General features: G+C 44.7%; 1 protein-coding gene and 1 long non-coding RNA gene across 2 annotated transcripts; one reads left to right on the plus strand and one right to left on the minus strand.

Annotated features, from left to right (window-relative positions):
* Window positions 1-6018: 6018 nt before the first annotated feature.
* On the minus strand, window positions 6019-44801 carry LOC147027294 (leucine-rich repeat flightless-interacting protein 2-like). Its single transcript, XM_085876600.1, has 11 exons — window positions 44546-44801; window positions 28239-28361; window positions 25158-25328; window positions 24377-24469; window positions 20478-20633; window positions 18510-18624; window positions 18289-18338; window positions 15413-15476; window positions 15117-15196; window positions 13388-13492; window positions 6019-8492 (listed from the first exon to the last, which is right to left on the minus strand). Exons 1-11 carry the CDS (start codon window positions 44597-44599, stop codon window positions 8388-8390), a joined length of 1116 nt encoding a protein of 371 aa, XP_085732726.1. The 5' UTR covers window positions 44600-44801; the 3' UTR covers window positions 6019-8387.
* On the plus strand, window positions 36233-39224 carry LOC147027295 (uncharacterized). Its single transcript, XR_015056868.1, has 3 exons — window positions 36233-36278; window positions 37781-37889; window positions 38854-39224. It is a non-coding gene; the product is annotated as an uncharacterized LOC147027295 (long non-coding RNA).
* Window positions 44802-72089: the final 27288 nt, after the last annotated feature.

Consider the following 72089-nt stretch of genomic DNA (forward strand, 5'->3'; position numbering starts at 1 on the left):
AATGGCAACGAAAGTGGATAGGCTGAGGGAGCAAGGTAGGCCGCGGCCGAGATGGGAAGATTGTGTGAAGAGGGATGGTGTTATATGCTGTCTCTGTGAACCAGAGCTAGTGCCCCAATTACCTGAATTGGAACGTGACAGAAAGCTGTCAACGGACCACAATGATGTATCCCGTCTATTGTTTACCAGATGAAATAACATGTTAGGTTGTTAGGCTAATTCCACAGACTAATATCTTTCACTAAGATTCCATCACAATGATTGAAAAGAAACACTCAATGATATTAAAACTCCCCACAGTTACGCACACGTTTCAATGTGGTTTTGAATTTGAGCACAACTCTTCGATGTCAGCTCTGTGACACCGACAGCATTGCGTGTTGGTTGCTCGTGAACTCAACCGGTCAGGCGGCTGGATTAACCAGCATCTGCAAAGATGCAATGGGTTTGACTCGGGGCTGTGACCAACATGCACACTCTGTCGTAGTGCTCCCGCAGCTGTCGCAGCCCGATCCTTGCCGTTCATAGCCCAACTTCACAAAACAAACTTGGCCGCTTACCACCGCTCAAAGTGCCAAGCACTCCGCCGGAGCTCGCCTCTGGTTCACATCGCAGTCCAACCTTTTTTCGAATTTCTCACTGCTCGCCTTATATTGTATTGAACGCAAGGTCAAGCCGAAGCCACGCGACAAAAAGTCTGCATTCCTAGTTTGCCCAAAGGCTTGACCATTGGTCCGGATCAGCATGTCCCATCATAATTCCTTCTCCCAGTTCGTTTCTCTTTCATATAGAAATATAGTCGTCAGGTTATTGAGACATTTTAGCCTCAACAAAGCCGTCCTCAAAGTAATGCTGACATTCCAGCCCTCTATTGAGCTCCACATATGCAGGCAAGCTGTCTGCATTGGTACACTTTCACGCACTGATACAATACTTATTTATTTTAAGTTGCCTTTTCCACAGAACACCTTAACATTTCCAATCATGTTTATATTTCTGATCCATAACAACAACAATAAAGTGGGCATGGTTGGAGAGTGCAGAGAGTTCGCAGAGGACAGGGGGAAGTGCAGGAGTATCGTGGTCAAGGCAGGGCAGAAGCTCGTCAGTACCATTCGGCCTCACCTCTTAGGAAGAGGAAGAAGAACATACATATATATATATATATATATATATATATATATATATATATATATATATATTTGCAATCCATACGTTTGTGACGTCTTTTGTTGCGTTAGAAGAGCTTGGACATTCATGACATGCAAGACAGACATTAATAGACATCAATTACAACGACAGTCGTGGACGATGCAATGGACAAACAGATGTATGGTACCATATATCAATATGGACGTTGAGCCTGTGATCCCTATATCATGAGCCAATGTGTTCGGATTATTACACTATACAGACCAACCCAATGACTTAGGAAACTGTTGAAGTTTAATATACATTGACAACTTTAATTCCCTTGTTTTGTTAAAAAGGGTCTGCATCAATTACTTTTTCAGTGTGATTGTGCATCAATTTATTGCTATATCTTCTTCTTCTTTCGGCTGCTCCCATTCGGGGTCGCCACAGCGGATCATCCGTATGATCCGCATAGTGATTTGGCACATGTTTTACGCCGGATGCCCTTCCTGACGCAACCCTGGTCGTCTCTTACGACACAGGGATATGGTACACCTATTTTAACCGAGGTATACACCGGCCCAGTACACTGGTACTCATTTCGCCGACCTCGGAAGGATGACAGGCTGAGTCAACCCCTTGGTGTATTAATTCAGTGGCCCAACGGAGCTTGAACTCAGGACCTTTTGGATCCCAAGCCACTGCCCTAACCACTGCACCAACACCAGGATTATTTTTGCCAAATAAAAAAGATAGTGCCAAATTTATTGCTATATCTCCACATAAAAAGAAACTTCTAGAATATTTTCCAAGTTATTCAAGTTCAAGCTTGTTGTGCAATCAAGCCATGAAGGTTTTAGAGGCATCCTGTAACATTATGGACTAAGCTTACCCAGGAAGCCAGCAGAGTATAATTATGATGTCACGCACAGTTTGCCAAGGTCGTTTACAATGCCAAGTCAGAGAGACTTCCTGGGAAGAATTTTCCATTTAAGCTTCTCAACAGGATTGAATCGACAAATCATGTCTAACAGTCTGCTGGTTGCATCATTCCTCGGGCATGTAATTGCAATGCTCTTCCAGACAAGACGAGACCAGACTAGACTAGACTCGACTCGACATTGCAGTGCTCCTATATTGTAGGAGGGGAATTTCGAGTTTTGCCAGGTAACCAGCACACAAAGCCCTACTTTATTCAAAAGGCACCGTGTGATTCTTGCCGTCCATAAATGAGTGCTCGCGGATGGCACAGTCGATTTAATACCCCTTTTCCTACAGGGTTGCAGAATTATTTTTTTTTACAAAGACAAATGACAGGCAAACTTTGAGGAAACATGTGGGTCTCTGATTAATGGAACACATCATTCTTCTTCTTCTTTCCTATGGCAGCTTGGCTGCTGGGTAGCTATCGCTTCTTGGAAGCACGGCTGTGCCACTGATGCTGTGCCCCTATGTTGGTACACTGGTACTCATTTTGTCAACCTTGGAAGGACGACAGGCTGAGTCAACCCCACCTGGTGTTAATTCAGTGGACAACGGGGCTCAAACTCAGGACGCTATGACCCCAAACCAGCCATGCAAACCGCGAAGCCAACACCAGACTTACACATGTCAGTATTAATACAGGAAGGGGGGAAAAACTGAATTGTGCATTCTAACAGTAGATCATGTGGCGGCTTGGAACCTTTTTCACTCTAAAGAGATGAACAAATAAGAACTATCAAGAGCAATCGGAGATTGCAGACCCTTGCCAGAACTTGCTCTGTGTGATATATTTTTTGTGGCGTTTGTGTACTGGTATGTCACATCATTAATAAGAGACATAATTAGAACTGCCACTTTATAACTGCTGGCAGTGATGACCGGGTAAAAAGACGTCCAGCTTCGACGCAACCCCGCTTTGATCAGACACCTGACACTGACCCATGACGTTTTTCATTATTATTCAATTTAATTTAGAATTGGATAAAAATGAATCAATTCAAATCAAATGGAAGAACAAATAGGTATGAGTCTGGCATTGGAGTCATCAGAAGGAACCCAAACAAGCAAAGAGCAAAGATGATGTCATCAGGAGGAACCTGGATAGGACTCGCCTTTCAGCTGCGACTCCTCTACCCTCAAACCCATCCAGGCAGAGCCAAGTGAGCCTCAATTAAATTAAAAAAACAAAATTGAAAAAAAATCAAAAAGAACCCAGATCCAAAAATCAGATACTTATGGCTGCCAGATCATGTATCCGATAAAGTTGAAATTTAAAACTTGTATTCGCGATCACTACAAGATTATAATTGTGAAGTTTCATGTCGATTGATTAAGCGGTTCCAGAGAAAACATTATTTAATATTTTTCTTAAATCCAATATGGCTGACAAACCATGTCACCTGTCAATTATTCCTTAAAAAACTTGTACGCCCATGGCTTGGGAAACATTTGTGTGCAGTTTCCAGCCATTCTGGAGAAGATTTTCATTGGTTTTAGGGTAAATCCAATATGGCTGCCAAACCATGTGACCGAGGACGTCATGTGTGTGAACCTCTTTGTTCCTCATGGATAGGTGGTCATATGTGTAAAGTTTCGCCTCTGTCTATACAGCCACTTCAGAAAAGCAGGTTTTTGAAGGTTTTAAAAAAACAACAATATGGCTGCCAAATCATGTGACCGATGACGTCATCAACTTTTTCTGTGGACCATTATATCCCTTGATGATTTAAAATTTTTCATATTGACCAGATGTAGTGTTCTACATCTGTAATTATGACGTCATTAAAAAACACTTCCCCATGAGGAGTACTTGCTGTGTGCCAAGTTTCAATTTTTTCTATGATGCAGCTTCATATGCAGAGGTCCAAAGTTTTTCCGTTTTCCAATTTTTCCAACATGGCTGCCACACCACGTGACCTAGGACGTCATCATTATGATTAAAACAGTCTACATGAGTCGTCGCATCTATAAGGAAAATTTCATCTCAATTTGACAAGCGGTTGCAGAGAAAAACACGAAAGTTCTGTGCAGACAAATAAACAAAGAAGAAGAAGACTTCGTGCAGAGCACGATACTTGCAAAATCCATAAAACTAATTTGACCAAAAAAAATAATTGGTGGTTGCATTCAGTGACCAAACATGCAACTCCTCTTCAAATTTCAAGTGAATCGGAAGAAAATTGACAATTTTTGAAATTTGGCCTCTGTTGATCTTTTGGCCAATGTGGACCTCCAAAATAATTAGTGGTTGAATTCAGTGACCTGATATGCAAATCCTCTTCAACTTTCAAGTCAATGGGATGAAAATTGATGATTTTAGAGATACCACCTTAGTTGTTGACCTGTTGGTCCATGTTGATCTCGAAAATACTTGGTTGGTTGAATTCAGTGACCTGAAATATAAATCCTCTTCAAATTTCAAGTCAATCGGATGAAAATTGAGGATTTTAGAAATACGTCCTTAGTTGTTGACCTTTTGACCATTTGACCTCAAAAACAATAAGTTTCTTCCTTATAACAAACTCTACTATGTGGTGAAGTTTCATGAAGATCAGTTTAAAATTGTGACCTGTAGGTGACAGACAAACAGACAGACAGACAGACAGACAGACAGACAGAATAACAAAATCGACGAACCAATATACTTTTAAAATCTTCAATTTTGCAAGTAACAAATGAAAAATCAATCATGGAGTTACACTTGGCTAAACGGAATGGCACTCGGTAGAGCACATACCTCCTCCAGACTGAACAGTTTACATTTTGTATGCCACTGATAGGTTGGATCTGAATCCGGACCTGAATCAAAATCGAATCCGCTCGTTGTTGTCATTGAACCAACTCATCTCCCTGGTGTTGTCATCACTCGTCCACAACTTTTTGAGATCTCAAACTGCACATAGTTTTTGGCCCCATCTCTCAGTGGTGAAGAATCACTTGAAAAATTCTCGTTTCCGGATCCGGATTCGAATTTTCACTGAAATTGAATCAATCCGTCCTTGTCACACTCCCAACCTGCCCACAAACTTTCTGTGACTCCATTCATAACTTTTTGAGATATTGTGATATATATCATTTTTGGCCTTCTCTCTCAATGGTGAAGAATCACTTGAAAAATTCTCGGATCCGGATCTTCACAAAAATCGAATCAATTCGTCATTACACACCCAACATGCCCATCGAGTCTAATCCGAATCCATCCATAACTTTTTGAGATATCACACAATATCGTTTTTAGCCCCATCTCTCAATGGTAAAGAATCACTTTAAAAAATAAATAATTCTCGTGTCTGGATCCGGATGCGATTCGGATCTTCGCCAAAATTGAATGGATTCTTTGTGAAGAAACAACACAATGAATCCATTATGTTCATGCAGCTAAATTTATCGATGCCTTTTGTCTGTCTCTCCACTGTCTGAGGCATCTGTTTAGAGAGTAACGCAGCTGAGATCAACACGGTAAAGGACAAGTGGGCTTCTCTGCAACGATGCTATCGCTGCCTGTTGGTTCACTTTGCCCCTCACTCCATGCAGTAACCAAGGGTGACGGTGGTGAAGAGTGCCGTTCATGGAAGGTGCTGCCTCCGATTGTGACGTCAACATTTGTCTGATTTTCCAACCTTGTCTGGTTCTGGCAAGGGCTCTCATGTAAATCAATACACAAGTAAAACTACAGTTAAGAGCTTCCTTGGACCTCTTGCTTTACCAGTTATTCTATCCAAAAGGAACGTAAATTGTTATTCATTAAACCATTCATTCCAGCAGCAACCCCTTCTGACCTTAGTGTTTGGGTCTTATGATGGTGTTTGACGAAGGCGGTGGCTTCGGGTGCCACAGTGCCAAAGAAAAACAAATAAATTCTGAAATGTGAAAACAAGAAGAAGCAGGTCATTTACTGGAAAGCGAATGTGAAAAGAAAACAAATATTCAGTAAATGCAGAGACTGCAAATTTATCCTGAAAAAGGAATGGGCAACTCAAAATGAAGACTCAATGTGACATGAAGAGAAGAGAAACGTCAAATGGCAACCGAAGGCTCGGTATGCAATCCTCTCTCTATTTGTGGGTACAAAGATAGCGCCTGGGCACGGGTTGAGGGTGCTCACCAAAATAGGCATAAATGCCCTGCAAGGTCACACCGTCTTATCAAATTGGCTGTTGTTACATCGCGTCGCCTTGAGCTTGGGTGCAAGGGTACCGCAGACGTGGCCCAGTGGGGATACTTGCTGCGTAATGCCATAAATCATGGATATTTCCATCCATACTCAGAATTTAACTGACAATATCTTTGCAGAGTTAACACCAGGTGGGTTTTGTCAGCCTGTCATCCTTCTGAGGTTGGCAAAATGAGATTCAGCTTACTGGTAACAGGGGCACTGCATCAGCGGCACAGCTGCGCCCCCAGAAAATGATGCAGCCAGGCAGCCACCGGCTGCATACGAATAATTTTTTTTTTAATCTGCAACTGCTGGTATTCCCGATTGGGGAGATCATTACCTGCTTCTGCATTCATGAATGAGATTCCACAATCACTCTGAAAATGATGAGTCGAATCTTGATGGCAAATCCAATGATTCTGTTGAGTCTCAGCATGATTGAAACACCACTAATCGCAACACCTTGTCTCACTGTTCTCCCCACAACCAACTGAACGAAGACGCACAATGGGGTCATATCTTTGGACAAATACAGAACACTAAAGTGCTGTCTAAGTCCAGCCCCAATGATATTTCATGAAGCAATATGGGACTTTCAAAATGACGGATGAATGCTAATGAGGCTTTTCGTGCATACGCTGTGCGTGCGTTTTCAGGGATACTTCCGCTCGCCGGCGCACTTTTAACCTGCCGCTGCTGGCACGAAATTTGGAATTCAAAGAGTCTTTTAACATGATTTTCTGCATTTGGATGATAGAGCGGCAATTTCAAGATGGCTAACCATAATTGTGGTGTTCCTGTGTGCAAATCGGAATCATCAAAATAGAGAAACACGAGAAATATATTTGGATGTTGAGTTCCTTCAATTTCCTGTTAAAACAAGTATGCACACACACGCATGCACGCACACATGCACGCACGTCTCCATTTAACAACAGAAGCAAAAATCGAATGTAATTTCTCTTGTTGCCCGGAACCAAACAAACAATATACAGGATATAAAATAGCCCTCACAGCTCCCCGCCCTCCCCCTCCACTCTCCACCATGATGAGTAGTAAATACATGTATTATCATTTTAAACTTACACTGCACATTCATAAGCCTCAGGTATGACATACCCATTGGTTTACAGAAGCACATAAACCAGATACGGTGTCTCCCCCTAACTCTTTCCTTGTGCAGAGGCACACCTGACTTTCTCTCAGGTACTTTTCCCAAGTATTTTCGGCTTCTTTTCGAAGCTTTCTGTGCCATTTTAGGTCACAAACCATGTCATGCACATACGATAGATGTTCACATGCTCCGAAGATCGCTATTTGTCGGGGTTTCTGTGTCCATGCACCAAGCATTCTGGGGGTGGATTACATCATTTTGAAAGTGCCGTAATTCCAAAATACCAATATACAGATCACAAGCGGCTCTTGTAGAACACAGACACATGTTTGTAAGTCCTTCATCACCACATCTGAGGAAGTACATAGCCACAATAGAGAGGGTAAAGCATCGGGTGATGAGATTGATTCCAGGCCTGCCGAGGCTCAGCTATGAGGAGCGGCTAAAGTGGACAGGACATTATACATTGAAAAGGAGACGATTACATGGGGACCTTATTGAGATATTTAAGCGAACAAAGGGTGTGGACAAGATTGGTGCAGTGGAGTTTTTCACCAAAAAAAGACAGTGTTAGGAACCAGGGCCAGAGCTTGAGGGTAAAGAAGATGAGAGATAGGACTGTATTAAGGCAGGGGTCTTTCAGCCTGAGAGTAGCTAATGCATGGAATGCTATCCTTGGAAAGGTATAGCAGTGGAGGGGGTGGAGAGATTTAAATTTGAATTAAATAGGTACCTAGATACATTAGAGATGGAGGAGTATGGGAATATCATCAGGACTTGAAGGTAGAATGTGTGTGGATGGGTGATGGTTTCTGGGGTTGGTGCAGTGCAGGCATGATGGAATGAATGTCCTCTTCCTGCACCATAGTTCTTTTTGTGTTTCCTTGTGTCTAGAGCAATATGAACGATACGGAACCTCAGAAACGTTGTGTGCAACCGCGGAAGGAGGATAAGCCCCTGGTAATAGGTGTGCCGCTTTCTGGGACAGTATCTCAGCGTTCAAGACAGCAATGCTCGCTCACGTGCTTTGAGTTTCTCCAGGCGGTTCAGCAGATGGTCATTGGCAATGTCCATGTGCTGGAGCTGGTTCAAGGCAATGCGCAACTGCAGGAAAATAAGCGAATAAAATCAGGTGTGAGTCGTGAGGGACATTTTGCGAGAACAATAAATTTCACGTGTCCGGCTCAAAAAGAAGAGAAAATTCCAACGTTCCCATGGAAACTTTACAAAAAGTGGATACTTCATAAGTAATGTAATGGGAGGCAATCAAAAGCAAATGGACAGGAGCAAGTAAAACTGTATATTCCTACACAAAATCAGCAGACCAGGCTTGCAACCCAAAATTCTGAGACTTTATGGATGAAAACAGCATAATATGGTCAAAGTTGGAGGAAAACTCGACACTTAAATCAGGATAAAACGGTTTAACTCAAGATTAAGGAAGTGACACAGCTAATGCAGTTTACATGTTATTGGGAGTTATGAAGCCGTTTGATGCCGAGGTTTTGTAATAAAAATTTGTGTTGGTATCATAAGCCAGTGACCAATTGCAAATTAATAGTAGGATTTACGAGAGACTGTTAGGCAGTATATCGGTTCAGCGGTCTATGTTAACACTTGCATGCGTACGTATCTCTATGAAACACATCGTTTGTTATGTCTCACTGTGAAATGGTTGTGAAGGCGAGATGTTTATTCTAAAAGTTGAGTCGAGTTAAAAGGTGACAAGTCATGTTGTTGGAGTTGGACGAAGACCATGTGGAAAGATTTTCAGAGTTTGGGAAAATTCTGGTCAATTCCAGATGTAGAATCATCCAGTGGGATTACGAGCAGTTTGTAGGGGGACGGGTTTTCACAGGTGTTCTCTTTCCAAGTGTATAATCGATGAAAAAGCAGCGCAAAAAGGGGACAATGGGTCGAAGAAAAGGCAGTCATCAGAGGTCTGGTTGTGCCCAACTCCATGCCGGAGTGTTGTGTGTATCGCGTGCGCATTAATTTTTTTTAAATAAACTCAAGTTTGGACTTCACCAGCCTGCTCGATGGACCTTGATCGGTTGAAGAACCTTTGGATTTTGTGACGAAGAGTGTGTATTTTTGTTGGAAACCAGTCTGCACTTGGTTTTACAACTTAGCAGAGATGCATAGTTTGCCTCAGGTAGACCATACAGCCTGTTGGTGAGACCAAAAAGGTAAAGTGGCTTCATCTCTTTCAAAGATTGGTCATAGAAGATCAGATGATTATCAATTATTTCTCGAATGATAAAGAAGGAATCCCCAGTACTTGTGTTAAGAGAATTTTCCAAGCTGCTGATCTCATTTGGCTGAAAGGAATGCAGCTTGTGCCTGATTGTCCCTGAAATGAACAACTGTTTGGTGTAAAGGAAAATCATCAGTATGATGAACACAATTTTCCACAAATGTGAAGAATATATATATATATATATATATATATATATATATATATATATATATATATATATATATATATATATATATATATATGTATTGTTGCGAATTCGCGCCCGCTGGCGTGCGAGCGGCCACGTAACTCGAATCGCGGCACGTCGCCCACCGGACGAACAATTCCGTCGTGACCCTCTCGGACTAACGCCGGGAACTAGTCACGGGTGGGCCTTTCGGCCTCACCACGATCGTGCCAATCGGCCCCCCCGCGTGGGATAGGGTTGTTCGCCAAGTTCGACCTACCTAAGTACCCACACGGAGGGTAGACCGGGCGATCGCACCTCGCCGCAGGTCGACTTCGGACACGGGCCACTTTAAGCGACCCGTTCCGTACTATCAGGATAACCGAGCAGTGTTATCGTCAACCTCGACGGTTCCGATTAATTATCGGGCGTATTTAGCCCACTACCAACCCTTTACGCGAAGTAAGATGGAGATTCAATTAAAGAAAAGACGAAGCGAAACGGGAAAAACAGTTCAACATAATTCACATTTATTCCGCGGCACACGGAAAGCACACATATACAATTACAACAATTATGCACCAAAAGCAATTGCAAAAGAAACACAACAATGCAGATCTGCTACCGACTACGCGAGCACACGGCAACACTTACACATTTTTACTTTACAGACGGCGCCGACAACACATATACTCAAAAGCAAAAGAAAGGGGCCACACTCAAATACAAGGGGACAGACGGGGCTGTGGGCCGAGACCCTGTGGAGCCTACCGTCTTGTGATGAGCCGCAAATATGGCGGCGGTGCCCCAACTCCACGCTCCTCCGCGGGTTTCGTTGGCACTGCTTGGAATGGGGTGGGAACGGGGCCCCCCTTTCCGCACTATCTCAGCGCGGGAGGGGGGGGGGAAGGGGGGAATTGTTGATGCTCTGGGGAAAGAGGATAGCTGGCTTGCTTGGGTCCCGCGACGAGCGACTCCACTGCGACCTCGACCGCGTTCCCGGCTTCCCCTCTCTGCAGCTCCCCGACAGACTCCGACTCTCCTCCAGACCCGTCTTGACTGCTGCTGCCACACTCCGCCGCCGCCACACCTCTCCAACTCGCCCGAGCCCAAAACTGCGACTGCCTCCAACTGCTTCCGACCCAAAACTGCCGCTGCCACACTTCTCCGCCACCACACCTCTCCAACTCGCCCGAGCCCAAAACTGCGACCGCCTCCAACTGCTTCCGTCCCAAAACAAAACTGACTGAATTCGCCCCGCGCTCAGCGCTTTATAGTGCGACAGGAGAACCCATATGCAAATTTCCGGATCAGGATGAGCTCGGGGGCGGAGCCACGCTCGCCCATTGGACGGAGGAAAAGTGGGCGTGAACCTCCCCTGATCCTCGAATTTGCATATATCGATTCTACTCTGATGCGCCTGGAGGCGGGGCCAAATCGCCCCGCGCTCGCTGATAGGACGGAACAGAAGTGGGCGTGTATCATTCCTGATCCGACTTTTCCTCGGAAAGGCCGCTTTTTGCACCCGCGGCTCAGCGCGCGTCCCGCACGAGGCCAGGACAGCCTGAAGCTCGGCGTTCACAAGTGGTGCGGGAATGGCCGTGGAAGGAGAAGAGGTGAGGGTGGTGGAGGGTTTATTGTGGTGGTTTATGGCCATGGCGACGCTTGGAATGGTGGTGATGCGATGTTTGCGAGAGCGAGTTGTGAAGGTAAAGGTCGTGGCTGTTGGCGTTGTTGTGAAGCGGCGTTGCGGTTGGTGGTTGTTGTGTGATGGAGGTTGAGACGTGGTTGGTTCAAAATAAAGATAGAACAGAAAAATGGCTATCTTAAAGGGTCGCAGCCCAAATGAATCACATTTATTCCCTCTAAACAACGGGTTTGGGGCTAACTACACATGTACTTACAGAGATATCTCACCTACGGGACCTGAATGGTGGTTTGCGAATTTCCTCAACCACAACAATATATATATATATATATATTTTTTTTATTAATAGGGTAGGTGGGTGATGGAGATAGTGAAATGAAAGAGTATGAGATGAGAATATCAGGAGAGAGAAAGAGAGAAAGAGAGAAAGAGAGAAAGAGAGAAAGAGAGAAAGAGAGAAAGAGAGAAAGAGAGAAAGAGAGAAAGAGAGAAAGAGAGAAAGAGAGAAAGAGAGAAAGAGAGAAAGAGAGAAAGAGAGAAAGAGAGAAAGAGAGAAAGAGAGAAAGAGAGAAAGAGAGAAAGAGAGAAAGAGAGAAAGAGAGAAAGAGAGAAAGAGAGAAAGAGAGAAAGAGAGAAAGAGAGAAAGAGAGAAAGAGAGAAAGAGAGAAAGAGAGAAAGAGAGAAAGAGAGAAAGAGAGAAAGAGAGAAAGAGAGAAAGAGAGAAAGAGAAAGAGAGAAAGAGAGAAAGAGAGAAAGAGAGAAAGAGAGAAAGAGAGAAAGAGAGAAAGAGAGAAAGAGAGAAAGAGAGAAAGAGAGAAAGAGAGAAAGAGAGAAAGAGAGAAAGAGAGAAAGAGAGAAAGAGAGAAAGAGAGAAAGAGAGAAAGAGAGAAAGAGAGAAAGAGAGAAAGAGAGAAAGAGAGAAAGAGAGAAAGAGAGAAAGAGAGAAAGAGAGAAAGAGAGAAAGAGAGAAAGAGAAGAGAGAAAGAGAGAAAGAGAGAAAGAGAGAAAGAGAGAAAGAGAGAAAGAGAGAAAGAGAGAAAGAGAGAAAGAGAGAAAGAGAGAAAGAGAGAAAGAGAGAAAGAGAGAAAGAGAGAAAGAGAGAAAGAGAGAAAGAGAGAAAGAGAGAAAGAGAGAAAGAGAGAAAGAGAGAAAGAGAGAAAGAGAGAGAGAAAGAGAGAAAGAGAGAAAGAGAGAAAGAGAGAAAGAGAGAAAGAGAGAAAGAGAGAAAGAGAGAAAGAGAGAAAGAGAGAAAGAGAGAAAGAGAGAAAGAGAGAAAGAGAGAAAGAGAGAAAGAGAGAAAGAGAGAAAGAGAGAAAGAGAGAAAGAGAGAAAGAGAGAAAGAGAGAAAGAGAGAAAGAGAGAAAGAGAGAAAGAGAGAAAGAGAGAAAGAGAGAAAGAGAGAAAGAGAGAAAGAGAGAAAGAGAGAAAGAGAGAAAGAGAGAAAGAGAGAAAGAGAGAAAGAGAGAAAGAGAGAAAGAGAGAAAGAGAGAAAGAGAGAAAGAGAGAAAGAGAGAAAGAGAGAAACAGAGAAAGAGAGAAAGAGAAAAAGAGAGAAAGAGAGAAAGAGAGAAAGAGAAAGAGAAAGAGAAAGAGAGAGAGAGAGAGAGAGAGAGAGAGAGAGAGAGAGAGAGAGAGAGAGAGAGAGAGAGAGAGAGAGAGAGAGAGAGAGAGAGAGAGAGAATGGTTGAGGCCTATGGTCACATGAATACACATGTAAGATCGATATAAAAAAAAATTGACAAAAGCCTGATGGGTCAAATTACGTTAAAAAAAAAACAAAAACAAAGAGCAAACGAAGGAAGCCTTGTTGAGGTGAAGGAAAATTAGATGAGTGCATACATTTCCCCTACTCTCTTCACCAGGTATAACTGCAGTAGTAAATATAAGACCTCTACTTATATACCTACAATATATTGGCGAAATACCTGTCGTTGAAGTTTCTGGTTTTCCAGCTTGAGGTCCTGCTCGCAAGCTCCAGCCTGCTCAGCCACTGCTCGGTATCGAACTACCTGTCCCTGAATCCGAAACACCTGCAAAGCCACAAAAACCCAAAGCACATACAATATGCCTATTTCAGTCTCTCTTCAATGAAGACTTATTCTGGGATCAGTGTCATCGGAAAATTGAAGCTTGTTTTAACCTCTTGTTTTAACCTCTTATATTTGGTCTTCAAATGAGGACACGATCCGATGATCGATTAATTGAAAGTGATATTATTAATCTTTCTTTAGATATATTTTCAGAAGCAGAATTAATCAATTTACACAAAAACAGACTACATTTTGGAACATAACTGGAGAATTCATGCAACACGATACCCTGCACACTATTGTTATTATTATTATTTCACATGCAGCCTATGGCTGTGGGATTCATCATTGCCGGGAGCGTGGCTGTGCCGCTGATGCAGTGCCCCCCGTTTCCAGTAAGCTGGTACTCATTTTACTGACTTCGGAAGGATGACAGGCCGAGTCAACCCACCTGGTGTTATTTTGCCGAATGACACAGGTTCAAACTCAAGACCCGAAAATATTAAGTCAACAACCTTAACCGTTAAGCCAACACCAAGGGTATGTTCAGTTACCAAGTTTCTTGTAGAGCACTTGCCAAGTGACTTAAGCACTCAAGCAAGCACTCCAATTAAACAAGCACACTCAAGCAAGCACTCCAATTTATTGATAAAGAATGGCCAGCTTGGCAAGCGCTAGCTAGCTGCTTGGTAACTGAACACACCCCCAGGCCTATCCCACGCGGTGTTCAAGTGTATATTTCAATTTTAATAAAGTAATGATTTTAAAGATCGTTAAAAAAAACTTAATCTGGAAGTTTAGTGCTACTGAAGCAGTCTTATATACCTCATGCTTAAAATATACCTCTTATATACCATACACAGTAATGAGACGATGTTGAGTCGTAGTTTAGGAGATGGGAGCTTGAATGATCACCATCAAACGCAGTGTCAACCATCATCATCTTCTTCACCCCGACCCTCTCACATGCCACACCCTCTCATGCTATATATCGATATATAACATGGTTCTTGGGAGCATTATGATGGCGACTTGGGTTCTCCGGTGTTCAAGTATATAATTTAATTTAAATAAAGGTTTAAAGGTGTATAAATATATTAATATCAGGTTTTACCACCGTCTTTCCCCAGTATCTAGTACATCACCTGATCCAACACGTTACATTAGTTATACGTGCCTGTTGTTTGTGTCCTTTATAACATCATTAAAAACAGTAAGTTTCCTGTTTGGAATGATTAACAATTTTGTTTGACTGCTAGGCAGGCATATAGAGTAAAAAATCGAACCCGTATCCGAAGGAAGCGCCGCAGTTTGGCATTTCCTTCTGGTGATGCTGGATAGCTAGAGCTCCCCCTTGAGTCAATTCAGCATCGACACTGCTTAAAAAAATTTTCACGGATGGACAGATGGACAAGCCAAACATCGAAGCAGGTACACCGCTTAAATATTATCACATTCCTCTCTGCCCATGTGCGATCAGGATGGATTCAGAGCAAAAGTACGGTAAAATGAAAGACTTGTCTTCCTATTCATGTTCCGATTCGTGTTCAAAATACAACATTCAATTCAAATAAGAGAACTTACAGCTTGTTCAAAATACAACATTCAAATCAAGAGAACTTACAGCTTGTTCAAGAGATGTCTTCTCCTCCTCCAAATTGCGTATCTGAGACTTGTAATCGCTCAGTCTCATACTCAACATTCCTGTCACCGATTAGAAATGTATACATCAAATTGGGTTCTTGTTATACTCATGGCAATGCCGAACAAAGCAAAAAATGCTGGGACAATGGGTTCTATGCTGGCATGATGAAAAGTCAGTTATTTCCTGCATGAAGACAATGGCCTCGACCAGGGCAATTGGCATCTTAGTTTATGCCAACATAACTTCAGGTTCACCACTCTCCAAACAAAAACAACCTTTAGAAGATTTTCTTCCTGATTTCTTCATTATTTCTTCCAACTCCTTTTTTCCTTGATGTGACTGCAAGAACAGAGGTACAAAAAAGTGGTAATATACTGTACTCTGTCGTAATCAGTCATAGTAACTACAGTTGCAATGGTGAACTAGCTTACCATACCACATGGAGGGAAGCCAAGACACAATGTAAAGTGCGCTACAATGTGAGAACATGTACACCATGTGCACCCGTGGAATTTTTGATGAAGTTTTAAACTTCATCAGCACATGTTTCAGTTCATTTCATTCTTTCGTTGTGTGAATTTGCTGCACATTTGCATATAGCTGGAGTAATGATTCACCGCTTTGTTTAGCACCATTATGTAAGGCTCTTTCTTTACCGAATGATTGTCATCGCTTTAGGACAGTCATACTCCGATTTGTCTTTGTTTTTCTACTTCCTCACTCTGGTAGGTTTTATCTCAATATTTATAACAATGAGAGAAGTTCTCAACTGTCACTCTCAGCCTGTAAAACATGGAGCAGAGGCAGATAACGAGAGAAAATAGTTCACAGTGAACCCTTTGAATGCTGTAAGATTAATGTTGGTTCAACAGGTCATCAAATGGTGGCCAAATATTGCGTTGCAGTCATCAGAAGGAACCTGAAGAAGCAAAGAGCAAAGGTAGAATCAACAGGAGGAACCTGGATAGGATTCGGGTTCCAGCCACTACTCCTTTACCTTCAAACCCATCCAGGTGCAGCCAAGTGAGGTTCATTCAAAAAATATTTTTGTAAGAATTCACTTCTCGAGACAGATGGGTCAAATTCCACCCACAAAGAAAATAAAGCAATCAAGAGAAAACGAGAGATAAAAGAGAGGAAAATGAACAAAAAGAAAAGAAAAGGAAAAGCAAGAATTAGGACTAAATATCTGCGATCGCCTGCGACTTACCCTCGGCCTGTGAACCAATGATGGACATGTTTTTTTTTTTTCGGACGGCCATATGACCTTAACCTCAACATACAGGGATAGAGTGTAAATTGAGAAAATGTGTCCCCATCTACAATCTATCCAGAAAACTCAACATCATGCAAATCGGCAGAAAATTATTGAAGTTATGATCAAAAAGGTGTTTTTTGGTAGTTAGGTCACAATCCACAAAAGGTCAACGATACGAATCAAATATCAGGGGCACAACTTCAGTGCAGGTCCACTATTATGATGCAAGAATATCTTGAAAGACCAAGCAGTCTTTAAGATTTAGCATTAGCCAAAATGAGCGATGACAAACAACACTTTTTTTCTTCTCCGGACTGCCATTTGACCTTAACCTTTTACCCGGAACGGTATGGTGTGAATTGAGCGTAAATGCGCTTTGCTCTTGGCTATCTGCGAAGGGCAATTTCGTTCTCATCGGACAGAGTTTAGTGGAGTTTTGGTGACAAATGTTAAAGTATCTAAAATTGTCATGACTTTAAATTCGGTCAATGTCAAAAAAGTCAACTGCGCATACTTTCTATTGACATTATTGATGCAAAATTTCATTCCAAAAGTCCCAGCCATCCGTCTGAGAAACAGCTCAGAAATTGGGTGTGGTGAGAGTGCCAGGATATTTATTTTATTTTTAAATGGTGGTTTCGTACTCCTTGGGGTCTTTGGAAGTCTGTGGTACCCTTAAAAATTGGGGCATTAATTAAAAAACAAACCCTACAACAGGTATAAGCCTATCTCACCCTCCAGAGGTACAAACTAAGTTATAAATAATTTATTTATACAATTTATTGTACAATAATTTGATAACACTTATGAAGTAGTTGAACTATGGAGTTGACAAATATTCACATGATATTACGTAAATGATTATAGGACATGAGATCAAAACAAACAAGAACAAGTAAGCAACAATGATTGCAAGGAAATTGTTAAGGTCCTTCAACCATGCATTAGTGAACTAGAACGGCACTCTCCGACATCGCGACATTAACCGATATGCCTCAACCTACATCATTACATCATTATACATGCTTGTACCAAGATAGATTTAAATTCCTTCAGCTGTTCTCAAGTATCACATTTTTAGCTGATATGACCCTTCACCTTTGACCTCTTGATGCCGAAATCTAATCAGTTTATCTTCGCATCATGACATATACTTCTACCAAGTTTGGTCACAATCCCATTACTAGTTAACAAGTTAGTACGATACAGAATTTTTTTTACTGAAAGGGACTTCTGACCTTTGACATTTCACTTTTTGTCCCCATAATCTAATCAGTATATTTTTACATCATTATACATACTTGTACCAAGTTTGACTTAGATCCCTTCAACCATTCTTAAATTATCGCGATAATAAAAACCTATCATGGACAGACGCATGCACAGCCGGATGGACAATCCTAAGTTTCTAGGATTAATCCTAAGTGGGAGATCATGAAATGATTATCTCTCTGCGTTTATGGGGTCATCTATTAATAAGGTTACAGAGGTCTGGAATATGGTTAAAATCGAGAAACATAAAATTAAGAAAACAAGAATGGGTGATGATCATGGAGGGAAAATAAGGTCGGGGAGCATGGAGGTGGAGGAGATAGGAAAGAAAGTTTTAATCAGATAGGAGTACAGGCCGTAGTAGGGAGGTGTATGTCGCATACCAGGGGTAGGAGGAGGGATGAGGTGGAAATTCCAGCACCTGCATATACTGTACATATTAAATAGATTGATCCTACTGTGATATACGTGTAACTGTTTCGGGCCTCATCATCTCATGCAACTCTCTATAGATGCCTCCACAACAGATAAGGTATCAATCAATTTTGCCTGGTGAGCTGATATCAATAAAAGAGATCTAAGTACTAAATGTGCGTTGTTGAGAAAATAAATATTTTGCACCTGGCAACCAAGAGTTTTCTTATCTTCACAAAGTGTTTTCACGTTCAGATCTGAAAAATAGATTCAAAAAGCTTTATTTTCTGTTTCTAAACAAGAGAGATCGAAAAAGAAAAACACTTCGACTCAGCACATCCAAGATGAATAACATGCAAGCTTATCGGGCATTGTGGTGGTAATTTCAGTGTTGATGACGATAACCCTGAGAATTTCAAAAGCCTAACCCAGAGTGCTGTTTGGTTGTTGCTGTGAGTCTTCATCTGGGCTGCACTTTGCCAGTGGCTTCAACCCACAGATTTTTTGCTCTCTGATCGTACCTGCAGTTATTCTTGGCATGGCCTGTACACAGGCAGAACAGTTAATAACATTACATGTCAATCTGTCAGTTTCAATGGTGACCATGCCAAAACGTCTTTGGACGAAATACATTTACAATTTGAATAAAGGAAAAAGGGACAGGTGGTGAAAATCAAAAAGAAGCAGCACAGGATAAGAGAAAAACACTGAGAGGGAGAGAGAGCTGCTGCATAGAGTAACCAACAAGGTAAGCGCTATCCTGTATATTGGTTGCTTTAAGGCCCCGTCACACCTTGACGTTTTAGCCAGAGAATGGCAAGGTATCAAAATGTATGTAAAACGTTGGCGTACGCTGAACTATTGATGTTTATTTCCAGTTTTGAACGTATTCATAATGGGTTGGACGTATGCATAACGTATTAGTAACGTACACAGAACGTTTCGATAACATATAGATAACTTATACCAACGAATGCTGAGCGTGTTGTCGTATGTATGTAAAAATGTATGTAAAACGCTGGCATTCACAACCTATTCCCAACGATAGTCTAACTTTAATTTAATTTAATAGCCCTTATTAATAGACAAAAAATTTAATTATTCTGACTGCCAGACCATGTGTCCAATCAAGTTGAACTTTAAAAGATGTATTGCTCATCACTACTCGATCATAAATGTGAAGTTTCACTTCCATTGATAAAGTGGTGCCAGAGAAAACATTATGTAATATTTTCTTCAATCCAATATGGCTGCCAAACCATGTACCCTGTCAATTACTCCTGAACAAACTTGTACGCCCATGGCTTGCGGAACATTTGTGTGAAGTTTCCCCTCGATTTGTCCAGGCGTTCTGGAGAAGAAGATTTATAAAAATAGGTTTTCAGGTAAATTCAATATGGCTGCCAAACCATGTGACCTGGGACATCATATGTCTGAACCACTTTGTCCCTCATGGATAGGCGGTCATACGTGTAATGGATAACCTTTTGCCTCAATCTGTCAGCCACTTCAGAGAAGATTTTTGAAGGTTTAAGAAAACAAACAATATAGCTGCTGAATGACGTGACCAATGACGTCATTAAAGTTTTTTCTGTGGACCATTTTATCCCGAGATGACCCTCAAAAATTTTCATACTGATCAGATGTAGCGTTTTACTTCTGCAATTATGACATCATAAAAAAAATCACATATTCCTTATAAGGAGTACTTGCCATGTGCCAAGTTTCAATTTTTATCTTGGTGCGTTTTCAGATACAGAGGTCCAAAGTTTTTCCGTTTTTCCAACATGGCTGCCATACCACATGACCTACGACATCATAATTATCATGAAAACATTCATCAGTAGTCGCACCGATGCTGAAAATTCTGTGTCAATCCAACAAGCAGTTGCGGAGAAAAACCCGAAAGTTCTGTGTGGACAAACAAACAAACAGACAGACAGATAGACAAACAAAAAAACGGACCCAAACACAATACCCTCTCCTTTCGCGAGGGTAATAATACCAATATGAGGATGCGATCGATTGCTCGTTTGCATTCTCCATGATGCAGAGCACTCCATGGTACTGCACCAGGATGGCAGTTTTAGTCGAATAAATTTGCCTTTGAACATTAAACACAGCACTAGATTGGTTATAAGGTAAAATAAAAAATGACAGCAAGTAATCTATCCAGCCACCATGAAGAAAGTGATAACTCATCTGAAAACTTTTACTTTCAAAAAGTCCCAAAACATCATTATCACCCACACCAGCTGCACCGTCACCAATGCCTGCAACAGCTGCACCATCACCACCAACTGCCCCTGCTGCACCATCATCACCACCTGCCCCCACTGCACCATCATCACCACCTGCCCCCAATGCACCATCATCACCACCTGCCCCCACTGTACCGTCATCACCACCTGTCCCCGCTGCACCATCATCACAACCTGCCCCCACTGCACCATCATCACAACCTGCCCCCACTGCACCGTCAGCACCATCTGCCCCCGCTGCACCGTCACCACCGCCTGTCCCCGCTGCACCGTCACCACCACCTGTCCCCACTGCACACGTTCATCTGATGCATACATTTATTTGGGCGGTGTATAGGCAACTGACAGCTCTGTGTAGGCCAAAAAATTAACAAAAATAACCTGGGTTTCGTGCATGAAGCAAAAACATACCAACTGCTGATAATTAAAAACACCTCACTGGACTGGGAAACGTGGGGACAGGAATACTGTGCTGTAAATGGTGGATACTTGTAATACCCTCCCCCACCGAGAGGTGGCGCTACACGGTACACATTTACACTGAGAATTTGTTTGTGTCCACTGAGAACACATTTACACTGAGAATTTGTTTGTGTCCACTGAGAACACATTTACACTGAGAATTTGTTTGTGTCCACTGAGAACACATTTACACTGAGAATTTGTTTGTGTCCATTGAGAACACATTTACACTGAGAATTTGTTTGTGTCCAGCGAGAACACATTTACACTGAGAATTTGTTTGTGTCCAGCGAGAACACATTTACACTGAGAATTTCTTTGTGTCCAGCGAGAACACATTTACACTGAGAATTTGTTTGTGTCCACTGAGAACACATTTACACTGAGAATTTGTTTGTGTCCACTGAGAACACATTTACACTGAGAATTTGTTTGTGTCCACTGAGAACACATTTACACTGAGAATTTGTTTGTGTCCACTGAGAACACATTTACACTGAGAATTTCTTTGTGTCCACTGAGAACACATTTACACTGAGAATTTGTTTGTGTCCACTGAGAACACATTAACACTGAGAATTTCTTTGTGTCCACTGAGAACACATTTACACTGAGAATTTCTTTGTGTCCACTGAGAACACATTTACACTGAGAATTTGTGTCCACTGAGAACACATTTACACTGAGAATTTGTTTGTGTCCACTGAGAACACATTTACACTGAGAATTTGTTTGTGTCCACTGAGAACACATTTACACTGAGAATTTCTTTGTGTCCACTGAGAACACATTTACACTGAGAATTTCTTTGTGTCCACTGAGAACACATTTACACTGAGAATTTCTTTGTGTCCACTGAGAACACATTTACACTGAGAATTTCTTTGTGTCCACTGAGAACACATTTACACTGAGAATTTCTTTGTGTCCACTGAGAACACATTTACACTGAGAATTTCTTTGTGTCCACTGAGAACACATTTACACTGAGAATTTCTTTGTGTCCAGCGAGAACACATTTACACTGAGAATTTGTTTGTGTCCACTGAGAACACATTTACACTGAGAATTTGTTTGTGTCCACTGAGAACACATTTACACTGAGAATTTGTTTGTGTCCACTGAGAACACATTTACACTGAGAATTTGTTTGTGTCCACTGAGAACACATTTACACTGAGAATTTCTTTGTGTCCACTGAGAACACATTTACACTGAGAATTTGTTTGTGTCCACTGAGAACACATTAACACTGAGAATTTCTTTGTGTCCACTGAGAACACATTTACACTGAGAATTTCTTTGTGTCCACTGAGAACACATTAACACTGAGAATTTCTTTGTGTCCACTGAGAACACATTTACACTGAGAATTTCTTTGTGTCCACTGAGAACACATTTACACTGAGAATTTGTTTGTGTCCACTGAGAACACATTTACACTGAGAATTTCTTTGTGTCCACTGAGAACACATTTACACTGAGAATTTCTTTGTGTCCACTGAGAACACATTTACACTGAGAATTTCTTTGTGTCCACTGAGAACACATTTACACTGAGAATTTCTTTGTGTCCACTGAGAACACATTTACACTGAGAATTTCTTTGTGTCCACTGAGAACACATTTACACTGAGAATTTCTTTGTGTCCACTGAGAACACATTTACACTGAGAATTTCTTTGTGTCCAGTGAGAACACATTTACACTGAGAATTTCTTTGTGTCCACTGAGAACACATTTACACTGAGAATTTCTTTGTGTCCACTGAGAACACATTTACACTGAGAATTTCTTTGTGTCCACTGAGAACACATTTACACTGAGAATTTGTTTGTGTCCACTGAGAACACATTTACACTGAGAATTTCTTTGTGTCCACTGAGAACACATTTACACTGAGAATTTGTTTGTGTCCATTGAGAACACATTTACACTGAGAATTTGTTTGTGTCCATTGAGAACACATTTACACTGAGAATTTGTTTGTGTCCACTGAGAACACATTTACACTGAGAATTTCTTTGTGTCCACTGAGAATTTCTTTGTGTCCACTGAGAACACATTTACACTGAGAATTTCTTTGTGTCCACTGAGAACACATTTACACTGAGAATTTGTTTGTGTCCACTGAGAATTTGTGTCCCCTACCTCACCCCCCTCCAAGACCACTGGAAAAGATAAAAACATTCCTTTACATGAATCGGGGTTATGCTGATCCGATGTAATAAGTCTGGATGTAATTGGCCCTGAACTGTAGGAGGAGCAGTGCAACAAACAAACAAACACACACAAACTCCAGTCCACGAATTACACATCGTAAGGATCGCTCATCTAAAACGCATACCGGAAGTTTTTTCATTGACAATCACTATGAAACCACAACGAAACAACAATTGTCATTATATCATCCGAGGGGCAAGCAAGGAAAAATATTTTTAATAAAACAAAATGAAAATAAGTGATTGCCGATTTTCATTGAAGCAGTGTGATGATTAATGCCTTTGTCTATTCCAATTTTTATTGTTCTACCTTCTTTGCACCCATTGTTCTACGACATGCATATGATGTGGAGAAGAGGAGGTAAGAAAGAATGTCGCGCAACAAAGAAACATCAACTGGAAGCTGGAAAGGGAGAAAAACAAATCCCACTGTTGCCTTGACAAATAAAAGATGTGACATCCCTTAGCATGGTGGTGGCAGCACCTGAGGCTTGTGCTGGAAAGCTTTCTTTTTGAGAAAAATGTGAGTATTATTTTAGAGACTTGATTTTGGTTGGTTGAACGGTTTTGTGTTTCGTTACTCCACATTTCATTACCTTGATCACACTGTGATCTCCACTGCAAAGTTTTAAATAAACCAAGACAAAGTGCCAGAAACTCTAAAATAATGAGAACAGCACTCGGTAGCAACCCTAACCCTAACCCTCACCCGAACACTTCCGTCAGGTTGAACAGTTTACGTTTCGTATCCCACTGATAGGCTGGATCTGTATTCGGACCTGAACCACAATCTAATCAGCTTGATATTGTCACCTACCAAACTCATCCACAACGTTTGGAGATATTATGCTATATATCATTTTGGCCTTATCTCTCAAATGTGAAGAATCACTTAAAAAATAAAAAAAATTCTAGTATCTGGATCCGGATCCAGATCTTCACCAAAATCGAATCAATTTAGCCTTGTCACACACCCAACCTGTCCACCAAGTTTCATCCGAATCAGTCTACAAGTGTTTGAGTTATCCTGCTCACAGATGGACAGACAGACAGACAAAGAGACAGACAGGGGTGAAAACATAACCTCCATCCACCGGATAATTATCCAAAGTTGCATTGCATAATAGTATCATCAATGCACATCTGCAAAGTCAATTTTTTTGAAAGGATTCTGGTTTTGGTAAAGTAGGTGTGCAGAGACATCTTGATTTTGTTTTTCACATCATGCCTCGTAGATAGTATACATTGTATTGATATTTGACAAACACTAAAGTTGCCAATGCTTTACCTATATTTCTTTAATCGGACATGCGCATTCCAAAAGCTTTGTGGCTGATCTTTCATACCCACCGGAGCTTTTATATCTTTCTCCTTGATAATTTCCCGAAGAGCAGATACTTCTCTGCTCAGGGTCTTTTCTTTGTTCTGGAGCTTCTTGTTTTCCTAAACAACGGAAAAAAGTGGTGTTCAACCACATTTGTCCAACAGAGAGTATGGTATGGTGTGCAAGCAAAGTTTAGTTGCAAAAAATCACCACCTTATGGCTACTGTTGTTACTACTACTGTAACTACCTAATTATTCCCACCTTGTTGTGGGGTTGGCTAGGAAAGCTTCAGCCCAAGTCTTTCACAAATCAGCCAGCCAGGTCTGATGTTTGACGAAAGGTGATTTGGGTGGAAAATTGGAATTTGTTCCATGGTGTTGGTGATAACTCACCTATTCCTCCATAATGACACCTTGGGATCTGTAATGTTTACCAATCAATGCAAGTAATGCTAGCAGAGGGACACCTGGTGAAATGTCCATGTAATACAATCTGACAGCTGCATGCGCGTGCGTGCACACACAAACGCGCGCGCGCACACACACACACACACACACACACACACACACACACACACACACACACACACACACACACGCACACGCACCTCACTCAGCCTCAGCTCCCTGATGCACAACGCAAGTAGGAATGAAAATTCCAAAAGGTAGTAACTGTTTCATCTCCTTGAGGGTTTTAGATTAATGTCTAAACAACTAAACATTTGTTTTGTATCCACTGATACTGCTAATAGTCTATTTACTGCATTCTTCAAAAGAACAAATCAAAACACAATTTGAATTTCCCACCTTAGAAGCTTCCTTCAGATTCTTCTTTGTCCTGCTCAGTTCCTCCTCAAGGTCTTCTTGAGCATCTCTTAAAATTTCCATTTGGTAGCTCAGGCTGACATTATCCTTATCTCGTTGAGTGCTGATCATTATTTCCTCCTTGTATCTGTCTTCTAAATCTCTCAAAGAACACTGGAAGAAGAAAAAACAAAGGCACAATAACTAGCATTCTATCTACATGATAATGGCTGGATACATCTTGTGATGAAGGTGCTTAAATAACATTCAAACTTTTGGTCAAATCACTGAAAAAAACAACAGTAAGGGACGACATGATTTGGAGGTGTAGGAAATGATACTGATGTGGTGAGAATGTAACTGTTCAAAAATGGAATGTACAGATAGTGGACAAAAAAAATGGAAACACCTGGACAAATGAGGGGCACCAAGGATATTGAAAGCAACGGCTTCCACACAGGTGGGGCCCACGTGTTAATTAGTCAAACTAGATGTTATTCATCGAATACTTACCATGCGCAGTCTTGAGAAGGACTTGGTGCAAGCCAACTCTAATGATATTTTTTAAGTTTTTTTTTTCTTTGATCCAATATGTTGCCAGACCAGTGACTGATGACATCACTTATCAAACTATATTTTCCAAGGGTAGTTGATCAATTAGTTAAAGTTTTGCATTGATTGGTTAGTGATTTCCACAATTACAGTTCATTCTTTTTTTCAAACTGACCCGATAAAGTGTTGCACATGTCTAATTATGACGTCATCATGAAGGAACCGATGACATCATCATTAACATATCTTATTCTCCATGGTGAGTACATTACAATGAGCCATGTTTCAATTTTTTTCCATGGAGTGGTTTTGGAGATATTGAGGGGCAAAGTTTTTCTGTTTTTCTAAGATGACGCCTGTACCACGTGATATATGACGTCATAATTAGCATTGAAAAATGCTACAGGAGGAAGCACTCCAATGGTGAAAATTATGTCCAGTGGAATAGCAATGGCAGAGAAAATTTTTTTCATTATTGATCGGATCAAGCGTTACACATGTTGAATTATGACATCATAATAAAGGCACCGATGACATCATCATTAACATATCTTATTCCGCATGGGGAGTACTTGACAATGAGCCATGTTTCAATTTTTTCCACTGAGCAGTTTCAGAGATGTAGAGGTGCAAAGTTTTCAGTTTTTCCAAGATAGCACCTGTACCACGTGACCGATAACATCATCATTAGGCCAAAAATTATACAGGAGACGCACTTATTTGAAAAAAATTTGTGTCAATCAGATGAACAGCTGCTGAGAAAATGAATTTTCAAAATGCAGACACATATGTACGCAGGTATGTATGGCACATGGACGTGACCGACCGCTTAACCCCGCTTTTCGCTTCACGGGTACAAGGTAATAACATCCCAGCATGGTGTCATGGGTCATGTATAAAAATACTTCACAGGCATGGTTGCCTATAATTATGGCTAGCATGGCTGCAAGAGGAAACCTCAGTGACTTTGAAAGAGGGGTGAATGTTGGGGCGAGTATGGCAAGAGCTTCAGTGACAAAGACAGGTCAACTTGCTGATGTTTCACAAGCAATGGTGTTGATGGTGATGTCGGCATTGAACTTTGAGGGAAAGATATCATCAGCAAAGGGTAACAGCGGCATAAGCGCATACTCCAGGATTGTGATAGCCGTGCATTAATTTGAAGTGCAAGGCAAAGCAGGTGAGCAACTGCAGATCAATTGACTGTAAATTTCAAACCTGGTGCACGATCAGCCAGTTTCATCAAAAATTGTCCACCAAGAACTCCCAGAGTGGGATACCATAGTCGAGTTGCAGTGCACAAACCACTCATCACACCTGGCAATGCACGTTTGCAAGTCCAGTAGTACAGAGAGCCAGGCAATGGACGACTGGGCAGTGAAGAAATGTGATATGGTCAGATGAATCATCCTTCATCATGTTCTCGACAAATGGATGAGTGCACATGTGGTGCCAACCTAAATAACTCTACAACCCTGAGTGCTTGGTCCCAACAGTGAATGGTTCTGGTGGTTCTGTAATGTTGTGGGGTGCATTTTCCTGGCATAGTTTGGGTGTAGTCATTCCCTTAGAAGGCAAGGAGAATGCCAATCGCTACTTAATGGGACTGAGTGATAATTATCTTCACCCCATGTTACAACATTTCTTTTCTGCCGGGAGGGATGCACGTCTTCCAGGATGACAATACCCCCATCTACAGAGCATGTGTGGTCGCCTAATGATATGATGAGCATGACAGTAATGTTATCCATGTCATGGCCTTCTCAGTCACCTGATCTGAACCCAATCGAGCATTTATGGGATATTCTGGAACGACGCCTGAGATAGCAATTTCCACTGCCATTAAACAGGTGTGAGTTGATTGACTTTCTCGTGGAACAATGGTGCCACATACCTCCTGCAAAATTCCAGACACTGGTCTGTGCCCCCCTATGTCATGGTGCATGCAGGCCGTACTGGCCGCACGTGTTGGCCCAACACCCTGTCCCTATTAAGTGACTTTACATTGGTGTTTCCATGTTTTTTTGTCCACTAACTCTATATGTATTTAGAATCTGGAGAAACGACTACGAGAGATGGATTTTTCGTCTTGTCTCCAATCCATGATCTTTTCTGTTCTCGCTAACCTTTCAACTCTGTCCGCCTGTAACCTTTTTAATTTACTGTCCCATCTGCAAGTACACCTTTTATCTACCGAACCTCTCTGCAATCATTGTGTAGTTTATTTGTTTGTGTGCTTTGTTTGCCTCTTTATTGTCCCACACCTATTTGTCTGTACGTCTTCACATATCTCTGCCCCTCAGAACACAAATGCTCAGTGTGTTCCTTTTTCCCTCTCTGTTGTCTAGCTTTTCCGTGAGTCTTGGGTGCTCTAAAAATAAAATAAATATGGATGAAAAGGAAATGTGGCCTTTCAAATAATTCGGTATAGTCAGTCATATAATGTTCTGTAACCTCCCACATGTCAATCAACGTTCACAAAGTCATTATTGCAATGGGTCCTCCTGGTTTTGCCATCAATTATTCACTTACTTGTAGCTCTTGGAGTGAATTTGCAGCCTCTGTCAAGCTGCCTTTGTTCGATTCACCTTCTTTAGAGGACGAAGTGCTCAAGCAAAGCTGGGAGTTCGAAAGCTGGCTTTGAGAAAGTCTACCCTGCAACATGAAACACACATCCAATGGTTCATAACATAGAATTGTGGGACAGCAGGTACTCACAGTACCTGTTCCTTAGAAATTTTACATCAAAAAATGTGGGAAATTACAAAGGCAATGGAGCCTAAAAATACCAAAAGTGAATTTGTTGACAAGATGTAAGAGGGCCAGATGGTTCAATTCAATAGTTAATTCATTTAAATTTGATTTCTCATTTATGTTCTTTCAAAGAGCATATACATGCCTGGTGTTGGCTTAATGGTTTGGGTGGTGGGCTTGAGATCCCAGGAACCTGAGTTCAAATCTCACTCGCTGTTGAATTAATACTAGGTGGGGTTGACTCTGCCTGTTATCCTTCTGACGTCAGCAAAATGAGTACCAGCATGCTGGTATACTGTGTTTGAGTGATGACCAATCCAGGATTGTGCCCAATAGCCAAGGAGACTGCTTAAGCAGCACCAATGCTCTGCACAGAGTAGGGTCCCAATGGATGGATGGAAATAGCAGATATGCTTGTTTATGTACAGCTTGCCATATAAAGGTGCAAGAAGGTGTCCCTTCTGGGCATGAAGTGGAAATTGTGAAAGGAGCAATAAGGGTTCTCAGCAGGGAGTGTTTTTATTTTTATCATCAATGACCTGCAGAAGAGAGACCTGGAGGAAATGTGGAAATGGATCAATGAAGTACAAGTACTGTACAACACAGGGACAAAACTTATCTTTTTCGCTGGAAAGTGGAAGGGAGCCACAGGACAACCTCATATGTTTACATATTTATATACACCATGATTTCTTCAATGATTTGGGTCAATGCCTATCACCTGTCGGCCGTCACGAACGACTAAAACAGGTAATGCAGCCAGCAAATTCTTTACCGAAGTCTGATCATAATTCGATTTGAAATGTTGTTTGATCGCGATACCATTTTTACTGCATTTCTAAGGAAGCAAAGAAGCAACATCTGAGACTCCTTCAATGTGAACATGACTTCACCACCAGTGTTAAAGCAACAGCATTCTCAAATGGAAAACATCACATACAAGATGAGGAAGAATGAAGGTAAATCCACCAGAATCAAACTTACAGTCACTACATTGACCTTCAAAAATAAAACCGAAGGGAGCAGGTCATGGCAAAACATATACGGATTAAAGTGTTCTCACTTGCACAGTTGCTATTTAATATATATATATATATATATATATATATATATATATACATATATATACATATATATACATATATATACATATATATATATATATATATATATATATATATATATATATATATATATATATATATATATATATATATATATATATATGATTCTGTCATTCATGAGTCATTTTGATGAATGGCAGGATTCAACAGAAATACGTATACCATGATTAACAAGTAAAAAAGACATAAAATGTCATCGCCCCATCGTTTTCATACTCTTACTGTATGGAGATAAAAAGCTACCCTATATTTATTCCAACTAAAATGGTCGCCAGTCTACCAGTCGGTCATCTTTGATCAGATCACAAAATAAAATGAGGTGGACTTGTATGCCATCATTTACGGTGCTTGTGCCAAGCTTGAACAAAATCGGACCATGCATGTCTGAGAAATGGTTGGGAACACGTTTAAGCAACAAAATGGCCGCCAGTCATCCATCTTGGATGTCATCTCAAAATAAAAATGATGTGCTTATGTAAGCCATCATTCGTTATCCGTGTGCCAAGTTGGTGGGGTTATTCATTTGTTCACTCATTTCATTCCTTTGTTCATTCATTTGTTCACTCATTTTTTAAAAATGTTACTCTCCATTACATTAACTTGTCCTTTCAATTATTTCCTTTGTTTCTTCATTTTATTTGTTTCTTGTTTAATTTCATTTGTTATCTATCTTAGCAATCTCTGTGTGTCTGTCTGTCTGTGACCGCTGTTTCTCGACAACCACTGGTCCGATCTAATTGAAACTTGCCAGGTATATTGCTGGGGACCTGAGTATGTGCCTTTTCAAGGTTTGATATTAATCGGACAAGCGGTTTCCAAGTTATGGCCATTTATTTACCAAACCAATGACAGGACACGGTGCTATGACATCACAATTCTTTTTATTTTTTATTTTTATTTTTGCACGTACGTCCATGCACGTACGGGCACGTACTAGTTCTTTAAATTTCTTCCATTAATAAATGAAACAAGTCTTCTTTGGACATCGCCCCCGCTCCTCGCGTCTCATTTCCCACCACCGTGGGGGAGGGGTGACCGACGCTTGAGATGGGGAAGACAATCTTCTCATTATCACTCAACTCTCCCCCGACTCGCTTCCTTCCAATGGGTCACTATCTCCTATAATCATGGACATTTCATGCTCGTCTACCACTTCGCGCGCGCGCGTTTAATCTCCTCAGAAAAAAATTATTTATTTAACTTTCAAAGTGTTCTTTTCTCCCAACACCAGTTACCGTAGTTCGAATCCTACACACCAAAAAGAGTTGGGGAAGGAGGGTGTTCAAATCCCACGACCTAATCAAGAGTTGTCGGTCAGGGTTCAAATCCCATACTCCTGATACCAAATGTCGATTCATCTGATGGATTCTGCAGTACAATCCCACCCCGATGCCAAATGGCATCTCCTGCTCGGCTAGCTTCTGATGTCATGCCCACCAATCGTCCCTCGGGGCCGTGACTTTGCTTGTTGTCAACTTTGAAAAGGCGGGGCCTTCTGCCCATTTGTTGTAGTTTCAGTAATGCGTTCCCCACCTTTATTGCCGATCTTGAAATATAAATACAAAGGGAAAAATCACAGAGGGCAATCACATACTGGGGAACTTATTCTTACTCCTTCGGCTCATTAACACCCACCACCCCTCGTGTGGTGACACGTAACACTTAAGCTCACACATTCCCTACTGACTCACATTGAGATGCCTTCTACTCGACCACGGATCAAGCAACTCTACACAATGCTATATTCCCTATTAGATTCTTCCATCCACCCCTACAACCGTAACAATATTCATCAAAACAACCTTCGACCTGCCTTATGATCAATCCAGTGCATGCATATTGGTCGAAATTCAAATAAAAATAAAAGCAGCATTCCGATCATGAAGGCAAGTGGCACTCCCTGCCATACCAATGAGGAAACCCTCAACTGGTGGAAAGAACATTTTGAGCAGGTGCTTAACTTTCCCCCTGGTACACACTCCCCCGACTTGGAGGAAGAGGCTCTCATTGCTGGCAATGAGGTCACGATGCGAATGGATCCTTCATCCTTGTCTGAGATCCACCACACAGTGAGGAATCTCAAAAATGGTCGAGCTGCTGGGTGTGACAACATCACTGCAGAACTTCTGAAATGTGTGGAGACTCCAATTTGTGATGTATTACACTGGCTTTATTTTTTGAGATAAATGTCTGGAATTCTGGGCATGTTCCAGCCGAGTGGAAAAATGGCATAATAATCCCCATCTACAAAGGCAAAGTCCCCGCTCCAACTGCAGTAGCTATTGCCCGATCACCCTGCTATCAGTCCCTGGGAAGGTTTTTTTGCTCATGTTCTCTTGACCTGTATTTACCCCCTCCTGTTACAACATAGATGCCCCCAACAATCTGCTTTCACTCCAAACAGGTCTACAACGGATGCTCCACTAGCCCTCCATATTCTTGCAGAATTTCATTGGGAATTTCAGCGTCCATTATATGTGGCATATATCGACATCAAGGCCACATTTGAATCTGTTGACCGAACATCCATGAACATACAACAGCCCGCATCAGAGTGGACACCGACTTATCACCTTTCCCCACGTCTTCTGGAGTTCGTCAGAGTTGCGTTCTTGCTCACTCCCTCTTCTGCTGTGCCATGGACTGGATAATGCCAAGGTGTTCAGACCAACTTGGAATTAATGTTGGTAGAGAACTCATCACTGAGCTACTCTATTCAGATGATGCTGCCCTATTTGTGAGAGACCCTGTTTACTGGCAGGTGTGTTCAACCACTTTGAATCGGTTGCTCAAATCTTAGGCCTTAAGCCCTCACGGCAAAAAACTTCAGTACAAAATGTTGCCATTAGTTCTTCTCCCCTGCCAGTACCTATCTCTGGTGTAGTTGTGGAGTCAGTGGACCATTTCACCGACCTGGGCTCCAACATTCATTCATCTGGATACTGTAGCCCTGATGTGTGTAGATGGATTGGCATGGCTGGCTCTGTCATGGGGCAACGAGACGCTGTCTGGAAACAGCACCGACTTAGTTTACCATCAAAGCGTCACATTTACAGAACATACGTCCTACCTGTTCTCCTCTGTAGTTCTGAGACATGGACTCTTTTGAAAAAGGACCAAGACACTTTGCAAGCTTTCCACATGCAATGTCAATGTCACATCCTTGGGGTACGATGGTTTGAGCAAGTTTCAAACAGGACTATTCGTGAGATCACGAGACTAGGCCCCATCACACTCGATATTGCAAGGAGATGCTATTCTCTGTTTGGACACATCTGCCGTTTTAAATGAGCATGTACCGGCTCATATTTCCTTGGAGTTTGCCACAACTCTTTACCATGGTCACCGACCCGATCCAACCTGGCGCCGTCCTCGAGGACGCCCAAGACTTTCTTGGTTACGCCAGTGTGCCAACGAGTTTGGCCTTAGCCCACGTAAATGTTGGCAGAAGGCAGAAGACCGACAGTTATGGGGGTCGCTACATCCCCTAGTTGTGCATGCGTAGTAGTAGTAGTAGTAGTAGTAGTAGTAGTAGTAGTAGTAGTAGTAGTTCGAACCCCCCCTTTGTAACTCTTCTTTTTCGAGATCCCCTCTCGATTTATATATCTTCTTATCTCCCCGTCTCTCTTGGTTTCTCTCTCCTTCTCCATACCTCTTTACAAAACCAACGTTACATCTACAAAACTCACATTACCAATCGGATCCATCATTGCGCTTGGGTGCTACTTGATCCTGCGCGGTGTCTGCAGCGAAGCCCTTGGATGCTACATGGTCCTGCGTAGCACCTGCAGCAAAGCGCTTGGATGCTGCTTGGTCCTGTGTGGAGCCAGCACTGAGAGACCATGGGCTCAACCAATGAGTGCAGCATGACAACAGGAGTGCACCATTGGGGAAGGAACAATAAGTTGTGCCGGGATGCTGGTCGGCCCTGAGGCCACACACCTGCTGAAGGGCTTTATAAGTCCGGGAATCCCTGGACTATGTGCTGTGTGTGTCCACATAACACCAGGAGCCAGAGGGAGTCTTCGAGGAGTGAGCTGGATGAACGTGAGCCTCTGCATGGACTGGCTCAGCTGGGAGCGATTAGGCAAGCCATGGAGCTCTTTCCCTGGATGTGCCGGTGGACACACACTGATTGACACTATCTTTCTCTTACTATCCTTACGTCTAATCGTTCATTTGGAACACATAGTATTCAATGATTACCCCCTCGACTTGTTTAAGGCTGGGTTACCAATTTGCATTCACGATTTCCTCTATTGCATTATGAAGCATTCACCCGCATCTCTCCCCATAGTGCACCGCACCATTACCCTCTCTTCTCTCTTCTGCCTCCCCCTCCCCCCTTTCACATTGGGACCAACGTAAGGCCACGGGCTTATGTCTGATGAATGAGGGGTCGCCAATAAGTCCCGTCTTCTTCTTCTCTCTAGCTATCCCTCTTACTTGGCTAATTTCCTGGAGTGACGGGGGCACCAATGCATGTAGTTTCATGATAAGTTGACTGTCTAAGGGGCTTCTAGGCTCCGGGTAAGACACTCTTTTGTGGAACTCCATTGCTTGTATATATGTGCTTGTTTGTTAACATGACCGATCGTTTCCAACCTGCCCGACTGTCTCTGACTCCATTGGTTTGACATAGTATGTAAATATTAGAGGGGTGTTTTGTCCCGATATTTTTCTGTGGTCAGAAACTAGCAAACATCCCACTTCTGGTTCCAAATGGCCATTCTTGATTTGTAGGAGTGGGGCATTGAGAGCACGGTTCCCTGTCTGGGGGATTCATTTGCCAGGAAGGTACTGTGGGAATTGGACGCGAGGACCCTTATGAAATGAATCATCTCAAATGACATCTGTGGTTGTTTAGCAATCCGTTGAGTTATCTGCGGCTCGTCGGCTTCAGGGTCAAAGGTCAGGAAGTGGGTCCGAGAAGCTACTCGTGACCCGGCCGGCAAACCCATAACATTTGGTGTAAGAAATGGGATTTGGCACCCCCCTGACATAATATTTGACGTCAGGAGTAAGATTGAACCTGGGACGCTATCAGCGGCACCCCAAAATTGTGAACGGAGTAAAGCGAGCGTGTAAATTTAAGTTGACCGCGATGTCTAACGAAGACGGACAGGATCAGGTGGGTACAAACAGGTTGGACGTCGTTTTTTCGCCAGATCCAAGGAGGCAATTCATGGAGATGATGACAGAGATGAACAGGATAATGAATGCTGGACAGGCTGAGATGGGGGCTAGGCACGTGGAACAGGCTGGCATTGAGACAAAATTGGATGCTGGGCAAGCAGTGGCAAAGGCTAGGCAGGCAGGACTTGGTTGGAGAGATGCGCAGTTTGTGATAGTGACCGGTCAAGCCAGGGTTAATGTAAAGAGGGCACTGGAACCAATGCCATTCCGAATAAAGAAAGAAACAGGGCCATGGGAGATAGTTAAAATCGAGCCGGATCGGGAAGAAAATTTATTTATAAAGAATGGTGGGGATGAAACAGTGCAATAATTTATAACCTGAGCAAGAAAATTAAAGGAAAAGTTAAGGCAAGGTCCTGGCAGAAGAGATTGGGGCAAGTGCAGTGAAAAATGTTTGCATGGTGTGCGTGACCCCACAAGTGTGCATATCCCTGCAACAGGAACCGGCAGTGTTTCGCGATGGAGAGGTGGAGCCAGCATTTTGCACGAAGAGGAACGTAGACACCATACACTAACATTACAAATGAGGAGATTGGGGTTTGTCTATGGACTTTGCACAGGAGTGTGTGCATGCTTGTGTGTGTGTGGTTACGTGTGTGCGGTGTGCGCGCCGTTCAAACTCACACCCAGGCGAGAGGTATGGGTTAATGTGGTGGAAACTCCATGGCCGATGTACGGGCAGGATGTCTCGGTGCACTTTGACTCACTGGACCGTGAAGTTGAAACCACGCGGCTTGTGCATGTTAGTCCGGGTAGGGGAGATGGTGAGTACATGAGTGAGTCCAACATGCACGTGGAAGAGTGGGAGGGTGAGAGTGAGCATAGTGCCGGTGCATGTGGGCATGGTTAGAATGGATCACTAAGAGGCAGGAGGAATGCATTTGGGGGAGCCGTCAGAGACTGATGGATTCGGTGCAAATTTGGCATGGCTTCCCTATAGTGTTGCAGGATTAAGTCCGGTTCAGAGATCATGCATGCAGGTGGGCCTTTGCATAGATAGATTTGGAGATTTTAAATGCTTCCTCCGGGTTTCATACAAGACCCAACAGTTAAAAATGTAACACTGCCAGTTCGGCATGTTTTATCGTTCCGGTAAGCCCTACAGAGAGGGTCAGTACAGTAAGGCAAATTGTGGGGGCTAACAGATTCCCAAAGAGCCTTGGAGAAAAGAAGCCCGGAATTGAGGTAAATTCCCATGGTGTCTCTGCACTAATTGGTGGATTAGCGGGGTCACCGCAGACTGCAGGTAGGAGTCATGTTGAGACCCCGGGAGTGTGCGCAGCAAGCATTCATGAATGGGCTGTGCCCTGAAGCACTGCGTGATGCACGGTGCACAGGGTGTGCCATGCGAGGGTCGTGCTGAAGGCACAGCCGGAGTGGGCATGACGACCGCGGCTGCGGGTGGGGGTTCGTGGGGCGCAACAGATTTTCCGTGTTCGTTTCACGTGAGCCCATTGAGTAAGCACCGTGGAAGGCCCTGGGATGAGTGGTGTGTCAGGTGTGAAACGCAATTTGTAAACACGGTATCGGGTTTCCACAACCTGCACACAGGTATGAAGGCTGGAGTCTGTGGGTCCGTGGGGGAACTACGTGATCTTGAGGGTACATAACGTTATAAGGGTGAGGGACTGAGCAGGCAGCTTGTCAGGAACAGAGACAATGATAGAAATTAGATGGATTAGTGACATGTTTAAATTGATGCTTTTGGGTTTTGATTACTTGTTTAATTGGAAGACCACAGATTAGCACCTTCCTCATTCTTCCTCATTATCTTGACGATTGAGGGATGAATGGAGGAATGCACATGTTGAATAATGACGTGCGTGGCAAAATTTTGTGGAACTGATGATTGAGTACTTGAATGGAGCAGATCCCACTGTGGATCGAACCCTCGCCTACATTGGCGTTGGAATAGTGGGGTTAAATGGGATGTCGTTCTGTGGTTGGTGATGCTGGTAGTAAAGTTCATGGTTTGGTGGATGCAAATGTAAATTGAAGGGCTGGGAGTGTGGCTCATTGGAGGTAGGTATTGTTATGAAGAGCACCCCAGGGCACTGGGAGCTCGCAGGCCATGTTGGCCCAGAGGGGAGAGCCAAATAAAGAGCCCTGGTACCTCGGGAGAGGGCCCGGGCAACAAGTGCGAGAGAAGGCACTAGAGTGGAACCCAGGAAGAGCTCCCCCCCTGTCATTCAAAATAAAGCAGGTAAGCTTGGTGGTGGCCTCAGTGACCCGGGGGTGCCATGTATAAGTGGACAGGTGCACAGATCTGCAGGTGTAGCCACACTGCCCAGCCACAATATTGTGCAATGGCAGAGACAGAAAAATTGAGGGCTGAGCCCGAATGTGATGAAGGACCAATGCGTGGGACAACTGGTAGATTGGTTTCAGAAAACCACTGGACAGGGGAGTGTAATGATAAATGAGTTTTGTGATGTTAGGATAGAGTAGGGATGCTCCACCTTTGTCCCATTTTTGGATGTCTGTGGCCACTGGAATAAAGAAGTAGGGGAATTGGATTTTGCGTGCATCTATTATGTTCCAAATTTGTAGTATAGGGGTATGTGCATCCCCCATTGGGCGACTCTGCCGGCGAGCCTTGTGGTGCCACACCACCTCATAATGTTTGTCACCATGCTTCTTTGATTTTCCTCCTGGGAGATAGGATATTTGGAGGGAATACTGGGTCCATGAAGGAGAGATTAGCTAGCACAGGTTAGAGAAGTCAGGTTAGAGTTGGGTTAAAGGGTGTAGGTTGGTGTAGAGGGATTAGTGGGGTCGCCAGGTTCGATTAGGGTCGATGCCACCCGCCTGATCTGCTGCCACTGCACGTTCCTGCCCCCCACGACGAGAACGTGTTCATCAAGAGGCCGGCCAGCAACATCTGTCGGCCCAGTTTGTCTTGCCATGCTTGCCAGTTGCCTGTTTGCCTTTGTCATGTCTTGCCATGCCTTGCCTGTTGCCCTGCCCGTTTGCCTGCCACTCTTGTCATGCCTCCCCAAGGACTGTCATTACTTGTTGTGGACCAAGGACCATTTTGTGGCTATGCCAACCTGCTGTTGGTCACTTGCTGAAAGATGCTTTTAAAAGACCAGCGTGGAGTGTACATAGTGTACGTGTTTGAACCCGCCTGGTCACATCCAGTATGTTTCGATGTAGAATTGAATTTGGAATTGTTTTGATACAGTACGTGCGTGGAGTGAACAACACATTCGTTTTCATTATTTTTCTGAGTGGGGACATGTATGAAGCTTTTCCTGTATAAATAAATGTCGTACTCAGGGATCCGATAGGCCAGGTAATTGTATTAAGGTGAACTACACCTCACATTCACTGGAGCCAGCAGACTCGGGAAGAGTCTGGTATGGAAGAGGGGGTATGGATGTGATGATGCCATCCGAAATCGGTACAAGTGTATCACCATCATTCCGAATATCATGAACCTGAATTATTGAACGGTTCAGCAATCTGTTACTTCTTAGTTCATCTGTTGTTCTTTGTAAGAATTCTCCACCCAACTCGTACTCTCTTGTGTCTCCAGATTCCTTCTCAAATTCCCATGATATCACCGCGGTTCACAAAACTCCGACCTTTGTTTGGGGTCCCCCCCCCCCATGAGATTGTGGCATACTGCCTGCTTTGAAGCCCTGGTGTAAAGAGTCTTGCTTTCGTTCGCTATACAAGTGGATACAAAAGGTTTTTTTTGTTTTAAAGAAATTGTATAAAAGTTGAGAAATTGTATAATAACGGAGTTTTGCGAAGGTGTCATGGTGTTCTTTTTTGAGATGCTGTATCCCAAATTTTACTGGAGCTCTTGTGGTAAATGCATTTGTGAGATCAATCTTTAACAACGTAGTGACACTGTCCATCATGACGTTAATAAGATGAGATAACATTTTACCTGCTGTGGATCTACGTGTGTGTGTGTGTGTGTGTGTGTGTGTGTGTGTGTGTGTGTGTGTGTGTGTGTGTGTGTGTGTGTGTGTGTGTGTGTGTGTGTGTGTGTGTGTGTGTGTGTGTGTGTGTGTGTGTGTGTGTGTGTGTGTGTGTGTGTGTGTGTGTGTGTGTCAGGATAGGCCACAGGTCACCCAAACGAAACAAGACCGTATGCACCTGAGAGATGTTGGATTGCGAGTGCTGGAGTTTGGAAAGAAGGTAAAGGATACACGACGACCTCTGTCAACCAGAAAGCTTAATTAAAAGCAGCAGTCAATATTCACTTAATCCCAGTTCATGTCAACCTAAAAGTGTTGATGATGTTCCATCAGGATCTGGTATATTCATCTGTATAATTGAGAATAAAATGAGATACAGTAGCTACTTTGGGAAGCAAAGTAGACCAGAGTCCGACTACAAATTCCTCCCACCGGTTATATCATTGCTGAGGCCCAGCTGTGTCGCTCAAGCAGTGCCCCTGAACATACGGACAGGAATTTTTTTAATGCATTTAGGGTGCCAGCTATAGCTCAACCATTTTTGTTTGAAGGCACCATAAGATCTTTAAGGCCCACAGATAACGCGAGCAGACGGGTCACACAGCTGATAACGTCCATCAGATGGAGATCAAACTCATTGATGCAACACCCAGCTTGTCCCACAGTTTATCGCTGGGCTGAAAATCCATCCAGGATGAAAATCCAAAGTGCTACCTCTGCACCATCCTACACAACATAACAAAGCACTCGTAAATCACGACGCTGTTTATATCTGACTGTACGTTTGTGATTGGGAGGTGGGGTGGAGAAGTCATAAGTCAGGTGGCTTGTTTTTGGACTGCGGGTACCACAACCGGAAGAGCCCCCACCATTTTTGTTGTACGGTACCTCCCCTCTGCTCAGTTAAGGATCACACGTGTGTAATAACATTTAAGCCATGGTCTTGCAGGGTTGGAATGAATGATTGATATCAGGTTGATGTATGAGTGTGTGAGGAAGATTTACTAAATCTATGTCACTAACCGGTACCAGAGAGACAGGGCTCGCGGAAATTTGGATTAGGTAAATTGGAATGGCTTCACAGGCCACGTTGGGTTGCGTGGGATCCACCAATGAACGCAGTCTTTAAAAGAGGGTTGTACAAACGTTAAAATTAATTTTTGGTTGAGGTTTTGTCCATTATAGTAGGTTTTTGTGATTGCTTTCAGGCATTTTCGACCCGCCCCAGGAGTTAGGAGCGAGGAACCAAGAGTTTTGCAAATATTTGAATTGTTGTGTTTAAGGTGTGTAAAACATTCAGGGAAACAGGTAAGTTAGCTACGGCTCACTTCCCACAGCCCCTTCCAATTTATTTCAAAAGCGAATTAGGTGTGAGTTGGTAAGTGGAAAGGCCGGAATGGTAACGTCTGCATCGAACCTTGCGGGAGCTACGATTCTGGGGAGGGGGTTGTGTTACGATTGTGGGGGTAGTGAAGTCACGTCCCCGAGGGATGATTGGTGGGCATGATGTCAGAAGCTAGCCAAGTATGAGAAGCCCTGCCTTCCTGGGTTTGGTGCGAGCAGGTCACACCCAGAGGCAGAGGATATATAGGACAGAGGAGATAGGCGAGAGGGAGGGAGCACACAGGAGAGGTTGTGCATCTTAAGAAGAAGAAGGAGTGGGCTTGTGCATTGTGGGGGGCTTCCCACTGCTGTAAAGGATGATATATCAGTGTTATCGAAGTCAAAGGGGAGAGGTTGCACATTTTAGGAGGAAGAAGGAGTTGTCTTGGCATTTTGTGAGAGCCGTGATCAGAGTGGAGGTACAAGGTGCATTGTTTGGAGAGGCTAGAGCAGAGGTACACCGAAGAGGACGACACGGCCATTGAATTTGTGTTGAGGCAGTTTGGCTCGCGTGGTGAAGTAGGACGCCGGCCTTTTGCTTCTGGTCGGGTCGATGAGGACGATCGGAGCACCCGACGCCGTTACACTGGGGCTTTGAGCCTTTAGGTGTCGTGCTGCTCACGGATGGCCTGGCGTGCATTCATCCCACTACAAGAGAAGCGCCTCAATTCAAGTTCCACAAGGATCAGCTCTGGGCCAAGCTAAAGGCCCGGTCACACCTTGACGTTTTAGCCAGCGATGGCAACGTGTTAAAATTTATGTAAAACGCTGGCTTACGTTGAACTTTTGATGTTTTTTTTTTAAAGATTCGGACGTATTCATAGCGACTTGGTCTTATGTATAACGCATTGGTAACTACACAGAACGTTTCGTTGTGTTATAGATAACTTATACCAACGAATGCTGAACCTGTTGTCGGCCTACACAACCGATGCCCAACGATAGTCTAACTCAGGCATAGCGCGTTGCACGCATCGCCGACGATGTCGTGGCGTAGCCTATTAAAAGGCTGACACACAACGATTCAAATCATAACTGCCGTAGAAATGGAAGTGTCAACATCGCGGTCACACCTTGGCGATCTTGCCAGCGTATGCCGACGTAACAAAAAGTGTGTCTAAAACGTTGGGGCACGTCGAATACGGTATGAGTAAGTTTGGTATGCGCGAGTAGAACGCTAAATACGCTATCATAAGTCGTAGTAAGTAGAGTACGTCAAGAAATTTTGAACATGTTCAAAATTTTACGACGTACTCGGCGTATGACACACATTCGCATGCGATGAGGATAAGTTTTACACACGATATGTGGACGCTTACACACGTCCACAAAGGCTACTTATAAGCTACTCATAAGTCGAAACACGTCGCGGTAATGTCTTTTTTACGCGAAACTTATTTCTAACTTATGTTTGACGTGCTTTGAACCAATTCTTTACGTAGTCCCAACACACATCGACGGATGTAGACGTATTCCAATGACGTCTTCCGGTCGACAAAAAAAAAAAATGAATGTGTTTCTAACTTACAACTGCCATATAAAGATGTGTTCCCAGCAGTTTTGGGAATTGGTATATAAAAATGCTGCTCATAAAAGGGAACCCAACAGTGTTTTCGAGTTCCTTTTTGAGTCGATGTCCATATCAGCAGTAACAGTATCAGTATCAGTATCAGTATCAGTAATAGTTTGTTTCATGTTGGCAGTAGTAGGTGGGTGTGAGGGGGAGGGGGTGGGTTATGATGGATCGTCCTTGCGTCCGCGTGTCCACGGGTAGGTTCATAGGCTGCCACTCAACGATTTAAATGGCTGCATCTCCACTATTGAAAGTAGACGCTTGCGCTCAACAATTGGATTTTTTTTACACTCAACGACTTTTAAACGGTACCACTCAGCTAGTTTCATTGTTTACAATGAACGATTTAAATTGCTGCCACTCGCCTTTGTTTTTTTTTTTTGTTGTTTTTTTTTGACGCTGGGGTTTGGAAATTTGAAACGTTTCTTCTGAACGTGTTAAAACGCTCAAACTCGACTATTTTAAATAGATGCTGCCGATGGACAATTGGAATCATAGCCAAGCCAGACATCGAAGTGTGAACATCCTCGTCATGCCGAAGAAAAGTTTGAAGAATGCTGCAAATAAGTGTCCTGGCCGTGGCCGTGGCCGCTGACGCAAGGACGATCCATTATACCGACGTCTTTCAGCCTATGAGTAACTTAAAAGTAACGTCTGTCGACGTGTGGCAACGATCGCGTAACGTGCTAACAACACGTTAATCATAGGTAGGAAAATAAGTTTCGGGTACTCTAAACATTACCTCGGCGTGTCTCAACTTATGATTAACTTACAAGTAGCATGTGTTGACGTCTGTCAACGATCGCAGACCGTGCATACAACTTGTGGCCAGCGTAGCGGAACGTGTGAGTCATACGCCGGCATATGTCGTGAAATTTCAAGCATTAAAAAATTTGAGGACAACCGAAAAGTTCAACGTTTAAAGCCAACGTACAACGACGTATGGCAACGTACTACGTCGTATGCCAGCGTGCTCTCAATGTTATCAAAACTTACCCATAACGTATTCAACGTGTGCCAGCGTTTTAGAAAAAAAATTCAAAAATCGGCATACGTTGGCTAAAACGTCAAGGTGTGACCGGGCCTTTAGTAAAGGAATAGCATGGAGGGAAAGTTTTTCTTTTCATTTTGTGTCGCCTTTGTCTGTATTTGAGTCTGTGTGAGGAGGCGCCTCGACTGTAGGATTTATTTATTATTATTATTATCATTATCTTCTGAATTATTGTCCATTGTAAATATTCATTTATTTTCGTTGTGCTGTCCTGGTGCAGTGCCACTGTGCTGTGCTCCTCCCCGTGCTCCTCCTGGGTGGATAGTCTCTCCGCCATTTCGGCCCGTTAATGCGTGCGCATTAATTTCCGAGTCTCGGTTGTTGCCTTCAAGGGAGAAGCTTTGCCATCCATCCAGGTAGGGTTTAAACCCCCCTGGACACAACAATACCTTTCTCAGCTTCATCAGCCAGGTGCCCATACCAAGAGTCAAGATCTTTCCTCGCCTTCGTCCGATAGACACCTCCAAGGCGCAGTCTTTCTCGGATGTTTCCTTGAAGTCGTGCTTGCCTCTTCATATCAATAATGGCCAGGGTATCAGCCGACAACCAGGGCCGTTTCTGTTGTCGACTGAATCCAACTGTCTTGGATGCTGTGGAGAGGATAGTGTCATGGATAAGAAGCCAAGACTTTTCAACGTCATCTGAGAGTTCGCCCAAAGCATCAAATCGGTTCTGAATGGCGATGTTATATCGAGCTGACAGCTCTGAACCACGAATCATAGCTTCCACATTTAAATGTCGCCCAGGTCTTGCTCGTTAAAGGTATAAAGAGTGCAGATGTATAGCAACCACAGCTAGTCTGTAGTAAATGTTTGCCCGAGCTTCGGCACCTCTGAAAACCTGATACGATTTGAAAATGGAACGATCGAGATAAAATGTGATCCAGTTCTTTACTGGTGGAAGCATCATGAAACATGGAGGTGAATCTGTGTATATCTCCTTCTGAAACAAGAACCCCATAACGGATAGGTTATGAGAGGAGCAGAGGGAGATCATACGAAGAGAGTTGTCATTCAAATAGCCTGAACCATAGTTCCCGATAAAACTTTCAAACCCTGTAAAATCAGTGCCAGAGGATACATTTCCTGCTACACAAACACAATGGTTCGAACGTGCTTCACAAACACAATGCAGTTCCCTGTTCACTGATACTATGGGAGAGGTAACAGAACTAAAGAAAATACAACTGATATTGTTGTGGTGCCGGGTTCGGTGGTGAGGATGACCGCTAGGTGGAGCAGTTGGGCCGTCTCCCACCGAACACCGGAATTGAAAGGTCGTCACCCCGGACAATTCCGGAGTCGACGGGTCGCTTAAAGGACCGTGGTCGCCAATATTTGGACGGCGTGAGGTAGGGTCCACTTGTCTATTCCAATTTACCTAAGTACTCACGCTCATCTAACTACCGGGGAAGCCACACCCTCGGCCGGCTTTGTCCGAACCGAGTCACTGTTACAGACTCGGATCCGGCGTAACAGAGCGGAAATTACCAAAGTCGCGCCGGACCAAATGACAACTTACGGCACAATCGGTCTTCCGAATTCTCAAGCTCGAACCATGCGAGGGCAATCAAAGAAAACACGGACAACGAACTGCAACATTTCACAGGGGGTATATTTACAATAATCGGGAAGGGAGACACAGAGCAGACTTAATCACAAATATGCAGGAAAATGTACAATAGGCAAAGCACTTAACAATTCTACTTAAAGGATGGCACCACCACAGACACACACACACCAAAAGAAAATGGACCCGGATTATCTTTATTTCGACCCTCGCAGCCAAGGGGATAGACAGGCTGGAGGTCATAGTCTGGTCGGTACCTGGCCGCCTCGTGCGGTTTGGCCTGCGACTGCAGGTGTGAAACTCGGGATCATCGGCGAGCCCACACGCGGTATAGCGGGGTCCAGGCGGGGGCCGGGTCGCTCCTCACAGAGGGCCAGCGGAGATTCCTGGCTCGGACTCCGGGTTATTGCTCGACAAAATGAGGAATGGAAGTCGACGGCTGTTAAATAGTCATAAGACCAGCTTGAGACACGGCAATGACGACCAGCAACGACGCACACCAAGAGCAATGGCGACCCCTTTCTTCTCCAACAATTCCAACCCAACTCCAGCGAGCCCAACGATTCTTATCCCTCCCCCGGGTGGGGTGGGGTGATCGGTCCTCTGAGGTAATCTTTGCCCTGATTGGACAGGGTTTCGTGGGGTGATATCTGTCCCCTCTGATTGGACAGGGGGAAAATCCTGCCTTTCTGGGGCGATGTCGGAGCTCTGAGGTAATCTTTGCAGTGATTGGACAGGGTTTCGTGGGGTGATGTGCTGGCCATCCGTGAATGGACAGGGGGGAACCCCCTCCTTTCCTGGGCGGAGTCGATGTTCTGAGGTGAGGAAACATCCGCCCACATCCATGGTCGAACGCACGTGGGCAATGGCGTCGATGGTGCGAAGAAGTGAAGGATTGATTTGTTGGTGTTGGGTATTGCAAAAATCTAACGAGAAACAAACTTCGCAGCGCACACATGTAATTCCCTTTAGACATAGGGAGGAATCTAACTATACACTTACTGAAATAACTAATAATAACGTACACACACACTTTGATATGTACACGTACAGTTTTAAAAAGTTACGTACACGCACACTTTGAAATGTAAACATACACTTTAAAAAGTTATGTACACACACACTTTAAAAAGTTATGTACACACACACTTTGAAATGTACACACACAGTATAAAAAAGTTATGTCCACACACACTTTGAAATGTACACGCACAGTATAAAAAAGATATGTACACACACACTTTGAAATGTACACGTACAGTATAAAAAAGTTACGTACACGCACACTTTGAAATGTACACGTACAGTTTAAAAAAGTTACATACACGCACACTTTGAAATGTACACGTACAGTATAAAAAAGTTACGTACATGCATACTTTGAAATGTATACGTACAGTATAAAAAAGTTACGTACACGCACACTTTGAAATGTACACGTACAGTATAAAAAGTTACGTACACGCACACTTTGAAATGTACACGTACAGTATAAAAAAGTTACGTAAACGCACACTTTGAAATGTACACGTATAGTATAAAAAAGTTACGTACATGCACACTTTGAAATGTACACATACAGTTTTAAAAAGTTACGAATACGTACACTTTAAAGTTATATGAAATGTACATGTACACTTTCGTACACTCAACCACCTCTGAGTTTCTGTTTATTTTAAAAACTAAAACAACGCATTGAAAACGGAACAAGGTACGCTTTCATCACAACAAAAATCATCATGATTAAAATTTGCAGTCTTTAATTAAGGAGTGGGGTGAGGGAGGGGAACTGGTAGAAGGTGGGAGGGGAACTGTGAGGAGGAGGGAGGGGAACTGGAAGGAGGGAGGGAGGGGAACTGGGAGGAGGAGGGAGGGGAACTGGGAGGAGGAGGGAGGTGAACTGGAAGGAGGCAGGAGGGGCACTTGGAGGAGGAGGGAGGGGAACTGGAAGAAGGGAGGGAGGATAACTGGGAGGAGGTGGGAGCGGAATTGGTAAGAAGAGGGAGGGTAACTGGGAGGAGGAGGGAGGGGAACTGGGAGGAGGAGGGAGGTGAACTGGGAGGACGGAGGGGAACTGCGAGGAGGAGGGAGGGAAACTGGGAGGAGGAGGGAGGGGAGCGGCGAGGAGGAGGGAGATGAGCTGGGAGGAGGGGGGAGGGAAACTGGTAGGAGGAGGGAGAGGAACTGGGAGGAGGAGGGAGGTGAACTGGGAGGAGGAGGGAGGTGAACTGGGAGGGGAGGGAGGTGAACTGGGAGGGGAGGGAGGTGAACTGGGAGGGGAGGGAAGGGAACTGGGAGGAGGATGGAGGGGAACTGGGAGGAGGAGGGAGGAGAACTGGTAGGTGGGAGGGAAGAGGAAGGTTCGCTCTGAACCACAGGGGTCAGCATTGCCCGGCGAGGCCGGGTACCCCTCCTTGTATTCTATTTATCGACTTAATAATGTCTATATATCGAATCCTTCGGATAATTCACGGACAGGTGTGTGTGTTTGTTTGTCACGCTACTGTTACAGTTCTGAGCTGATTCCATCCAGACTTGCTACATATGATCAGCATGATCCCAATTAGTGCAGAGGGGTGTTTTTATATTTGTCGGTGGTCTTCCAGGGAAAGGGGTGGGGTGAGGGGAAGGATGCAAATTCTCGATGTATACCTGTACATGTATCGTGTAGTGCCACCTCCAGGTGGGAGAGGGTATTACAAGCCTTCATCATTTACAGCACAGTATTCCTGTCTTCACGTTTTCCAGTGCAGTCAGGTGTTTTTAATTAGCAGCGAGAGGTATTTTGGAGAGGTATTTTGAATTACACGTTTGAACTAGAACGGGCACTCAGTAGAGCGCATACCTTTGCCAACGCTACATTGCCCCCCCACCCCCCCCCCCCAGAAACCGTTGATTGTGAGGGTATTTAATCCTATACCACATCTGCCATCTCATATGTGTTATGATGGCTTAAAAACATTAAATTTCCTGTGTCATATCATATATCACAAGATTGGGCATTGAATTCACAACATTTTGGCATTGGTTGCATGCAAATTGGATAAAAATCGACCGCACTATGGCAAAATGACGATTTTGACCTTTTCATGACCTCAACCTTGACCTTTGTACTCTTAATTTTGTAATTGGTATTAGAGTGTGGGGAACAGAACATTCAACATTTTGGTGTTGGTTTCATGCAAATGGGATAAGAATTGACCATGTTATGACTAAAACCGCACATTTTGCAATGTCGTGACCCCCCCCTGACCTTTGACTCCCAACCGCTAATAAGGGTTATTACATCATTGTGTCATGTCACATATCACAAGATGGGGCATTGAATTCTGAACATTTTGGCATTAGTTGCATGCAAATTGGATACAAATTGACCACGCTATGGTAAAAAGACGATTTTGACCTTTTCATGACCTTGACCTTGACCCTTGACACGATCGCTCCCAAAATCTAATCAAATGGTCCTCGGATAATAACCAACCATCCCACCAAATTTGCTGCGATTCAGTTCAATACTTTTGGAGTTATGCGAATAACAAACAAACAAACAAACACACATATTCACAAATAAATAAATAAATACACAGCGATCAAAACATAACCTTTGCAACAAAGTTTGCGAAGGTAATAATGATAATAACATAACCTCCATGGCCACTCCCTTCGAGAGCAGGTGCTTCATGTTCATGTACTTCATTGGTCTCACTCACTCACTCATACCCACCAGAGAACCAAGACACACCAAACTATTCCCATTTGAACTTTGCCACGACATTCTCGGAAGGACTCCCTTAGCTTGGGGGGGGGGGGCATAGTTAAAGGGAAGGACAGAGAGGGTATAGAAGAAAAAACCATTATTCAGACATGTGGACAGCTGTCTTTCCCAGCCTGCCTGCTTCTCATGCCCTTGTCTGCTAAGAATATCCCACTGCAGGCACTAAAGACAAACTGTGTTTCCTTAAGATGTTTGGGATGGAGAATTGACTGAGATGTCACAATATACTTTTGGTAACCAAAGCAGCAATGTACCAGGGGATCAAGGGTAAAATGGGGAAAAAATATGATTTACCTCGATGGGATGTTTACAGGTAATTTAGCAGCAAACATTTAGTTTACTTGTCAATGCAAGTATATGTGAGAAACTCCACCATTCTATACATAGTAAATTGATGATCTTATAAAAGCTGAGGCTCACCATTTTTTTAACAATGTAAATATGAAATCTGTCAATCAGTTTGCATTCTGAAAACTTGGACATTGTAAATGTGTTCATTCTTAAATAACACATGAAACTAAAAGACACTCAGTGGAGCGCATCCCTCCGCCACTCAATGCCTGATCCACGAGAACATATCGGGTCCATATTTTTTGATAGATCATACTATGTATCGTTTTAGTCATAGTTTTAGTCATAGTTTTAGGCATACTATGTATCGTTTTAGTCATAGCTTTAGTCATACTATGTATCATTTTAGTCATAGTTTTAGTCATACTATGTATCGTTTTAGTCATAGTTTTAGTCATAGTTTTAGGCATACTATGTATCGTTTTAGTCATAGCTTTAGTCAAACTATGTATCGTTTTAGTCATAGTTTTAGTCAAACTATGTATCGTTTTAGTCATAGTTTTAGTTATACTATGTATTGTTTTAGTCATAGTTATAGTCATAGTTTTTGGCATACTATGTATCGTTTTAGTCATAGTTTCAGTCAAACTATGTATTGTTTTAGTCCTAGTTTTACTTATACTATGTATCGTTTTAGTCATAGTTTTAGTTATACTATGTATTGTTTTAGTCATAGTTATAGTCATAGTTTTTGGCATACTATGTATCGTTTTAGTCATAGTTTCAGTCAAACTATGTATTGTTTTAGTCCTAGTTTTACTTATACTATGTATCGTTTTAGTCATAGTTTTAGTCATAGTTTTAGTCATACTATGTATCGTTTTAGTCATAGTTTTAGTCATACTATGTATTGTTTTAGTCATAGTTTTAGTCATACTATGTATCGTTTTAGTCATAGTTTTAGTCATACTATGTATCGTTTTAGTCATAGTTTTAGTCATACTATGTATCATTTTAGTCATAGTTTTAATCATAGTTTTAGTCATACTATGTATCATATGATTCGTTATCTCTCAATGGTGAAGAATCACTTTTAAAATATATAAAAGTTTCGGATCCGGATCTTCACCAAAATTGAATCAATTCGTCCTTATCACACACCCAACATGTCCACCAAGTTTCGTTCGAATCTGTCCACAACTTTGTGTGATATAATGCTCTATATCAATTTATCCCTATCTCTCAATGGTGAAGAATCACTGAAAAAATTTCAGATCCGGATCTTCACCAAAATCTAATCAGTTTGCCCTTGTCACACGCCCAACCTGCCCACCAAATTTCATCTGGATCCGTCCACAACTTTTTCAGATATCCTGCACACAAACAGAAAAACAGACAAACAAACAGTGAAACAGACAGAGAGACAGGAGTAAAAACACAACCTCCTTCAACCTTCAGTGGTGGAGGTAAAAACAAAATTTCATAGAATGTGACAATCATCATAAAACAGTGAATATTAAACAACTTTGTTGGAACACTTTTTGTTTGGATTGTTCACACCAGCCACTCTGGAAACGAGATTTGATACAGAGCTGGACAATGTGACCAATAACTCCACCTTCAGAGCATGAGGGCGACGCAAATCATCGTCGGTGCACCATGGCATCAACCCCGTTCGGGTCCTCCAGCGCGTGGCCATCGCACGAGCTTCCGTCGTCGTTGATCAGTCCTTCAAGGATCCAATCGGGTATTTCTCAGAAAGATGGAATTGGAAAAGGGTGGAGGTGAAAGGTCCACGACAAGTACATAATACAGCAATATCTGCTTTGGCCTACTCAAAGCAAGTGCAGGAGGGAAGCTGCGAAGTTTGACAGATGAAGGAAGGGTAAAAGGTGCACAAGGGGAATTTTCAGGGGATGTGTGGGTGGAGTTACCGGGGGGGGGGGTGAAGGGGGTAGGGGTGCCACAAGCAAACCTGGTTTCTTCTTCGATTTGTTTCCTCTTTCTAAATCAGCACGAAATTCTACACATTGGATAAACACAAAACAAACAGTGCACTCATAAGGTGCTTTGCACCTTCAAGGCACGGAATGTGCTTCTCACGGCACGTCACAATCACTCACCTTGAGCAAACAAGTAGTCAGGATGCAGCTCTCTGGGAATTTCATGGAATTCAAACCTGTATGCCAAAAAGTCTAAATTTCTGGAAATTAAAAAAAAATGAAAATAGTACATCTCTTTGGATGACATCTCTTTTCAGTGGTGCTGTAATTCATGTCTGCTCTGAGTCTGGGAGGTCGGAGGTTTAAACCCGACCACGGCCGGGTCATACCGAAGAGTCTTAAAATGGTATGTGCTACTTTGTTGCGTGACGCTCAGCAGTTAAAAAGGGCAGAACACGGATAAACAACCATCGGGTGGCAACTATTGTGAGGCTTAATGGCCTCATCCTGCATTGAAATTTGTTTGTTGTAAGGGACTGACTGTAGTGATTCTCGTCCTGCTTATGGGGGAATTTGCGCATTGCATTCGTCCAAGCCCATCCCTCGGTGTACTGCAGTTGGAGCAGAGGGTGGTAGGTTGGCTCTTGACAGAGAAGTCCGAAGTGAAGGGCCGCTTGGCCGGTTACTTTGAGCGGTTGTACCAGGCTGATCCACTAGCTGTCGAGTTGGACGTCAGGGGTGTTACAATCCTTACTGCTGACCCTCCAATCAACTGTGGTCCACCTTCGTAAGGGGAAACAAAGGCTGCGGTGAACCGGTTGAAATGGGGTAAAGCTCCAGGGATCTGTGACTTCATTGCAGAACTTCTCAAGGCTAGTGGAAATGCTGCACTCGTGTCATTGCATGCAGTTCTGTGCTCTGTCTAGAACACAGGCATCATTCCAACTGACTGGAAGAGGGGCCTTGTTGTCCGTCTCTGGAAAGGAAAGGGTGATCGCCAAGACTGCAACAACTAGCGAGGGGTGACGCTGCTCTCAGTGCCGGGCAAGGTCTTTGCTTGGATAATTCTTGATAGGGTTCACCACCATCTGCTTGAGCACCAGCGTCCAGAACAGTCAGGCTTTATACTAAAGAGGTCAACGATTGACCGTATCCTTGCTCTTCGGGTCCTCACCGAACACAGACGAGAGTTTCTGCAGGGGCTGCTTGCAGCCTATGTTGATCTCTGCAAAGCGTTTGATTGAGTGAATTGGGATGCCCTCTGGAGGATTCTTGGTCTTCGTGGAGTACCATCAAAACTGATCGATCGATGTCTGAACTATATTCTAGTACTGAGTGTGCTGTGGGGTGTGGTGGTACCATCTCTGACGTATTTCCAGTTCTTACTGGAGTTTGTCAGGGGTGTGTACTGGCCCACACACTTTTCAGCACTTGTATGGTCTGGATTCTAGTGAGGATGTCGGGGAGATCAAGCTGCGGTGCATCATTTGGGAATGTCAAGATCTCTGACCTTAATTTCGCAGATGATGCAGTCATCTTTGCGGAGACTCTCGATATTCTTTTGGGGGCCCTTGAGGTGCTGAATGAGGAGACATAGCTGCTGGGGTTATGGGTTTTCTGGGTCAAAATTAAGATCCAGGCTTTCAATGACATCTTGGATGCTGCTGTCCTATCTGTGCCTGTTTGTGGCGAGGATGTTTAGGTCGTGTAGAGATTCACTTACCTTGGCAGTGATATTCATGTCTCTGCTGGCTGTGAGTCAGAGGTCAGCCTGGGGAGTCATGGATTCACTGGATCATGGGGTGTGGCGCTGCCAGTACCTGTGTGGGAGGACGAAAGTCCAAATCTTCAGGTCCTTGGTGCTTCCAATCTTGCTCTCTGGATGTGAGACTTGGACTCTTACCAATAATCTGAGAGGGAGACTTAATTCCTTTGGTACCAGGTCTCTTCAGAAGATCCTTGGCTATCGCTGGTCAGACTTTGTGTCCAACGAGCAGTTGCTGAGAGAGACTCAAATGAGATTTGTTTCCTTCATAGTCCGTGAGCGTCAGCTGCGGCTGGGTGGACATGTGGCTCGTTTTCCTGATGTTGATCCTGCTCACCAGATTCTCTCAGCGAGGGATCCTCATGAGTGGAGGAGGCCAATGAGCTGACCACGTGCCTCGTGGTTGCAGCTGGTTGATCAGCATCTCAAGGAGATGGTGATGGGCCAGGCATCTGCCTGGGGGATGGCCAGACTGAGGCCCCTGGAGTACCAGTGGAAAGTGGACGCAGCGACGCACTGCTCTGGCGCATGCCCCCGTACATGACCTGACCTGACTGACTATACTATAGGTTATAAAAGCTGCACACCTCATCCTAACCGCCTCCGCAAATCAGCAATAATTCTGGAGCGGTTCATTCGTGAAATTTTTTTCTCTATTATTTTCACAGATGGAATCCAAATGCAATTTAGGAGTATGCAGGTGATGTGTGATTCGACAAAGCCAACAGAAAGTCTACGCCCCCCTTTCAAAATTTTCACCTTTTGTAATCTTATAGCCTGGAATTAAATTACATTAAACCAGACTTTTCCCCACCTTTATTTACACATCAAAACCCACAACTTTCAAGTGAAAAACAAATTTCACAAATTTCACAAAATTAATTAACAATACAAAACTACAATATCTTGGTTGGATAAGTGTTTTCCCCCCTGAGTTAATACTTTGATAGCAATTCCAGCTGTGAGTCTGTTTGGATACGTCTCTACCAGCTTTGTTCACCTTGATTGGGCAATATTTTCCCATTTTTCAGTGAATCCCTATTGGCCACAACCCAACCTCGCACGTCAAAGTTATGGACAACCATTATAATTTTCATCTCCATCTCACCAATGAAGAAAAGAAGGAAGGACTTTCCACCAACGTTGAACCCAAAAAGGTGATGATAAGCTGCTTGCAGAGATGGTCACCAGAGCCCAACCAGACAGAGTCGCCACATGTTGAGCAGTTTTCACTTGCACACCGCGTAGCCGATAAAAAAAAAAACCCACAAATTTATCAATAATGCCACTTGGTCCTGGTTGATAATGAATATCATGAATGTATTAAAGAGAGAACTGTCTCACTGAAAATTCACGAGTTATTTAAAATACAACACTGAAAGAAAGGACCGAAGATGGTAACATCTGCATTACTTGAGAAGTTGTTTGCATATTCTCCTTCACATTACATACATATTTTTAGATGCAATTACAATTCTTGTCCTGAAACAAAAATATGAAAATCTAAATTGAAAATGCCACGTGTGTTGATCCAAAATAAACGGAGGAGGCAAGCATCACTTTTTCGAGACAATCTCGGCTCAGGGAAGAGAGAGGAGAAATAGGATTAAATGGAAAAGTGCTCATATTGGGACCGCAGTTGGAGAGATCAAGTAAAGGGAAGAACGAAGAAGGAAAGTGCGGAGAGAGAGAGAGAGAGAGAGAGAGAGAGAGAGAGAGAGAGAGAGAGAGAGAGAGAGAGAGGGAGAGAGAGAGGGAGAGAGAGGGGGGTGAATAAGTGGGGAGTGTGGGAGTAATCACAATAACCCACAAAATAAGAGAGTTAGGTTCGGTAGGGTTTTTGGTGGTATCAACGATCATGGGAAATGATGGGGTATGGCAGGAGATGGTGGTGCACTGCTTTCTTGAAGAACTGGGGAGAACAGTGAGATTGAACTGTCTCCAGAAGAAAGTTCTGTAAAGGAGTGGAGATGGGTGCAAAGCCTGGATTTTGGGAGTTTAATGAGGAGGAAGTTTCTGAAAGAATGCGTGAATCCTGGAGGAGCCTGGGAGGGTTTGAGGGCTGAGAGAGCAGAGGGAGGAAGACCATACCAACGATTCATTCCAAGTTTTTCTTAAAGGTTCTTTAGTTACATCATCGAGCACCCTGACCAAACTTTCCAGGTCCTTATGAATAGGCCTCCATTGAAACTGCTGGTTCCTTCATGGAGTCTGTCTTTGGTTCTCCATGCCTTGGCTCAGGTGCCGTTCAAATCTTTAGAGGCTGGTGTCTGTGCAGCACCTTTCAGAAAATACCGCCTTTCTCATGACTGTAGCCTAAGGGCAGAGACCGAGCACCATCAAAGCCAGTGGCCACATTCGATTGAGCAGAGTACTGTGAGAATTATCCCTCTGAAAAATGAATTGGCCAAAAACCAAGGGCAGGCCTCAGCCTCAACCTCTGTGGAGGTGGTCCTCCCAGAACTACAATCTCCCTCCACTGAAGAAAAACAGCCATTGCTGGTGAGCATGCTGCATTGCTATTTGGACCATACAGACCACCTGCTGGTATTGCCACAACTCTTTCAGTATGAGGGCATGAAAGAAGGCAGTTTCTTGTGATACTGTCTCACGTTGCATTGTATCATTATTCTGCATGGCTGGTGATGGTGCCCTCATCAAACACAGAATAAGTACCCATGACACGAGAGGGATTAACACTTCCTGGGCTCCCTTCCAGGGTGCTGCCCTTGATTACACAGTACATACGATGGATACACACAGTACATACGGACACATTATACATGTTATATATATATACACGTTATATACGGACACACATTATACATGTTATATATACACACGTTATACGTGACATTATACATGTTATACTGTATATACACACATTATATATGGACACATTTTCCATGTTGTATATACACATGTTATACGTGACATTATACATGTTATATATACACACATTATATATGGACACATATTTTCCATGTTATACATACACACATTATATATGGACACATATTTTCCATGTTGTATATACACACGTTATACGTGACATTATAATGTTATATATATATATACACACGCTATACGTGACATATACATTTTATATGCACACACATTATATACGGAAACATATTATGCATGTTATATGTACACACGTTATCCGTGACATATTATACATGGTATATATATATATATATATATATATATATATATATATATATATATATATATATATATATATATTGTTGTGGGCTGGGGGTCGATGGCGAGACCGACCGTTAAGGCCCAGTCACACCTTGACGTTTTAGCCAGCAATGGCAACGTATTAAAATGTATGTAAAACGCTGGCTTATGTTGAACTTTTGATGTTGTTTTAAAGATTCGGACATATTCATAACGACTTGGTCTTATGCATAACGTATTATAAACGGACACAGAACGTTTCGTTGTGTTATAGATAACTTATACCAACGAATGCTGGACTTGTTGTCTGCGTTCACAACCTATGCCCAACGATAGTCTAACTTAGGCATAGCGCGCTGCAAGCATCGCCGACGATGACGTGGCGTAGGTTATGAAAAGGCTGCTGCACAACGATTCAAATCATAACCGCCGCAGAAATGGAAGTGTCAACATCGCAGTCACACCTTAGCGATCTTCCCAGTGTATGCCGACCTCTGAAAAATGCGTCTAAAACGCTGGCGCACGTCGAATACGGTATGGGTAAGTTTGGTATGCGTGAATAGAACGCTAAAGTAAGCTATCATACGTCGTATGAAGTGGAGTACGTCTTGTAATTTTAAACATGTTGAAAATTTTACGACGTACTTGCCGTATGACACACGCTCCGCATGCGATGGGAATAAGTTGTACTCACGTTACGCGATCGTTGACACACATCGACACACGTTACTTGAAAGGTACTCATAAGTCGAAACACGTCAAGGTAATGGTTAGCGTCAGTGTTCCAGACTCCCGGTTTTTTTTTTCTTCGGTATGACGGTGTTCAGTGTACAGTGCGGTTATGATTTAAATCATTGAGCGGCAGCCTATTGATTATATTATATTATAACCGCACTAGAAATCGAAGTGTCAAAATCACCATCATACCAAAGGAAGGAAGAAAAAAAAATAAAAATAAAAATAAACCAGGGAGTCTGGAACACTGACGCTAACCATTACCTTGATGTGTTTCGACTTATGAGCACCTTACATGTAACGTGTGTCGATGTTTGTCACCGATCGCGTAACGTGAGTACAACACGTTACTCAAAGGTTAGAAATAAGTTTCGGGTACGCTAAACATTACCTCGACGTGTTTCGACTTATGAGTAACTTACAAGTAACGTGTGTCGACGCGTGTCAACGATCGCGTGACGTGCCTACAACTTATGGCCAGCGTTATGCGGAACGTGTGAGTCATACGCTGGCATAAGTCTTACAATTACAAGCATGGAAAATTTGAGGACAACCGGAAAGTACAACGTTTAAAGCCAGCGTACAACGACGTATGGCAGTGTTTTTCAGCGTGCTCTCAATGTTTCCAAAACTTACCCACAACGTATTCAACGTGTACCAGCGTTTTAGACAAATTTTCCAAAAATCGGCATAAGCTGGCTAAAACGTCAAGGTGTGACTGGGCCTTTAGGTGGGGAAGTTTATAGGATCTCCCACCAGACTCCCCGGAATTATCGGCCATCGCTCCGGATAACTCCAAAGCCGGCGGGTCAATTAATCGACCGTGAAATGCCAATATCTCGACCGGGTGGTGTAGGGTTAATTGTCTCGATCCAATATACCGAAGTAACCACGCAGTCTTGGCTACCGGGGATTCACACCCTCGGAACGTCTGGCCGAACTGGATCACTCTACCAGCTACGGTAAAGTATCAACTTCCACCTACCAACTCCGGCTCGGATGCAGTCGAGCAGACCTGCCCAGGACGTTCCGGCTACGATGTACCGATTACTGGGGATGAAACCCCATGTAAACTCAGACCCGGACCATGCTGGACCAAATACAGAAAGGACAGAAACGAGCTGGGAACATTTCTAATAATTTATTTACAATAAAATCAAAAGATAGAAGAGTCAAGACTTATCGTGAATATGCAATGCAGTATTTACAATGATGAAATAAACACTTAAACAATTATACTTACAGACGGACCCACACGCAGTCACACACACAAAAAGAAAATAAACCCCGGAGTTTTTATTGGACCCTCCAGCCAATGAGAGAGAGAGAGAGAGAGAGAGAGAGAGAGAGAGAGAGAGAGAGAGAGAGAGAGAGAGAGAGAGAGAGAGAGAGAGAGAGAGAGAGAGAGAGAGAGAGAGAGAGAGAGAGAGAGAGAGAGAGAGAGAGAGAGAGAGAGAGAGAGAGATAGATGAGCTGGGGGTCAGAGTTCAGATGGACACCTGTGGGTCGTCGGAGGACCCAGCCACACGTGTGGGACTCGTGGCTCGTGGCAGCAGTCGCGTGGAGCAATCGGAGCTCCGGAGTGGAGATCAGGGTCGCGGACGGGACCCACCAAGGCTCCACGAACAGGCTGGCCCACTCACTCTCCAGCCCAATCACCGTCAACCAACTTGCAACCACTCAAGTACTCGAGATCTCCCAGTGCCAATGCCAACCGACAAATGAGTCTGCTCGGGGATATATATCTCCTCCCACACGGGGAGAATCCTTGGTGAGAATCATCACGCTGTCCGTCCCTCATTGGCCCACGGCCGCACCCCACTGGAGCGGAGCCGTGGCCCCTGTTCGGAGACCCCAGTTATTCCTCCACGTGGCTTCGCTCACGAAGAGTAACAGGGTCAACGCTGAAAAAGCCATACAAGAACTACGAGCCGAGGACTGGAACCACGAGGCCCCCTCTCGGCAAGTCAAGGTATGAGCAGCCAATGGGTGGTGATGGCGTGTGATGGGCAGGTTGGGTCATGCAGATAGGATGGTTGTTGGTTGTTAGATGGCTTGTTGGATGGAAAACCGAACTAAAGACGTCACAATGCACACATTTAATCCTCCCGCTAAACAAAAGGATGGGGTCCGGACTACACGCGTACTTACCGGCATAACTTACTTTGGGACCTGAATGTTGAGTGCGCATGGTTTCCAGATTCGTAACACTACCCCCCCCCCCCACAGCCTTTGTATAAACTCGACCTGAGTCGTCAATTTTTGTGTGGCATGTAGGTGTAGGTTTTCCCCTAGTACGTTTTACCTACAGATCCCTGAATGCAACATTTGAATACATGTCCCAAAAATAAATAACCTAGTGAGTTGCGTAACTAAACTAACAGACTCACTCGGACAACTTAACTACATTGCAGGCACTAAACAAACAACAGGTGGGCTAAAATTATGTACATTTCTAATGTTTACACTACCCATGGCTCAGGACCTGTGACTTGAGGAGAGAAAATACAGCAAAGTTAACATTGCGCAGCAGGCATCGATGGTCGGATGTCTTTAGAGCTGTCAAAGGTCCCTTGTTTGTCGTTGAGTTCTTCTTTTTTTTCTTTTCTTTTTTGTTCCTGGCTACTGGAGGAAACTCACCCGAACACGGCAGGCCATTCGCCGTCTCACAGGCCATTTGAACTGGCCTTTATGCAACAAGAGCTCCAGGCTGCTCAGTGCGGTCCCCGGTCCATTTGAACTGGCTTTCATGCAACAACAAGGAGGTATCCAGGCTGCTCAAATGCAGTTCCCAGGAATGTGGCTGCCTGCAGGGCAGTCCTTGCAAAACACTTTCAGAGGTGGTCCTGGAGCACATGGTGAAGGTTGTGACATAGGTAAGCAAACAAAGGCATGGGCAGGTATGGATGCAAGGCAAAAGCAGGCAAAGCATGGCAAATGCAGACCAGGTAAGGTGCGACAGGTCGGCACATGAAGCTGACCGGCCTCGATCTGGTCTCTTGAGGTTGTGGAGGCAGTGCAGTGGCGCAGGCCGGTCTTAAAACGGGCTCGGACCTACCCTACGGTCTCCCCCCAACCTATCGCCTTTGCCTGTATTTGTCTATACCCACCCCCATTTGCTTGCAACAAAGCAACAACAAAATTTAGACTTTTCAATTTAATTTTTATTTATTTTATTTCATCTAATTTTTTTTTATAATTATGCATGTCCCTAGCCCCCTTTATTGTCCTTGTTCGGCAAACCTGTCCTGACCATCTATCCCCAATCCCCAATATCCTTTTTGAGGGGATTGAGGAAGAGACTAGTGAATCTGTCTCAAGGCACAATGTAGCCTCAGAATAACTCCCTCAGATTTCAGCAATTTCCCAAGGTGAGTCCAGCGGCCTACAAACAGTGAAGGGATGGATGGTGCAAAGGGGTACACGTTTCCTATCTATCCTAGCATTTATTAAACTTAGTCTATCCCCAGGGCTTTTCAACATGCCTGTCGCTTTAAACTATCGGTTCTGGAAACCATGATTCCCGTCACCCATTGGCCCACGGCCGCACCCCACCGGGGCGGAGCCGTGGCCCCTGTTCGGAGACCCCAGTTATTCCTCCACGTGGCTTTGCTCGCGAAGAGTAACAGGGTCAACACTGAAAAAGCCATACAAGAACTACAAGCCGAGGACTGGAACCACGAGGCCCCCTCTCGGCAAGTCAAGGTACGAGCAGCCAACGGGTGGTGATGGCGCGTGATGGGCAGGTTGGGTCATGCAGATGGGATGGTTGTTGGTTGTTAGATGGCCTGTTGGATGGAAAACCTAACTAAAGACGTCACATCGCACACATTTAATCCTCCCGCTAAACAAAAGGACAGGGTCCTGACTACATACGTACTTACCGGCATAACTAACTTTGGGACCTGAATTTTAAGTGCGCATGGTTTCCAGATTCGGTAACAATATATATATATACACGTGACATGATGCATGTTATATTGTTGGGGGGGCTGGGTGTCGGCGGCGAGCACGACCGCTCGATGGAGCAGTAAAGTCAGCTCCACCGAACACCCGGAATTTATAGGTCGTCACCCCGGATAACTCCGGAGCCGACGGGTCCCTTTTCGGACCGAAGATCCCCAATAGGTCGACCGCGTGGGATAGGGTCGATTGCCAATCTAAATTTACCTAAATACCCATGTCATCCAAACTACCGAGGAAATTCACCCTCGGCGGAGCTCGAGTGGAACGAGCTGTTACCGTGCTCGAACCGTGCATAACCCGAGGGGATGGTTACCGAGGTTCGTCGGTCCAAATGCACAATTTTCCGCTTCCCAATTTCCCAACATGTGCCATGCTTAACCAATGAAAGAAGCACAGAAACGAGCGGAAACATTTAACAGGGGATTTATTTATAATTGGGGGGGGGAAGGGAACACACAAAGAGCAGAGTTATCCAACTATGAGAAATGCAGTCAATGTACAAGCACTTAAACAATTGCTACTTATAGACTGGGCCCACAGACACACACGCACACACACAAATACCCAAAAGAAGATGAACCTCAATGGTCTTTATTGAGGGTTCCCAGCTCGAGGGAAGATGAGCTGGAAAGCAGAGCTATCTCGGACCTTCCTGCCTTGTGTGGCCCTTGACGATCCGGCTCGGCGGGACTTGTACCAGAAACTCGATGCCGCTGCAAGCACCGGGTACGGAGGGCAGCGTCCAGCTCCAGCACACTCCTCCGGCACGCGACGAGACGAGATCAGAAGCCAGCGACGAGACGAGACCAGAAACCAGCGATGAGACGAGACCAGAAACCAGATCACCGTGCCGTCCCGTCTATTCCTTCTCTCTGCCGCCTCGGGGGCGGGGGGAACGTGTCTCTCATCCGCACCCCTCATTCGCCGGGGGAAATCAGTCGTCTCTCCATGATTGGTCGCGGGGCGTGTCGGGGCGTCTCAATCCCCTGCCCCCCGAAGAGGCTCTGCTTCTCTTGGAGCTCGCTCTGCGCCCATTGGCCGACCGACAGCAAACTTGCTCGCATCTCCCTGATTGATCAAGAGCCGCCGCAAGGTCCCTCCTTGAACTCCGCCCACCACGGGTGCTATGGCGTCGGGTTGAGGAAGCGAGTTGAAGGCGTGTGGTTGTTGTTATAAGTGTAAAAATCCTATCTACAAAATAACTTTGCAGCATGCACACTTAATTCCCATTAGGGGAAAGGGAGATATCTATCCACATTTGCTTATCGAAATAACTGAGCTATGTGGACCTGAATGTTGAGTGCTCATGGCTGCCAGATCCATAACATTACCCCCTCCCCTTTTTACAGACTCATCCCGAGTCGTCAAATTTGCGTGTGACCAGCAAGTGTAAGTTTTCCCCGAGTACATTTTACCTACGGATCCCTGAGTGCGACATTTTTTCATACATGTCCCAAAAATAAATAACCGAGTGCGCTGCGTAACTAACAGACTCATGCAGACGACTTAACTAAAATTGCCGGCACTAAGACGAACACACAGGTGAGTTAAACTTATTTACAATCTTAACTAATATTTACACTAACCATGGCCCAGGACCTGTTATGTGTGAAGAAAGGCACAACAAAAGTCAACAGTTTGTGTGGGTGAGTGCACAGCAGCTGAAGGTCAGTTGTCCTCAGGGCCTGCTCCAAAGGTCCTCCTTGTGTTTGTTGCAGTGAACCTTCTTCTTTTTATTCCTTTCATACCCCGAGCTGCTGGAGGCAACTCACCGTAACACGGCAGGCCATGCGCCGTCCCACAGGCCATTTGAAGTGGCCTTTATGCAAGAAGAGGTGGCCAGGCTGCTCAATGCAGTCTCTGGCTCCTGGAAATGGAAATGCAAGCAAAACACAAAATGGACTGGATGCAAAACAAATGAACGCACGGGCTGCTCAATGCAGTCCCATTGATGTGGCTGCCTGCAAGGCAGTCCCTGCAAAACACACTCGATGGTCCTGGTGCACAGGGATGAATGGTGACATGGGGCAAATGCAAAATGGGTAGCAGGCATGGGGTCATGACAAAGGCAGGCAAACGAGGCATGGCAAGGCAGATGCGGACCAGCAACTGTATGTAGCACAACAGGCCGGCATATGAAGCTGGTTGGCCTCTGGTCTGGTTCCGTGAGGTTTGTGGAGGGAGTGCGGTGGTGCCGGCCACTCTATAAACGGGCTCGGACCTAACCTACGGTCTCCCCCCAACCTATCGCCTTTGACTGTCTCTGTCCATACCCACTCCCTTAGTTTGCAACAATGAAACAAACAAATTTAGCCCCTTTTATTTATTTATTTTATAATTCCATCTCCCTCACCCCCTTTCTGTCTTTGTCCGGCGAACCTATCCTGTCAACCTAGCCTACTCCCAACCTCTAAAATCCTTTTTGGAGGGGAATAAGGAAGAGGCTAGTGTCCTATCTTGAGGCCCAATAAAGCCTCAGAATAGCCTCCTACAGATTTCGGCCATCTTACCAAGGTGGGTCCAGTGGCCTACAGAGAGTGAAGGGCTGGATGGTGCGAAGCGGTACATTTCCTAACTATCCTAGCATTTATTAATCTTAAACTACCCCGTGGCTTTTCAAAACGCCTGTCACTTTAAACTATTGGTTCGAGAAACCATGATTCCCGTCGCCTGTGTTGGTGTCCCGTTATAAATTTGAGCCTAGCCCTCAAATTTTCACTCGTGCCCTAGCACAATTTCATGGCTGGGCAGCGTGGCTCACTTGGCAGGGATTTCCCTCCTGCCAGACTCTAACTACGGCACCCCCGGACCCTGAGGCTGTCTCCGAGCCTACCTGCTCCCTATGAACGCGGGGGGGGGGGGGTTGCCCTTCCCGGCATTGCCCCCCTCCGATGCCCACGTGGCATTTTGGCGATACGGGTCCCTTTCCGAGGGTCGCCCGTACCCACTACACTATCACGGTCCCTTGGAGCCTTGGCCTGCTCTGGCTGACTGTCCGGTGCCTGGGGTGCCCTCTACTCGATACTCACCTTTCAACAGCCATGCTCCCAGCCGGTCCATGGACTCCTGCTCCCCTCCAAATGGGTTTCGTGCCTTCATACACCACCAACAACAGAACGACCTCCTTTTGGTAAATTTGACTAACCCACAAACTAACATGACACTGACCGCGGGGTCACTTGGGTGGAATTCACTCCTCCGCCCACTCATTCATTCGCACCATGCATACCACATTCGCCCCATTCACACACTCGGGCCCGCTGACCCATACTCACTCAACATGCTCCTTTCTTTTTCAAATTCACTCCCAGCACTCTACCTATGTCTCCTAACTATCTCGTGCTCCCTCGTCATCCCTTAAACTAATGCAAGTTCCATTTAATCTACGTAGCTAAGCTACGTCCCCACTGCACATTCCATGTCCGTCCATGTCTCCCAAAATCCATTTCGCATTCTAAATCTAACCTAAATTCCCTCTAACTAGTCCACGGGCCCCATGGAGGACGGCTCATGCCCCCATGCTAAACCCATAAGCTCAACCCATAGACAACCCCCATAAGCTAAACCCATCCCGCTAACTATTTCTTCTATGCCCAAACAGGATGTCCACCACATCCCTGCCGGGCCGTGTACTTGGAGCGACGGTTTTTTATTTTTAAAAAATTTCACCGCCAAGGCGGCTGTCTACGGCTCACTCACTCGTCGCCTCCGATGGCCGATTCATGCAGCCATGACATCACCCTGCCAATCGCACCAAGCGCTCGCTTTCGAGGGATTCCCCACACGAGCCAACGTGTGCAGCTAGCCCGTAACTCACGCTGCGAGGTCCGTGCTGATGACGTCACTCGCACACCGAACCTGCGCGGTTTCCCGTGCAGGCCAGCACGAGCGCATCGTCCCGGGAACCCACTCCACGCATTCCGCGCACAGAACACGCGGCGCGCAGCCCGTGGAACTTCGCACACGTGCCCGCATGTGGACCTGTCCGTTCCGAATTCACTGAACACTCGCCCTTTTAGCCATCCACGTGGCCGGGTGTATCCAACATGGAACGTTCTCGCGCCGGATCGCAATCGCACAGCCGGGCGTGTGCGAAACGCGCCATGGACCTCGTATGCGCCGTTGCGTGGACCCGGCGCGATAGCCAAATTAACTCTTTGCGGCCTTTTTAGCTCGCCACTCGTGTCTCCCGTCTGGATCGGTCCGTGTACCAATTCCTCGCATGCACTCACGCACACCATTTTACTCACACCATACTCACCTTCTGGCACACATTTCAGCACCCTCGCACCACTCATACATCCCACCACACACTCCGGGACAATCACATCGGGGATTCGTGTCAACACAAGAAATCCCGGGGGTACCATACCCCCCAAGCTCCGCGTGTACCCGTTCACATCACTCCACCGCTCAACCTCGCACGGCCCGACTGGACTCAACTCATCGCGGTCTGCTTCAAGAGAGCTTACCATCTCCCTCTGTCCCTGAAGGCGGCTATCCTGATGCTCGCACCGGGTCACGAAACATTCCCCATGCTCAACCTCATTGTCCCTCAACAACTCTACGTGTGTGTGCTCGTCTTTAGTTTCATAATCCTGCGTCTCCCTTTGTGTCACTGTTAATTCCGTCACCTCGTTCATAACCCCCGTTACTTCCTGGCCTTTCGTCTCTTTTATTTTCTGCGTCTCCGTCACATCGTTTATTATTTCCGTTTCTTCCTGGCTCTTCGTCTCTGTTAATTTCTCCGTCGTCCCCTCGTGTCTCACCCTACACATTTCCCCATTTCTTGTCGTGGCGTCGCTCGTCGTCACGACCTCACCCGTCTCCATCGCGGGCTCGACACAATTTGCACTCCTTGTTGGTGTGGTCGCTCCGCCACGTGGTGCTGCCATTATGCCTCTTATGCCTTGCCTGCAGGTTTAACCCCACACACTGCATTTCACCCCCCTGACCTCATCCGTTTTGCGCTCAAAATCCCCCTTCATGCGACGCTCGCGTCCATTTTGTTTTCCATCGCTTTCATGTTCGCATCCATTTTATTTTCCATTCTGTTTTCCATCCTCCGCATATCGCTCCTCTGTTCGTCTTGCATCTTCGTTTGTATTTCCACTAATCGGGTCATGTCGAGTGGCCCTGACGAAGCTGATTCGCTTCTTTTTAGTCCATTTCTTTGAGTGTGTGTCTGGTGTGGGCCCATCTGTTATGTAGAATCGTTAAGTGCTTGCGTTATTGTACATTGGTTGCATTGCTTTTATTCGTGATAACTCTGCTCTGTGTTCCCCTCCCAGATTATTGCTATAAATAAATATCCCTCTTGTTGAATGAACCAGCTCGTTTCTGTGTTTCTTTCATTGGCTTAGCACGCTGTGTATTGAGAAATAGTGAGGGTAAATTGTTCATTTGGTCTGGCGCAGCTCTGGTAACTCCGCTCGGTTACGCCGGATCCGAGCCATTACCTGCGAATCGGATCGGACAGAGTCGGCCGAGGGTGTGGTTCCCCGGTAGTTGGACTGCGTGGGTATTTAGGTATATTGAAATTGGCAATTAACCCTACCCCACGCCGTCGAAGTATTGGCGACCACGGTCCCTGAAGTGATCCGTCGGCTCCGGAGTTATCCGGGGTGACGACTTATAAATTCCGGGTGTTTGGTGGAGCCGACTCTACTGCTCCCTCTTGCAGTCGTGCTCGCCAGCGATACCCGGCACCACAATAATATATACACACGTTATACATGACATATTATATATTTTATATGTATCCACGCTATACGTGATATATACATCTATATATATATATAAAGTTGAAAGTGTGTCTGTCTGTGTGTCTGTGTGTCTGTGTGTGTGTGTTTGTCTGTGACCTATGCACGCGAAAAGTACTTGACTGATCCTCACCAAACTTCACATGGTAACAGAACATGTACCCGGGAGTGTCCCGACGTAAAATAATTGTACTTCCGACTTGCAGTTTCCGAATTATGACGTCATCACCTGATTTAGTAACGTTAATTTTTCAAGTTCAGTCGATTGACATGGGGCCAACGCCATTTACAATAGAATGAAAAAATAATGCTGCAGTCAATTGATGACAATGACTTCCGACTTCCCGGTTTCCTAATTATGACGTCATCACCTGATTTAGTAATGTTAATTTTTCAAGTTCAGCCGATTGACATGGGGCCAACGCCATTTGCAATAGAATGAAAAAATAATGCTACAGTCAATTGAAGACAATGACTTCCGACTTCCCGGTTTCCGAATTATGACGTCATCACCTGATTGCGTAACTTAAATTTTTCAAGTTCAGCCGATTGACATGGGACCAACGGAATTTGCTTGAGAATGAGAATTAATTAAGTCGCAAATGATGACATGAAACCAGCCTCACATTGTTGAGGCATTATGGTTTTTTATCTGATGCGGCAATAAATCTTAACATTTTGAACTTGAGTCTTCTGCATATAAAACATGGCGGGGAAAATATAATATTATAGTGGTGATGAAAAAATAATAATGGTGGCAGCCCCTACAATTTTACAATTAACTGTGACATATACTCTTTCAGACCCGCCGTCATCCACGGGATTCCTGTGCGGAGCACGGGTATCCCTGCTAGTTTTATAGATACACACGTTATATACGGACACATATTATGCATGTTATATATACATTTATCACGTTATCCGTGACATTTAAAACATGTTTTATACATATATATATATATATATATATATATATATATATATATATATATATATATATATATATTACTAGTAGTAATGCCCGGCGTTGCTCGGGCTAGCAATAAAGCCCGGTGTTGCCCAGGCTTTCTTGCAAATTTCCTGAATAGCTGTTAGGGGTTAGGGGTTAGCGGTTAGGGTTAGGGTTTGGGTTAGCGGTTAGGGTTAGGGTTGGGGTTGCAGTTAGGGTTAGCGGTTAGGGTTAGCGATTAGCGGTTATGGTTAGGGTTAGGGTTAGCTGTTAGGGTTAGGGTTAGCTGTTAGGGTTAGGGTTAGCTGTTAGGGTTACGGTTAGCTGTTAGGGTTACGGTTAGCTGTTAGGGTTACGGTTGGTGTTAGGGTAGCTAACTCTAACCCTAACCCTAACACTCACCCAAACCCTAACCCTAACCCTAACAGCTTGGTGTAGCGGAGGTAAACAGCGCCCGGGGCAAAATGGAAATTTGCGTCCCCCGTTGGCCTTAAGCTTGAGTGGATTTGAATGGAAAATCCCATAAGGGATATCGATTTATCGATTTTTTCGAATATCGGAAGTGTTATGGAAAAAATTTATAGCCAATGACCTAAGTTGGACCAAAAGCCATAATCGTACCAAATTTGAATGGAATCCGTTGGAGTTTGTGAAAATGCATCAAAACGAATTTTGAGGGGCCTCTTAAGGAAGACAATAATACCATTAGTATATCTGCCAAATTTTGTTTCATTTCATGCAGTAACAAAAATCTGTTGGTGGAACAAAGAAAGGGGCGTGCCGAAATATTAATATAGATATATATTGTTACGGATCTGGAAACAATTTGCATTCAACATACAGGTCCCAAAAGTCAGTGAGCCCGTTAAGTACATGTGTCGTCAGATCCCTTTCCTTTTGCCTCATGGGAGAATCAAAAACGTGCGTTGGGACTTCTTTTTAGTTCGGTTATTAAATCTTTACATCCAACGAACCCTCCAACGAACAACCAACAACCAACAACCATTCCATTCCCCATTACGACCCACTACCCGCCCGCTGTCTACAAACACTCTGACTTGCCAAGGCAGGATCATGCAGCCGTTCCTTGCCACTTCCTCGAGCGTCCCAATTCAATCTGGTGGTGGGTCCTTTTTAGCGAGTCTGCAGTGGAGTGAACAGGTTTTTCCGGCCTGGCCGAAATCCCTCCCAGAGAGGGCGGACCCATGGAAGCCCCATCCAATCGGGGTGAACAGTGACGTCGGCTTCACCAAGGCCCCTCCCCTATCAAGGGGGATCTATAAAAATGACGGGTGGGGTTGCGAGTGTGTCGTGTTTTTTGGGGTTGCGCTGGAGTTCTTGAGTGGTTACGAGCAGTGGTTACGAGGTGCTGTTACGAGTTCTTAGTTGGTTTTTGCTGTCACGAGGGTTGAGCAACGGGTCATCGAGGCGGCGAACGCGTCTCTGCTGGGCCTCCACAAGGAAGGGCAGAGCGACCCCGACCTCCCTCCGTGGACCCCGACTATTCACCACCCGAGCTCCGCCACGAACCACGAGTCCCCCACGTGCGACTGGGACCAGGCCGACGACCATTGGCTGGTGCCGCAGCACGGAGCACCCCCTTTCTCCGATGGCCAGGAACCCATCCGGACTCTGAACCCCAGCTCGTCTCTCTCATCGGCTGGAGGGTACAATAAAGAACTCTGGGTTTCTTTTCTTTTTGTGTGTGTGTGTGTGTCTGCGTGTGGGCCCGTATTGTAAGTAGAACTGAGTAAGTGTTTTTGCTGATTGTACATATTTCCCTGATTGCATATTCGCGTCAAGTCTGGCCTTTATCTTTATTTTACTGTAAATAAAACAATTGTAGAAATATTCCCAGTCCGTTTCTGTCCCTTCTTACATTGGTCCAGCATTGTCCCGGTCTTAGTATAAGCGTGGTTTCATCCCCGGTAATCAGTCTATCATAGCCGGCACGGCTTTGGCAGTTTCCGCTCGGCTGCACCCGAACCGGAGTTGGTAGTCGGTCGTTGGAACTCTACCGCAGTCGGTAGAGTGAACCGGTTTGAGCAAGACGTGCCGAGGGCGTGGTTTCCCCGGTGGTCAAAATCGCGTAGTTAATTAGGGAAATTGGTTTTAGACAAACAGACCCTACGCTACGTGGTTGAGATATTGGCATTCATGGTCGGTTCAGCGACCCGCCAGCTCACGGAATTATCCGGAGCGACGGCCTACAATTCCGGGGAGTCTGATGGGAGATGGCGTAACCTCCCCCACCTAGCAGTCGTTCTCGCTACCGACCTCTGGCCCACAAGAAATTGGTGTCAGGAATGGGATTCGAACCCCTCCGCCTCCATTAAAAACAACATTTTTTTACGGGATTCGGACCAGGGGTGTGCTTGACAACCTCCCCCTTCCCTCCAAATTAAGATCAGCAAAATTTTATTCATTCTCAGCACGGACCATGACGTACCAAGACAGACTAGTACAGGTGGGTTCGGGATTCACGTTAGAGGAACCCATGGCTCAGGATGACACCTTGCAGGAAGACCCTCCCCTGCAATCAAACCCAGAGGTAGCGTTGAGGGTGGCAGCGGCGGTGCATGATCACCCCCTACATCAAATTTCCCTCCCAGAGGACCGAGCGATCCCTGCCGGTTCCACACACCATCATAGTGGACCGGCTACACCAAGGCCATTTGACTTGGGCCAGTTGATGGAGATGTTAACAGAAATGAAAGGGGATTTACAAAAACAAACGGACGCGAATGCGTACGAAATGAATGGAAATATGCAGAACATGGGAATAAGCTTACAAGCACAAATGAAGGCGGGCCAGGAAGAAATAAATGCGGAGCTGGCAAAGGTAAAGGGTGAAATGCAGGCCATGGATTGGAAAATGGCGCCTGCGCGTGGAGGAACGCGACCGAGTCAAGGGGGAGTGTGGAGGTTGTTCGGACCGCGATGTCGACGGGCGAGGTCGAGGTAACGAGCGACGCCGCAATAATTAAAAGTGAAACCGATAATCTCGAGCAGGGGATGACAGAAATAATAACAGAGATGCAGGATCTAGAAATAGTAACAGGGACACAAGGGGAGATAAAACGGGGAAAAGACGAATTACACGAAATTAAAGAGGAAAACACACACGTAGAACTGGTGAGGAACACTGAGGTTGAGCGGGTGGAATGTCTCGAGACCCAATGCGAGGGTCAGCTTAACCTCCCACAGGAACGAGGGGAGACAGTATGCTCCCTCGAGGCTGGCCGTGACGAGGTGAGTCCGGTAAGGCCGTACGAGGTAGAGCGGGTATATGGTGCGAATGAGCGCACGCTAAGCTTTGGGAGGGCAGAAACCCCGGGATCTCTTGTATTAACCCAAACACCTGATGTGAATGTCCCAGAGTGTGTTGGAATGTGTGAGTGATGCGAGTGACATGGAATGTATGAGTGCACGTGGAAAAACGGGACACGGACTGATCCAGACGATCCAGACTCAGCAGGACGTTGTGTGCGAGGTCCGTTTCGTATTTTGTGAGCGGCCAAGGCGCGCACAACTCCGGATTCGGAAGCCAGCACGGAAACGTCCCTTGATTGGAACGAGACCATCGCATGGACGGTTAAAATTACGACGAAGTGAATGGTGTGAATTTGGAAAGCACGTGGCCCCATGTGACCACGTGCACAGAGGCCGACGTGAGGCACGGAGCGAGTCTTGTGGACGACGCAGCGAGTTCTGTCTGTGTGGCAAGCTTCGCAGGGCAGTTCATGTGCGAGTGACGTCGGCGGAGATTGCGCGGCACAAAGGCCGCGCATGAGTAGAGCACGCTGGCTCACATGGAGGTTGGCTTGGAGGCGAGCAGTTGATGCGATCGACGGGGCGATGATACGCTTTCGATTATCACCCATACTGAGGGATGAGCGAGTCAGAAACCGCCGCCCTGGCAAAGCAAGGTTCGGAGGGCCTTGCTCCAAGTACACGATGCCCCGCCAGGATGTAGCAAACATCCTCGCCGTGGGCATAGGAGCACTAGTTTAGGGGAAGGGTTTAGCCTTAGTTCGACCGGCCTCATGGCACATGAGCAGTTCTCCATGGGGCCTGGTGGGACGAGTTAGAGGGAATTTAGGATATAATTTAGAATGGATTGGAGACTCGGACAGACATGGAACTTGTAGTGGGGACGTAGCTTAGGAATAGAATTAAATGGAACGTGCATGAGTATAAGGGATGACGAGGGGCACGAGATAGTTAGGGGGACGTAGCAAGCAGAATGTCAGTGTTGGTGTGAATTGAAAAGAGAAGAACATGATGAATGAATGTGAGTCAGCAGGCCCGAGTGTGAGTGGAGTGAATGTGGAATACATGGTGCGAATGAATGATTGGGGGGAGGAGTGAATCCAACCCAAGGGAATCCAGGGTTAGTGTAACGTTAGTTAGCAGGTTAGCTAAATTAATCAAACGGATGTCGTTTTGTTGATGGTGTGAACGAAGGCACGAAACCTTTTTGTAGGGTGCAGGAGTCTATTGACTGGCTGGGAGCGTGGCTGTTGAAATGTGCACACTGGGTAGAGGGCACCCTGGGCACCAAAGTAGTTGGCCAGAGGAGGCCATAGGTCCAAGGGACCGAGTTAGTGTAATAGGCACGGGCAGCCCACGGAAACGGGATCCGGAGCACCAAAATGCCACGTGGGCATTGAAGGGGATACTGCTAGGGGCATTCCCCACGTTCATACATTTTAGGTAGACACGGAGACAGCCTCAGCAACAAGGATGTGCCGTAGTTCGAGTTCGGCAGATGGATATCCATGCCAATGGAGCCACGCTGCCCAGCCACGAAATTGTGCAAGAGCACGAGTGAAAATTTGCGGGCCAGGCCCAAATTAATAACGAAAACCAACACAGGCGATGGGAATCATGGTTTCCAGAACCGATTGGTTAAAGAGACAGGCGTGTTGAAAAGCCCAGGGATAGATTAACGTTTAATAAATACCAGGATAGATAAGAAACATGTACCCCTTCACACCATCCATCCCTTCGCTATTCGTAGGCCGCTGGACTCATCTTGGGAAATTGCTGAAATCTGAGGGAGTTGTTCTGAGGCTGCATTGGGCCTCAAGACAAATTCACTAGTCTCTTCCTTAGGTCAGGTATGGGAGCATGTGCCAGAACAGCGCGTCGCTGCGTCCACTTTCCGCCGGTACTCCAGAGGCCTCCGTCTGGCCATCCCCCAGGCAGATGCCAGGCCCATCCCCATCTCCTTGAGATGATGGTCAACCTGCTGTAACCATGAGGCACGTGGTCGGCCCACTGGCCTCCTCCACTCATGAGACTCCCTCGCTGAGAGAATCTGGTGAGCAGGATCAGCGTCAGGAAAACGAGCCACATGTCCATACAGCCGCAGCTGACGCTCACGGACTATGCAGGTAACAAATCTCATCCGAGTCTCTCTCAGC

This window comes from Eptatretus burgeri, chromosome 4, assembly GCF_056783735.1.
Source record: "Eptatretus burgeri isolate ZD-2024b chromosome 4, Ebu_testis_v1, whole genome shotgun sequence".
Taxonomy (NCBI): Eukaryota; Metazoa; Chordata; class Myxini; order Myxiniformes; family Myxinidae; genus Eptatretus; species Eptatretus burgeri.

What these genes read in the sequence shown, in the direction of transcription:
- LOC147027294 (XM_085876600.1), bottom strand. Translation starts at nt 44,599, where the DNA reads ATGATCCCGAGTTTCACACCTGCAGTCGCAGGCCAAACCGCACGAGGC. An exon ending in ACAACCAAACAGCACTCTGG is followed by an intron (nt 18,339 to 18,509) that starts GTTAGGCTTTTG and finishes TCTATTTTTCAG; the next exon opens with ATCTGAACGTGAAAACACTT. An exon ending in AGAAAACTCTTGGTTGCCAG is followed by an intron (nt 15,477 to 18,288) that starts GTGCAAAATATT and finishes CTGTTCTTGCAG; the next exon opens with TCACATCAAGGAAAAAAGGA.